Raw genomic sequence first — 64,797 nt, forward strand, 5'->3', positions numbered from 1 at the left:
GCTGGTGCCATGGTTACCTGGGTTGCCAACCTGGTTGGAACAAGGGCCTTTCGACATGGAGTTTGCATGTTCTCCCCGTGTGTGCGTGGGTTTAATTCCCAGGGGCCACTGATCTATTCAGACATAAGTTACATACAAATACACTGTTTAATAATTTTTTATTTTTTTTTCAATAAAATTTGTATTTTTAAATGGCAATGTAAGCCACAGGAGTGAATTAATATTCTAATAAAAAAATATTCTGCCAATATCACCATTTTTCGGAGAGAGGTAAATTTGACCATGGCTTACTTCCCTCATCAAAACATCAACGCCATCCAAAAGTCAGCTTAGTTCATCTCTAGCGTGTTAGCCAATATTAGTTTTATAGTAAGAAAACTCACTAGTTGGAACCAAATACATCAGAGCCACATGTGAATGTTTCCAGTCCCTACGTTATATATCCAAACTTGCTGATTCCCTGACCTTTGACCTTTACCTCAAGGCCTGCTGGTACCAGGTGATGCCATCCACACCAAACCAATCACTGCAAGGAATCCTTTGTGTTTGGGGCAGGCACGTTTACATACAGTATGGTGGCTGATTTACACAAATTGTTTTATTAGCAAGACTAACATATTTTAACTTCTCTGTACAAGCCATGAAATCATAATTATCAAACAGGAAACAGTGGCATGGTCAACAGGGTCAAATCACAATACCCACAGTGCCAAGTAGGTGTCTGTCAAGGCTCTAGGACCCATCTTAGTCTCCTTATGTATAAATGATCTGTGTAATATACTGTATGCTCAACAGTTAATATGCAAATGTACACAGAAAATGTGGTCATTTCAGGAAACCATCACATTATCCTCAGCTATGTCCTCCATACATGAGGACTTAAGTGAGTTCCAGTCATGTCTCCTAGTGAACTGGAATTTAAAAAACTCTCTAAATAGACCAATATGATCAAATTGTAGATTAATTTAAGTACATGGAAGTGATTTTGGATAAAGCATGATGATTAAAGATCCACATCCACCAAAGATCCACCACTGGACGCGGTGAGCGCCGGCCGGTCGCGGATGGCGGGGGCACCGGCCATGGGCACCTGTCGCACCGGCACCCTGGTCGTGACAAGCACTGCCCGCCGGTCCGGTCGCGGGTGGCCGTGGCGAGCACTGCTCGCCGACCCAGTGGAAGGGAACGGAATAAACAGACGTCTGAGTACAAAGTGAGTTTTTTGTTTTGTATTTTCATATTTATTTTTACCACCACGTTTGTCCCTGTTGACATGTAATGCCAGCTGAGCTAACTTTAGCATTTACAGTTAATTTGCTACTGTAAGCACAGATACTTTGCATTTGGTCATTGTTTTGTAGAGTGTATCTCACTTCGTGGAGTGGATCCAGAGAGACTGTGGAAAGAAAATCGTCTTGTTTTACCTGTCTGTGTTGGTCAGGACATCAGAAGATATCCTGACCAAGATCCTGAGGAGCAGCACTGTGTCTATGAAGAGACAGTTGATGCTCACAATGAGCTATCATAAGTCAGATTTTTCTTTCTGTTATTAGGGTTCGAGCAACTCTGTTGCAAGTACCCTATTGTAATCGTAAGGATTATACTTCTTCTTCTTCTTCTTCTGAGAGGAGTGAGAGTGAAAGAGCTGAGCGTGACTAAGAGATTTCGCTGTCTTTTCTTTCCTTTTTCTGTCGTTTATTCTTTATCATACTGGTTGTATAGTTGTATTAGTTGTTTGGGTTTGTAGTTGTTGGCTTTATTTTAGTTTTTAGTTTGTCTTTTGTGTGTTTTTCCGACCAGACTCTGTCTGGTTGGTCGGCCACTCGGTCGCCGTCATGGCTTCCAGTGGCTTTGCCAGGCTGTCACGGAAGCATGGCATTAAGATCGGAGCCGTCTCTCTGTGCAGCGTGGAGGAGGTGGCGTTGGCCGTAGGTGAGATCATCGGCCACAGCTGTGTGAAGTCCACGGCCCGCATGAACAGGGCAGTGGTGCTGTTCTTAGATAAAGTGGAACAGGTGAACATGTTGGTAGAAACAGGAATAAGTGTAAACGGGCTGTTTGAGTAGGTGCTGCCGCTGACTGACGCAGCCGGCAACCAGAGTTACTCTCTCTAATGTGCCTCCGTTCATCAGTGATGACTTCCTGATAAAAGAGTTGTCGAGACACGGAAAGGTGGTGTCACCGATTAAGAAGGTGCTGTCGGGCTGTAAATCGCACCGCAGACAACTCTTCATGATCCTTAACAACAAAACTGAGGAATTCAATTATCGTTTCATGGTCCGTGTGGATGACTTTGATTATGCTTTGTTTGCTACCACCTCTTTTATGAAATGTTTTGGCTGCGGTGAGGAGGGACATGCCGCCGTCACCGCCGCCGACCATGGGCGACCCATTGCTGCAGTGTGGCGACCCGTTGCCGCGGTGCGGCGTTCTGATGCCTCGGCGCGGCCCGTTGCCGCGGTGCGCCTGCAGACAGGTACCGCGGCCCGGGATGGAGCCATTGAGACCTCTGGCTCGGAGGGGGCGGCAGGTGCGCAGCTGGATGGTGACAACATTGAGGTGAGTGGTGAGAGGGAGAGTGGTACAGGTGGGAGCAGTGAGGTGGTGGTGGAGATGACAGGTGAGCGTACAGGTAAGGAGGGGAGTGAGCTTGTTCAGGTAGTAGGTGAGGTTACTGAAGTGGGTGAGGTTGCAGGTGAGGCGGATAAAACAGGTAAAGTGTCAGGTGAAACAGCTGATTTGTGTGAGACTGGAGTTGTGTCAGGTGTGTCAGATAAAGCAGGTAAAGTGTCAGGCGAGATAGGTGAAACAGGTGATTTGTGTGAGACTGGAGTTGTGTCAGATGAGTTGTGTGAAACAGATGAGATGTGTGAAGCAGGTGAAGGGTCAGGTGAGGTGTGTGAAGGTACAGCTGAGGTGGTAGATATGGAAGCCTGTGAGTCTGGGTGGACGTCAGCTTCTGTGAGGCGCCGCAACAAAAGGAGGAGCGTGCTCGGCATTGTGCTAGGCCATAAAGCCGATCGGCTGGCTGGGCGGCAGAGTGTAGCTCACAGCAGTGAGAGAGAAGGCTGTGTGTCTGACAGCAGATACACAATGCCAACTGCTAGCCAAGAAAGGAAATTATTATACTGCTAAAATGTTTAAGAATTTCCTACAGCAGACCGAAGGCATGAAGGGATTAGATTTAAATAAGCATTTGCCCGACAAGTTAAAATTTTACAACTCAGCAAGACATGTCATCAAAAACAGAGCTGTGTCAGGTCTTAATGACCAAGAAATTTTTAGATAAAAAAAAAAGATGATGAACGTAAGAACACAGCTCAGTTTTTAAATAACAACAATGATGAAGTATTTGGTTTCATTTTTATTTATATATTTTACTGGCTTTGCTTTTAACATATCCCTCAAAATGGATTCTATTAAAGTAGGGACGTTAAATGTAAATGGAGCCAGAGAATCAGGAAAAAGGGCACTGGTGTTTGAAACAGCAATGTTGAAAAGAATTGATGTTTTATTTTTACAAGAAACACACAGTTATGTGAACATCGAGGCAGACTGGAACAAGGAGTGGGAGGGCCAGCTGGTTTTAAGTCATAACACCACACTCAGTGGTGGAGTGGCCTTCCTGTTCTCCAGAACGTTTACTCCATTATCCCTGGAGGTCGAGCATATTATAAAGGGGAGGTGTCTTTTAGCCAAAGCACACTTTGAGGATTTTAATGAGGTTTTTATCAATATCTATGCTCCAACTAATGGTGCAGAGAGGAAGAGCTTCTTTGAAACAATTAAAGATAAACTGAATTGCTGTAGTTCGGAGGATTTTTTATTCCTGGGTGGGGATTTTAACTGCACTGAGTATGAGTTTTTAGATCGTAATCACACAGAGCCTCATCCAGCCTCCCAACGCGCCCTGAAGCAGCTGGTCTATTCACATGGCCTTGTGGACGTGTGGAGAAGAATGCACACAGAGTCCAGGATAGGATAGGATCTCCTTAGCCAGACTTGATTGCTTTTACTGTTTTAAGCACCATCTTAATGTTTTTAAGGCTTGTAAAATTATGCCAGTTGGTTTTAGTGATCATTCTTTGGTTTTATGTCATGTTCTCATTAAGAATATTTCACCCAAAAGTGCATACTGGCATTTTAATTCAGTTTTAATATTTGATTAAGGTTTTAGCGAGTCTGCTTTTAGACAGAGAAAATTTGATTTCACATGTCTTAGACAGTGGTGGGACCATGGCAAAACTGAAATCAAACTCTTGTGTCAGCAGCATACATTCAATGTGACACGAGATACCTGTTGATCTATCAAAGACTTGGAGATTGATATTGTGGAACTAGAAACACTGAGTGATTCCAGAGGAAATCGAGGATATATTGAAGTCCTCAAATCTAAAAAATTGGCTTTAGCCAAACTGCTAGACACCAAAGTACAAGGTGCACTGGTCCGGTCCCGGGTCCAGAACATCACAGAGATGGATGCTCCCTCTAGCTTCTTCTTCGGCCTGGAGAAAAAGCATGGACGGAAGAAGGTAATCCACTCACTGCTTTCAGACACAGGGCAGGAACTCACTGACCCTGGCCAGATCAGGAAGTGAGCTGTGGAGTTTTACTCATCCCTTTACAGCAGCGAGCTTAAAGGGGATGAGACACTGTTTGAGGGGTTCTGTGGTGAACTGCCTCAGGTCTCCAAAGACACAAACTCAAAACTCGACTGGCCACTGCACATGTTGGAGCTACACACCACTCTGCAGAGTATGCAGGAGCGGAGGTCTCCTGGCATTGATGGCCTAAGTGTCGAGTTTTTTAAAGCTTTCTGGGATATTTTAGCACCTGACCTTTTAGATGTTTTTGATGAAAGTTTGGCCTCAGGTTCTCTGCCGTTGTCCTGTCGCCCTTCTGCCCAAAAAGGGTAGCCTCCAGGACATAAATAATTGGCGCCCTGTGTCTTTGCTGTGTACGGATTACAAGATTCTGTCCAAGGCTTTGGCTACCAGGCTGAGAGAAGCTATGGAGTAAGTCATCCATCAGGACCAGACATACTGTGTGCCTGGCAGGTCTATGGTGGACAATGTCTACCTAATTTGAGATGTTTTGGAGGTCTCCAGCTCATTAGGTGTAGATACTGGTCTCATTTCACTAGATCAGGAAAAGGCATTCGACCGCGTTGAACACAACTTCCTCTAGAAAACAATGGAGAAGTTTGGGTTCAGCACTAGTTTTATTGCTAAGGTCCAGGTGTTATACAGTGACATTGAGAGTATGCTGAAGTTCAATGGTAATCTGTGTGCTCCTTTCAGGGTGCATAGAGGCATTCGGCAGGGCTGCGCACTGTCTGGTATGCTCTATGCACTCTCCCTGGAAGCTCTTCTCTGTAAAATTCGCACAAGCATTGACGGCTTGATTTTACCTGGTTTTAGTGAAAGCATGGTTTCATCTGCTTATGCGGATGATGTCATTGTTTTTATTAAAAACCAAAGAGATGTTGATATTTTAACTAACTAATTAAACTAAATCTTTTAACGTTCTATCTGCAGCTCGGGTGAACTGGACCAAAAGTGAAGCCCTTGCTGTTGCTAGATGGCGTGACGGTCTCCCAGTTCTGGCCTGGAAAAAAGATGGCCTCAAGTACCTTGGTGTGTTCCTTGGGAACAAAACCATAATTGGAAGAAACTGGGAGGGCATCACTGAAAAAATTGAAAGTAAACTGAATAAATGGAAATGGCTGCTCCCTCACATGTCATACAGAGGTAGAGTTCTTGTGCTCAATAATCTGGTAGCCTCCCTGCTTTGGCACTGCCTAGCCTGTATGGATCCCCCGTCAGGCTTACTTGCCCAGATCCAGACTAAATTAGTCAATTTCTTCTGGGATGGCTTACATTGGGTGCCACAGGGGGTGTTATTTTTAACCAAAGAGGAGGGGGGACAGGGCCTCATCCACTTGGCCAGTAAAACTGCCACCTTCAGAATACAGTTTATCCAAAGGTTCCTGACTGGACCGTCAGATCTGGTATGGAGAGAAGTGGCCAGCTGCATTTTCAGACGTGTGAATAGCTTGGGACTGGATAATGCGCTGTTTTTAATTGATTCTAAATTTTTAAAATGTTTTAAACTAAATGGGTTACCTCCGTTTTATCAGGGTGTTTTTAAGTCATGGGCCCTTTTTAAATGCAATTCAGGCCAAAGCTCTAACTCTCTGTTCTGGTTACTGAAGGAGCCACTGGTATACGGCACGAGGCTGGATGTCTGTAGTGGAGCCACGCCCAGGCTGATGACAGCGCTGTGCAGAACCGGGACCCTGGTGTTGGAACAACTCATAGACATCGCAGGTCCAGCGCTGATGGACTCCCGGGCTGTGGGCTCCATACTAGGCATCCAGTCTGCCAGGATTGCTGACAGGATCCTGGATCTATGGAGACAGAGGCTCTCAGGGAAGGAGAAAAGCCTCCTCATGGACTATACACAAGGAAATGCAAAACCCAACCACAGAGATCCGTTTCCAGAGGTCCACATGAATCCCCAATTAGAGGAGTTAAGCGGACCTCTCCTCAAAAAAAACTCAGCCTGCACACAGCTGACAGAAAAACTCTCTACCACACCTGCATAAAAGTTACCAATAGGAAGGGACTGTGTGACAGAGCCCCCACTGTGTGGACCAACCAACTGAGTGGAAATGGAGCGAGTCCACAGTGGAGGGTTTTATATAAACCTCCCCTCAGGAAAAGAACAGCCGACCTCCAGTGGAGAATTTAACACGGTGCCATCGCCTCAAATGCTTTTATCTCTGTGATTAATCCTGCTGTTTCAAATCAGTGCCCTTTCTGTCTCCTTCATGAGACAGTGTTTCATGTTTTTAGCGAGTGTAAGAGACTCACAGTGCTCTTCACTCTTTTAACCAATGTTTTTAATTTGTTTGATGAAACTTTTAGTATCTCTAGTTTTATTTAGGGTGCAGGTACAAGAAAAGTACTCCAAAAAAGTGGCAGCTATTAAATTTTATTTCTGGTGAAGCCAAGACGGCAATTTACGTCACCAGGAAAAATAAAATGGAAAATGGTGTAGGGCAAGAAGCGGCCTCAGTGTGGTGCTGTAGCACCAAATGCAGACTGAGGCTGGAATTCAGTTTTTACAAAATGACGGGAGATGTGGAAACTTTTAAAAAATATGGTGCTACAAAAACATCCTTTGTTCTGTTGTTGAAGAAAAAATTCAATTTGCACATTTTCTTTGTGGCTGATCTGTTTATTTTAATATTTATAACGATGTCTGCACTTTTTTTAACACCAACACCTTAACACACCAATTACATGGTGCAATGTAAATTTATGTGAAATGTAAATGAAAGTGTTTTTGTCAAAAAAAACCTTCTTCTTCTTCTTCTTCATCACCAAAGTAAAAAAAATGCCCCAAAACTCACCAATTTTTGCAACCGCATCAGACCTGGTGTAAAATTATGTTTATTTGTGTTTTGGGGAATGTGCGTTAAAAAAATGAAAGTGGGCGGGGCAAATAACTGCTCCATCCCCTAAAACTTGTGGGCCTGAGGAGCACGTTTAATGTACATGCACAAAACTTGGTACACGCGTTCCTTAGGTCGGGACGGTCAAAAAAGTCGTCACAACCTAAGCTCTAAAACGAACACGAAAGCCGCCATCTTGGATTGAAAGTTAATTTTTTGCCGATTTTGGCCATGTCACACCAATGGTATTTGAACAAACTTGTCCTAGAACTTTCATGGGATCACCTTTAAACTTAGTGAGGTCACTGTGGATAAGTTGAGGATCTAAAGTTGCTGAAAACTTTTCAATAAGTATCATGGCGTACGAGAAAGGGGCCGGCAAATTTGGTGAAAATTAAAATTTTTCGCCACAGGCACAAAACTCTTATAACTTTGTGATAGAAGGTCCCATCCCAACCAAATTTACGAGGGTTGATAATGGACCATGACTGAAGAAGTCTATGCAAAAACTGTACATTTTGAAAACAGCACCTCCTGGTGGTAACAGAAAGTACAACAAATACACAATTTTGGTAATAACTTTTACAGAGTTTTACAGAGAAAGCATTCAAAACACATGGTAGATGATGCGTGCTTAATATGATAAGCAAATCGTTCAAGGGTGTTGCCATGGCAATGCCATGGCAACACTGCAAAGTCAGATATGTGCGACAAAAAACCAAACTGCTACAACTTTGCAAATCCGAGTCCAATCTGAACCAAACTTGCTAGGATTGATGATAGTACGGCTCTATGAATACACCTCTATGAAAATATTTACTTTCAAAAACAGCGCCCCCTGGTGACGGCAGACACTATGACGTCTGGTATTTGAACGAACTCGTCCTAGAGCTTTCATGGGATCACGTTTAAACTTGGTGAGGTCACTGTGAACAAGTTGAGGATCCAAAGCTTTCAAAATCTTTTCAATAAGTATCATGGCATACAAGAAAATAGGCAACAAAGTTGGCGAAAATCACGATTCTTCACAACACACAACAAACTCTTATTACTTTGCGATGGAAGGTCAGATCTTAACCAAACTTGTGGCAATCGATGATGGGCCCTTGCTGAAGATGCCTATCAAAAACTGTAAATTTTGAAAACAGCGCCTCCTGGTGGTAACAGAAAATAAAACAAATTTACAATTTCGCTTGTAGGTTTTACAGAGTTCATCGTATCAAACTTAAAGTTAGTGAAAACAATCAAAACACATGGTAGATGATGCGTGCTGAATATGATAACAAATCGTTCAACGGTGTTGCCATGGCAACACTGCAAAGGATTCACTCAACTGAGTGGTTCCTCATTAATTTTCATGCAGTACCTTTTTTTTCGTCACATGATGAAGGCAGCTGCCTACAAATCTATATGAAAATATTCCATGTCAAAATCAGCACCCCCTGGTGACGGCAGACAGAATTACTTGTACAGTTTTTCATGCTCCGACAGGGATTGTTGTATCCGCTTGAAACTTGATATGTGAGACCTCAGACCCATCCTGAACATGTCTGTAAAAGGTCACTTCCCTACATGAAGTAGAATGTCTGAAACAGGAAGTAAAGTCTAACATTTTCCGATCTGCACAAAACTTGATATGTGAGTCAAGGGTCCTTCCCTGAACACGTTTATGGACACGACTCCAACCCAACAGGAAGTCGGCCATTTTAAACAGGAAGTGCCCTTTAACTTAGCCGTACATTGTCCAATCTGCACAAAATTTGATCTGTGAGACAAGGAAACTAACCTGAACACGTTTATGGACACGCCTTTCACCCAACAGGAAGTCGGCCATTTTAAACAGGAAACGCCTTTGCGCAGGGACGCCGCTGAAAAATAACTAGGACTGAAAATAAATAGTCCTCGAGCTCGAACCCGTTCATTACCGCTTGCGGTACTAGTTATTATTGTTATTGTTGGAGTAGCAGTGGTGGGCTGTCAGGGCCAGCAGGGCCTTCTCTGCTGGCCCTGACAATATCAAAAAAGTAGTTTTTTTTATTATTTTATTAGTTTTAATAATCAAATTATTGTGTATCTGAACGTGTCTGAATTAAATTACTTTTTCAGTATGTTATGATTATATTTCCAGTAAGAATATGGTTATTTTTTGTGAAGCTGAGCTGGATTTTCCTGGATGTCATTTAACGCATCATAGCTCCATGGACCTGCTCTAGTAGTATTGCTGGCCTTTCGTTGAAGCTGCCATTTATTATTTGGTTATAACTTTGACTGACGTGTGTCGTCAGCCAATCAAAATTTGATATCATAGTGACAGAACGCCCCAGGCCCTGCGCCGTGTCTGGCGCTAGCCCCTGCTGTTGTCATCAACGACGTTTGAACCTTTGGCGGGTTTTGAAGTAAGTTATGGCCACTGCATTAACACCACCGATCATGTTTCTGATCTCCATTGTGCACGCTTTTCACAGCTATCGTTTGGAGAAAAGAAGGAAATTATTTCAAGAGGAAGACCTACACTGAAGAGGTACATCATTTCCAGTAGTTCGAGTGTTAATGATAAATTCCGCAGTGGTGTGCATGTGCGCTATGGCGTGTTTTTTTACTGAAGGCCCTGACTGAAACCCCACGGTTTGCTACTGTGTAGTAGTATCAATAAAAATTAAAATTCATATTGGTTGTGGTTTCTTTTCTAGCCATTAGAGTATTATTAGATGAAAAGTGATTTCATAGGGAGGAAACAGCTGATAAACACTTCAGAATTAGAGCTACTTTGTTTACTGAAATATAGCTTTATTATTCACAAAGGAAAATGTTTTAATATAAAATAATTCAATTAAATTTTATTTGTATAGCGCCAAATCATAACATACATTATCTCAAGGCACTGTACATAGACAACATCAAGGAGAGCAGAGAACCCTAACAGTTCACACAATGACCAAGCACTAGGCATCAGTGGAGAGAAAAAAACTTCCTCTTAACAGGATGAAATCTCTGACAGAACCAGGCTCAGAGATGTGCAGTCATCTGCCTCGACTGATTGGGGTGAAAGGAAAAATGGGGGACAGCGGAGGGTGGGGGAGAGAAAGGGGGGATAGAAAGGACAAGAGGGAGATGAGGTAGAGACAGAAGAGAGAGAGAGACCAGGAGCAGATACACAACAAATGTATCAGGTTTATACAGTTAATGATAACAACTTTTTAATTATGGCACAATAATAATGGTGACGATATGGGTAGCCTCGAAAACTGGATCTTGATCCCACAACCTGCATGATGAGAATACAGAGAGAGAGAGAGGAAAGGAAGGAAAGACACAAACTAGGGAGAGAAAGAGACAAGGTTAATGACATATAAAAAGTCATAATCATATCCTGAGTGTGAGAGAGTGAATGTGCGTGCACCACAGGAAAATCCCCCAGCAGTCTAGTTCTATAGCAGCATAACTAACTATAAGCTTTATCAAAAAGGAAAGTTTTAAGTTTAACTTTAAATACAGAGAGAGTGTCCACCTCCCGAACTATCATTGGGAGCTGGTTCCACAGGAGAGGAGCCTGGTAACTAAAGGCTCTGCCTCCCATTCTACTCTTACAGACTCTGGGAACCACAAGTAAACCTGTATTTTGTGACCTAAGTGGTTTATTAGGGTGATAGGGTAAGACTAGGTCTTTCAGGTATGAAGGGGCCTGACCATTAAGTGCTTTGTGCATGAGGAGGAAGATTTTAAATTTAATTCAAACTGTACGGGGAGCCAGTGTAGAGAAGCTAACACTGGAGTTATATGGTCTCTCTTTCTAGTTCCTGTCAACAGTGCCTTCAAATTCTCGAATGCCAATTGGCACATCTCTGTCCAAACAAAATTGACCTTCAGGCTAAGTAGGCTAGTCAGAGGAGCAGCAACAGTAGCAAATTTTTTTCTGTTCTGTAGTAAGTCCAGTCTAGGCAAAATCTGGATTCCTAGGTATTCAAATTGCTCTACAACATTAAACTGAACTAGTACCGCAAGCGGTAATGTATGGGTTCGCGCTCGAGGGCTCTCCTGTACTAGTTATTTTCAGTCCTAGTTATTTTCAGTGGCTTCCCTGCGCAAAGTTAGAGGGTGTTTCCTGTTTAAAATTACCATCTTCCTGTTGGGTGAAAGGCGTGTGAGTAAATGTGTTCAGGGAAGGTCCCTTGACTCACAGATCAAATTTTGTGGAGGTTGGACAATGTACGGCTAAGTTAAACTCACGTATCAAGTTTTGTGCGGATCGGAAAATGTTAGACTTTACTTCCTGTTTCGGACATTCGACTTCTTGTAGGGAAGTGACCCTTTACAGACATGTTCAGGATGGGTCTGAGGTCTCACATATCAAGTTTCAAGTGGATACAACAATCCCTGTTAGAGCAGCATGAAAAAACTGTAAGTGTAATTCTGTCTCCTGTTACCAGGGGGTGCTGATTTTGACATGGAATATTTTCATATAGACGTCTTCAGGGCTGGACTGTCATCAGTCCTAGTAGGTTTGGTTCAGATTGGACCAGGATTGGCGAAGTTGTAACAGTTTGTTATTTTAGTATTTTCTACCACCAGCAGGAGGCGTTGTTTTCAAAATGTACCATTTTCAGTAACATAGTCGTCTTCAGCAACTACCTATCATCAATCATAGGAAGTTTGGTTGGGATCAGACCTTCCATCGTGAAGTTATAGGGGTTTTGCTGTCTGTTGTGAAAAATTAATTTTAGGTTTATATTTCTTATTTCTGCTGCTATGCTGTGATACATGGCAGCCATGCCATTTCAGACCAAAGCAATGAATCAGACTCGATCAGCGTTAGCCCTGCCCTCTGACTTTGATGGGCGAGTTTGACGGATAAAATAAATTAATGATCCACTGCAACACGGACCATGAAATAATTAAATGTGTCATGAAATAATTAAATGTTTCTTTAATAATTAATTCTTTAATAAATAAATGAAATTTAATTATTTAATAACACATTTAATTATTTAATGACACATTTAATGAATGATTTAATGGTGTATTTATTTATTTAATTTTGGCCCTTTTGGTCCTCCATATTCTTGTACACCATGATACTTATTGAAAAGCTTTTGATAACTTTAGATCCTCAACTTGTCCACAGTGACTTCACCAAGTTTGAAAGTGATCCCATGAAAGCTCTAGGACAAGATCTTTCAAATGATGTTTTTGTAGCACCATATGTTTTTAAAAGTTTCCACATCTCCCGTAATTTTGTAAAAACTGAATTCCAGCCTCAGTCTGCATTTGGTGCTACAGCACCACACTGAGGCTGCTTCTTGCCCTACACCATTTTCCATTTTCTTTTTCCTGGTGACGTAAATTGCCAACTTGGCTTCACCAGAAATAAAATTTAATAGCTGCCACTTTTTTGGATTACTTTTCTTGTACCCTGCACCATAAATAAAACTAGCAATACTAAAAGTTTCACCAAACAAATTAAAAATATTGGTTAAAAGAGTGAAGAGCACTGTGAGTCTCTTACACTCGCTAAAAACATGAAACACTGTCTCATGAAGGAGACAGAAAGGGCACTGATTTGAAACAGTAGGATTAATCACAGAGATAACAGCATTTGAGGCAATGGCACCACGTAAAATTCTCCACTGGATGTCGGCTGTTCTTTTCCTGAGGGGAGGTTTATATAAAACCCTCCACTGTGGACTCGCTCCATCTCTGCTCAATTTGTTGGTCCACACAGTGGGTGCTCTGTCACACAGTCACTTCCTATTATCAGTGGCTCCTTCAGTAACCAAAACAGAGAGTTAGAGCTTTGACCTGAATTGCATTTAAAAAGGGCCCATGACTTAAAAACACCCTGATAAAACGGAGGTAACCCATTTAGTTTAAAACATTTAAAAGATTTAGAATCAGTTAAAAACAGTGCATTATCCAGTCCCAAGTTATTCACATGTCTGAAAATGCAGCTGGCCACTTCTCTCCATACAAGATCTGCCGGTCTAGTCAGGAACATTTGGATAAACTGTATTCTGAAGGTGGCAGTTTTACTGGCCAAGTGGATGAGGCCCTGTCCCCCCTCCTCTCTGGTTAAAAATAGCACCCCCTGTGGCACCCAATGTAAGCCATCCCAGAAGAAATTGACTAATTTTGTCTGGATCTTGGCTCGTAAGTCTGACGGGGGATCCATACAGGATAGGCGGCGCCAAAGCAGGGAGACTACCAGATTATTGAGCAACCTCTGTATGAGCAGCCATTTCCATTTATTCAGTTTACTTTCAATTTTTTTCAGTGATGCCCTCCCAGTTTCTTCCAATTATGGTTTTGTTTCCAAGGAACACACCAAGGTACCTGAGGCCATCTTTTTTCCAGGCCAGGTTTTGGGGAAGAACTGGGAGACCGTCACTAGCAACAGCAAGGGCTTCACTTTTGTTCCAGTTCACCCGAGCTGCAGATATAACGTTAAAAGATTTAGTTAAATTAATTAAAACATCAACATCTCTTTGGTTTTTAATAATATCCGCATAAGCAGATAAAACAATGCTTTCATTAAAACCAGGTAAAATCAGGCCGTCAATGCTTTTTACAGAGAAGAGGTTCCAGGGAGAGTGCATAGAGCATACCAGACAGTGCGCAGCCCTGCCGGATGCCTCTATGCACCCTGAAAGGAGCACACAGATTACCATTGAACTTCAGCATACTCTCAATGTCACTGTATAACACCTGGACCTTAGCAATAAAACTAGTGCTGAACCCAAACTTCTCCATTGTTTTCCAGAGGAAGTTGTGTTCAGCGCGGTCAAATGCCTTTTCTTGATCTAGCGAAATGAGACCAGTATCTACACCTAATGTGCTGGAGACCTCCAAAACATCTCGAATTTGGTAGACATTGTCCACCATAGACCTGCCAGGCACACAGTATGTCTGGTCCTGTAGGATGACTTACTCCATAGCTTCTCTCAGCCTGGTAGCCAAAGCCTTGGACAGAATCTTGTAATCCGTACACAGCAAAGACACAGGGCGCCAATTCTTTATGTCCTGGAGGCTACCCTTTTTGGGTAGAAGGGCAACAACAGCCCTGCGGCAGGACAACGGCAGAGAACCTGAGGCCAAACTTTCATCAAAAACATCTAAAAGGTCAGGTGCTAAAATATCCCAGAAAGCTTTAAAAAACTCGACACTTAGGCCATCAATGCCAGGAGACCTCCGCTCCTGCATACTCTGCAGAGCTGTGTGTAGCTCCAACATGTGCAGTGGCCAGTCGAGTTTTGAGGTTGTGTCTTTGGAGACCTGAGGCAGTTCACCACAGTACCCCTCGAACAGTGTCTCATCCCCTTTAAGCTCGCTGCTGTAAAGGGATGAGTAAAACTCCACAGCTCACTTCCTGATCTGGCCAGGGTCAGTGAGTTCCTGCCCTGTGTCTGAAAGCAGTGAGTGGATTACCTTCTTCTGTCCATGCTTTTTCTCCAGGCCAAAGAAGAAGCTAGAGGGAGCATCCATCTCTGTGATGTTCTGGACCCGGGACCGGACCAGTGCACCTTGTACTTTGGTGTCGAGCAGTTTGGCTAAAGCCATTTTTTTAGATTTGAGGACTTCAATATATCCTCGATTTCCTGTGGAATCACTCAGTGTTTCTAGTTCCACAATATCAATCTCCAAGTCTTTGATAGATCGACAGGTATCTTGTATCACATTGAATGTATGCTGCTGACACAGTAAGACCTGACACAGCTCTGTTTTTGATGACATGTCTTGCTGAGTTGTACAATTTTAACTTGTCGTGAAAATGCTTATTTAAATCTAATCCATTCATGCAGAAGCAGACGTCCACCCAGATTCACAGGCTTCCATATCTACCACCTCAGCTGTACCTTCACACAACTCACCTGACACTTCACCTGCTTCACCCATCTCATCTGTTTCACACAACTCATCTGACACCACTCCAGTCTCACACAAATCACCTGTTTCACCTAACTCACCTGACACTTTACCTGCTTTATCTGACACAACTCCAGTCTCACACAAATCTCCTGTTTCACCTATCTCGCCTGACACTTTACCTTCTTTATCTGACACATCTGACACAACTCCAGTCTCACCCAAATCACCTGTTTCACCTGACACTTTACCTGTTTTATCCGCCTCACCTGCCACCTCACCCACTTCAGTAACCTCACCTACTACCTGATCAAGCTCACTAACCTCCTGACCTGTACACTCACCTGTTGTCTCCACCACCACCTCACTGTTCCCACCTGTACCACTCTCCCTCTCACCACTCACCATCCAGCTGCACACCTGCCGCCCCATCTGAGCCAGAGGTCTCAATGGCTCCATCCCGAGCCGCGTTGCTGCAGGTGTTCACCAACTTTGTAAACGATTTCACTTGGTCCGCCAGTGTGTGTGGCCGTCACTCGTACTGGATGACGAGTCTGCCCGAACTCAGCCACTCACTAAGATTGTGAATTATATGTGTGTTTTAAGTACAATCCGGCAAGGTTTGGTTTAATTGTTTACTTATTTTCTCTTTGTTTAATGGTTGAATTTATGTTGTTAATATGATCAATCTGAGTTAAAACTGTTAAAACTGGTTAATTGTTGAGTTGATATCTCTGGCCAGTGACTCTTTTGTTTCTTGTGTTTGATTGATTTATTAATATAATTTAACATTTCTCAGTTTATCAATTGATCAGGCACTTCTCTCCCCACCCTCCAAGAGCTGTTCAACACCCGCCTCACCTGTAAAGCCACCCGCATCGCAGGAGATCCCACACACCCGTCACACAGCCTCTTCAGCCTGCTGCCATCAGGGAGGAGACTGCAGAGTCTCCGGGCCAGGACCAGCCAACTGAGGGACAGCTTCTTCCATCAGACTGTCAGGGCACTCAACTCCCTCCCTTGACTTGAAAGAACTGAGATAACAAAACAAGACATGAGCAAAACTAACACTACAATAGATCTTTGACTTGGCTCAGACTTCAAGTGGCACAGACGCTGACGCCACATGTAAGATGCACTGGCAACTGAAAGTGGGAGAAGGGAGTATATGAAAAGAGTGATGGTAATGAGCACCAGGTTAACACGATCAGGGAATCCGACACACAGAACAGACAGACAAGGTGCTCTCAGGAAGTAGCGAAACCCCCTACCAAAATAAAACAGGAAGTGACATTGAACTAAAACTAACACAAAATAAAACAGGAAGTGAGACTGAACTAAAACTAACACAACTGACAGTGCATGACAGTACCTGGAGGCTGGCAAACCGGTAACGAAGTCCAGGGAGATGTCGGACCAGGGACGGCTAAGAACAGGAAGCGTCTTTTTTTTCTGTGCACACACTCTGTGATGTATTCCCTCACGTCCTGATCCAGGCCTGGCCACCAGAACCTTTGCCGGATCACATCGCTGGTCTGTCTGGCCCCCGGATGAGGTGTGAGCCCAATGAATGACCTGAGACAGCATGGGTTTAGGGACATACAGCCTATTAGGCGGGCAGCCACTAGGTGCCGGGTTCACCCCAAGTTCACTTTTTACCTGAGTTTCTATAGGCCAAGTCACCGCTCCCACCACACAGTTCAGTGGGAGGATTATTTCAGGGTTTGCCATAAATTGAGTCTCTTGGCTTTACGTATATATTTCAGATTCTTATGCTCGGTCCAAACCAAAAAAAAGAAGCTGAGCCCCCTCCAAGCAATGCCTCCACTCTTCCATAGCCACCTTCACTGCCAGGAGCTCCTTGTTCCCCACGTCATAATTCCGTTCGGCTGGGGTGAGTTTCCTGGACAGGAAGGCACAGGGGTGTTGTCTGCTGTCCTGAGCCGCACTCTGTGACAGGACCGCCCCTACCCCCTCCTTAGATGTGTCCAGCTCCACCACGAATTGGTGTTGCGGGTCCGGGATGATGAGGACCGGTGCTGAGGAGAATGACATCTTAAGGCATTGAAATGCCTTCTCCGCCTGTGGATTCCACACAAACTGAGAACTTGGTGAGGTCAGTGCATGTAAGGTACCAGAGAATTAGCTAAAGTTTCTGATAAACTTGCGATAGTTAGCAAATCCTAAAATCTGCTGTACCTTTTTCCGGTTGGTACGAGTAGGCCAGTTCCTTACCGCACTGACTTTCGCCGGGTCCATTTACATCTTCCCCGGAGAGATGATGAATCCGAGGAATGTGACTGTGTTGGTGTGGAACTCACATTTTTCTGCCTTGACGTACAACTGATGGGCTAGTAGTTGCTGGAGGACCTGGCGGGTGTTGTGGGTCTGAATGTCCGGGGAAAAAATCAGAATGTCGTCAAGGGAGACAAAAACAAAACAGTTCAGAAAGTCTCGCAGAATGTCATTGACCATGGATTGAAAGACAGCTGGAGCATTAGACAAACCAAAAGGCATCACCAAATACTCATAGTGTCAAGTGGGGGTATTGAAGCCAGTTTTCCACTCATCCCCTTCCCTGAACCTAACTAGATGATACGCATTTCTGATGTCTAGCTTGGTAAATACACAGGCTTCCTGGAGTTGATCGAAGGCAGATTATATGAGGGGGAGAAGATAACGGTTCTTAATTGTAATCAATTCTTGGCCACGAAGAAGAAACCTGGCTGGGGATGAAGATGGTCGAATCAGCCCCGCCTTTAAAGATTGTTTAATATAGTCCTTCATGGCTTGTTTTTCGGGAGGTGAGGGTGAGTACACCCTCCCCTTAGGGATAATCGCACCGGGCACGAGGTCGATGGGACAGTCGTATGGTCTGTGGGTGGAAGTGATGTGGCCTTTGCCTTACTGGTGATAAACTGTGGGCACTAGGGATACATCTGGGCTGTCAGATCTGATTAAGAGGATACAAAGTTTTTCTCACAGTGGAGATCATGGATGCTGCAAGGGACTTTTTCCCACAAAATTTTGAGCATTGCCCTCCCCATGATTCTACCTCCCCGGTTCGCCAATTCAGTTTGGGGTTGTGTCTCTTTAACCAGGGGTAACCGAGTACAAGCATGTGAAAAGGTGATTTGAATGCATGGAAGGACAGGTGTTCAATATGTTCATTAATAGTCATGGTGACGGGCTCGGTGCAATGGGTGATCTGGAATAGTTCGCTCCCATCTAGGGCACTGGCTGTGTCTGGAGAGGGTAGAAGAATCAGGTTAATGTTCAGTTCTTGGATTAGTTTCATGTCCAAGAGCAACACCTCGCTGGTGTCGCTTGGTCGAACACCCGTCGTAGGGCGGCAATGAACCCGTCAGATGAATGGCAGATGGGGGAGTTGCGATCCCACTCTGCTGTGGCCCACACTGCTTCTCTTCTTTATTGACTTTACAGGTTCTCGGCATTGTAAGATATCACTACCTAATATTTTGTAGTAGAAATTTACAGAGCAGTGAGACACAAGTCTTCCAATGTGGCTGCCATAACCGAAGTCCCCACTGAGTGTTAAAATATGACATGTCTTGACTTTTTACACTTTGCACATTGACCTGATTTCATTATGAAGATTGTGAGTCTTCTAAAATATTGCTGTTCTGGAACTGCAGTCATTTGCCAGGACAAAGGATGTTGCTGTAACCTGACTGACCTGTAATTTGTCAAATCAGCCCCAAATTATTCCAGGTTTGCCAAGAGTCACAGCTTCAATACATCTTCATGTTAACATATCATGGGTTGTCATATCTTGGGCTCTCCAACTTCCTCCCACAGTCCAAAAACATACAGATTATGCTAATTGGTGACAGTATAGATGTGAGTGTGAGAGTGAATGGCTGTTCATTTCTGTATGGTGGCCCTGCAATTGACTGGCAACCTGTCCAGGGTGTTACCCCACCTTTCATCCCTGGAACCCTCAGTTGGAGGATAAAGTGGTAGAAAATGAATGAATGAATGATGGATTTGTGTCTCTTAATGGCATGACCCCCAACAGGTGTTGGTTTTCTGCCAAATTATACATGTTATATTTTAACAAACTCCTCCTTCAAACTTTATCTACTAAACTTTCCATGTTGTTCCATGCTATGCATGAGCACAAAAGTGCCTGACAAATGCTGCCTGTAGTGTTGTTTTAGTTTTTCATAATTGGTCCTTGAGCTCATGTCTATACATTAATGTTAACATGGCATGACTAAATAAAGATAAAATAAATATATATAAAAAAACATTTACTACTAAAAGTGGTCCATTAACAAATTAGTGATTATAGAAAAATAACTGGAATTTTTTTTTAATTGATTTATTTATTGTCTTTATTCCCTGCATGTTGATCTGTAAATATGAGCCAATGCTAAAATACAGAGTGGAGCAGCCAGAGAGAAAGCAGTATTAACTTTGAAACTTTGTGGTGCCTCGACCCATGATGGCCTTCTTTGTGTTTCTCTCTGGTCTGAACAGGATTATATAACATTTGGGTCCAAACAGTGCCACCAACAGGCCAAAACTGGAGGCCAGGATGGCAAATACCTCCACTGCATCTGCATATTTGCCTGGTGAGTTGATGTAAGCAGGGACAAAGGCCACCCACACTGCACAGAAGATCAACATGCTGAAAGTGATGAGTTTGGCCTCATTGAAACTGTCTGGAAGATTCCTTGCTAGAAAAGCTAACAAACAACTGAGGACAGCCAGTAAACCAATATAACCAAGTAAAACTGCAAAACCAACTGTGGACCCAACTGCACACTCATAAACTATCTTGTCACTGTGATACTGGGTGTTTTTATGAGGCACTGGTGAAGCAGAGACTAGCCAGGCAGTGCAGATTGCTGCTTGAACTGAAGTCAGAACCAGAACTGTCCCTCTCTGCTGCACAGCACCAAACCACTTGAGACTGGACTCACCTCCTGGTTTGGAGGCCCTGAACACAGCCAGAACCACCATGGTTTTCACCAGGATACATGAGACACAAAGCACAAAGCTGATACCAAATGCTGCATGTCTTAGTTGGCAAGTCCACGGTCTGGGTCGTCCAATGAAGAGCAACGAGCAGAGGAAACACAATTTGAGCGACACCAAGAGAAGAAAACTGAGTTCTGAATTGTTGGCTCGAACAATAGGTGTGCTCTGATGATGGATGAAGATGCCCAGAACAACAACACAGATAAATGTACCCAACAGTGAGGTAGTTGTCAAGCAGATACCCAGAGGCTCATGGTAGGAGAGGAACTCTGTTTTCTTAGGAACACAGTGGTCACGCTGGGGGCTGGACCAGAAATCTTCTGGACAACTGGTGCACTCCATGGAGTCTAAGAAAAGAGGGAAAGTGATGAGATACATGTTTATACAACATCTGTGAACTGTGATGTTTAAAACTTTACACTCACCAGTTGTATTGCTGATCTTTCCCTCAGAACAAGGGACACAGTCAAAACAACACTCAGGTTCCCCCTTCTTTCTGGCCATGCGGGTACCTGGAGGACAACTCTCACTGCACACAGACCGAGGAGGCTGTGTGGAGAAAAAAAAGCATTCGTTATTATATCTTATGAGGGCCAATTCATACCTTCCATGTTCCATGTCAGCATAGTGTCATACTCAAAATACGTATGTAGGCAAACTCAATTTCACATCTCATTTCAGTAGCAGTGATTTCTTTGCCAGACGTTCGGCTTTATTTGTATGTCCTTGTATTCTTTAACTGATCATCAATCATCATTGAATAACCTCAAGGAAGCAATTTATGGTAATAAATGTCTATTTCTTTGTCTTTTCTTCAATCAAAACAATAAGGTCCCACCAACTGGAATGGAAAATGATGTCATGATAAATGAAGCAAACATCCACGAAAAATGGGTAGATGATGGCATTCATTTTGCAGGACAATAGCAGACCTCTGCTGACTTTTAGAAACAGTATGAATTCAGACCAATCAGGGATGCAACAAAGTCTTAAAAATAAGTTGTCACCTGTTTGGATTTAAAGTTCCAGAAGATTTTGTCTTCATCCAGTGTGAGTTCTTCACCTTTGAAGGTTGACCTCTTAACCTCACCCACTCTCTGAACTTGATTTCTTCCATCAGGGAGCCACACCCAGTTCATGATGTCATATATTGGTATGGTATCACCGTTCTCATCAAATGACACTTGATCACCAAATGTTGTTGTGAAGTTGACTTTTTCCAAGTAATACATAAGCTTTGATATGAGAATCAGACATAAAAGGAAAAACAAAAAGACAGCTTGTATTGTTTGCCTTGGAATCACACTTTTTTTTTTACAACATGTATATCGACTTAAAATTAATTTAATTTTGAGTCCAAGTGAACATGTGTGCCAAAATTGAAATGATTCCCTTAAGATATCATGTTTACAAGAACAGGAACTGTCTGAAAGGTGGAACTCATTTTTGATTGACAGGGGCAGACAATGAAACTTACATTACACGCACCCTCATGAACCTCTGTGGACACACGAACACGGTATATCTCAGGTGAACTGGGCTTTAGTATCATTTCATTAGCATTGTATATTAAATCTTTGACCTAATTTTCACCCAGTTGTAAAGAGGCATGCTTTAATTTACAAATCTATATACACTTTTCAGTTATAAAATGAATACGAAGGATTAAGTGAAATGAAGAATTGAATGTAAACTGATATCTCACCTGCCATGGCTCCAGTCTTTGTAAATGAGCACAGGTGTTGTTGCTGAAAGGTCCTCTCCCTGGCTCACACTGCAGCATGTCATCAAGAGCATACGCCAGAGTGTACACAGCCTTATACACATTATACTCTGACCTGAGGTCTGAAACATCCAGAAAATCAGTCTCCACATTCTCTAAAACTTCCTGTCCAGTGCATAATTCTCCTGCCACTTCCACCCAACCTGCTGGAGGTGGTGCAAATCTACACTGAAATGTGTGTTCCCAAAACTGATTCACCTGAAAGATAATTATTTTGTTAATTAATGTCATGATATTAATGTCACAAATGCCAAGTCAGAGGGAAACTCTCACCATGCTGTTTCCTACTGTGTTGTTGTGATGTAAATCAGGACGTATTTGTAACATAAAGTCTTTGAGTCCTGGTATTTCTCCTCGACGAATGGCGATGCCTAGTGTTCCACCCAGGTACGGCATGAGGTGAGGAGTCTGGAGCACATCAGCTGATGACCATGCTTCACTGGCCATCCACTGCAGGCCTGTCACATTCTGCCTCACCACCTGGACATTACATTATAACAACTATATACATTCATACTTGTACCAGGAAAATAAAATCTACTTTCCACAGTCTGAACAATTTTATCATCTGACCAATATGGTGGCTGGTCTCAGTCTTAATGACATTTCAATCATTGTAATTAGGAGTCTATCTTATGCTGCTGACTGTAAATTACCCGCTAATTTTATCCTGTGACTGTATTTCTCTAATCCCTGTGGCCCGTGCTTTGTTTCCAAGCTGTATACGATCTCTCTCTCTCTCTCTCTCAGACCAAAGTTTTTTTGCATAACTATGATTTTAGGACTGACCTCTTCCATGAGGTTAATCATGTGACTCTCATGTGCAAACACAATCACCACTCGAGCTGTAGATTTCCTCATCACATCCACTATTCTCCTTAGTTCAGCAGGGTCATCACCCCAGGGCAAAATCTCTGTGTAAGCCAGACAACCTCCACCAGCTGGACCCAGATCAGAGTGAAAGGATCGGGCAGCGTGGACTCCATAATCATCATCACTAAAGAGCAGACCTGCCCAAGTCCAACCAAAGTGTTTTAGAATCTGAATCATAGCATTAACCTATGTGGACACAGAGCAGAGAGTTTAGTGCACAGGCTAAAATCATCTTTACTAGAAATCCTGCTAGACAGGTTCATCAAAGAGTCATGTTTAATCACTGTCTTTAAGTGTTGAATATCTGACACCACACAGTTCTGAAAATGTTGTAACATGGGATACAGAGATAAACTCTCACCTGAAAAGCATCACTTGGGATCGTTCTAAAGAAAGATGGGAACTTCTGTCTGTCACTCAGGCAGGAACATGTGGCAAAATAACTCACCTGCAAAAAATCAGATCTTGTATCCTAAAAACAGGCATAGTCTGCTGACTTGTAACTTGTTATGTTGAATACGACTTGTTATTAACTTTATTTTAGTGTGCATTTAAATTAATTGGACATCATTATTATTATTATTGTTATTAACACTAATGGTAATAATAACAATAATAATAATAACAATAATAATAATAACAATAAACAATGATTGACTTGAGAAGCAGATATACTTACCAGAGGCACTCTGTACAAACCTAAAACTGTGGATATGGCAACAGTACTTGAAGAAGAAGAATCTCCCACAATCCCTAGGACTGGAGGAGTTCCTACACAGTTCTCCTCTAATGTAAGTTGCTTTTCTTGACCACTGACTAAGGTCAGTGCTGCACGAAATCCAATTCCTAGTTGAAGGCAGTTATCATACAGACTGTATCCCAGAGTCACATTAGGCAGCAGGTTGGAGTTTCTGTTGATTTCATCAATAGCAAAGGCCATGGTCTGAGCCTGTCTCAATCCTAGAACATCAAAACTAAAACCATAACAAGTGTTTACTATTTGATATACATTATACAGCAACTGTGCAAAGTTATGGATCTTCCACAAATACAGTTTCTGCAGTTGACCATCAGTATCAACAGACGCTATAAAACTTTCACACAGGTCAGATATGATGTAATTATTTCACTGTATTAAGAAGACAATTAGAAAAATATCACTAATATTTTAATTCATAGCAGGCTGTTAATTTCCCCCTCAGACTCACCCATAGCAGGTCGGCTGCTCTGGCTCTAAGGTAAAAGACACGTCCGGGTCGGCAGAGAAGAAATGGATTTGGAAAAGTCCACCTAGAATCACATCTCCAGTTTTGTGCATCCCATTTAGATGAAACTGTCCCTGCAACTGACAAGAGGAGGAATAAAGAGAGTAGGACACGGCAGAGGAAAAGCAGGTGAACAACATTAAGGAGAGGAAGCTGCTGTCTAAAAATACCCTCATGACTTTGCTCTGGTTCATCACTACATTGTGCATTTTATTGACTTGCAATTGTTAATCTTGCTCACTACTTATTAAGGCAGAATAAGAAGCTGTTGGGGCAGGGCCTAAAATAGTATTTGTGACTATGTCTGTGTGTGTGTGTGTGTGTGTGTGTGTGTGTGTGTGTGTGTTACCACTTGTGACCTTCTCTGCCATAAGCACTGACCTTGTCAGCAAAAGTAGACTTCATGGAAAATATGGTCCTAATGAGGCCACCCATGTAACTTTAGGAGTAAGATTTGAATTCAGGTCAGGTTAAGATTAGGCATTAATTGGTTATGGTTAAGGTTAGAGATTTAAGGATGTTTTGTCAGTGCACGCTCCAAACCTGTGTGAACGCATGTGTGTTTAATCTCACACAGTCGATGTCTGTCCCCACACATGAAAAGTCACACTTTAGATCTTGTGTTGTCATCCACACTCACTCAATCACTAATTTTCTACCACTTTATCCTCCACATGAAGGTCACTTGTGTCAATCTCAGCTGATGGGTGAAAGGTAGGGTACACCCATCACAGGGCACATAGAGACAAACAAACGTCCACACTCACAGTCAATTTAGAGTGTGTCCAGTTTGCCTCATCCCTAAAGCTGAATGTTTTTGGACTGTGGGAGGAAACTGGAGTACCCTGGAGGAAAACATGGGGAGAACATGTGAACTCCATGAAGAAAGGCCCTTGTTCCAACCATGCTCTGTGCTCCCTAGTCTGGTTGAATCTTCTCACTTCAGTGCTGTTGACATTATCAACCTTTCGACTTGCATGGACATTTTGGACTCAATCAACCAGATGTTCTAAACAGGTTAGGGTTAGAGCTGTGCGAGCTGTGTGAGCACATGCATCCAGTTTGGCTGCAGCCTTTGCCTGGTTTCACACTGGATGCACGTATGGCCATTGAGGGCTGTTGTGGGTCTCTCTTATCATTTTGTCACACAGATTATCGACACCACTCACACTGGCTGCATGCTCAATTTGGGATGATAAATCTCACCTATTTTTAACATGAGTTCTTGACTGTGATAACCACCACACTTTTAACGGTAGCTGCTGGGACTCCAGATTCTGTTTACACAAACCTAGATTCTACAAAAACGTGAGGTTTCCGATGAGGGATAATAACACTCTAGACCAAGACTACACTAACATTCCAGATGCCTAAAGCCACCCCCCTGCCACATCTTGGACTTTCAGATCATCTCTCTCTGTTCCCGATCCCTGCTTATAAACATTTAATCATTAGACAAAGACCATAAAGACCATAGACAAAGACTGTTTTGACTTGAAATTGGGGAACAAAATTGCTCAGATCAGCCTGTCTCCCTCCTTTGTGTTTTTGTATGCTGCGTCTTTCGTTTTGGCCTCATCCAGAGATCAAGATTTTTATCCAGCCTTGTTGTCGGCTTTGTGTTGTTTTTGGGACTTCTTGTGTTAGCATTTTTTGTTAATAAAGACCCTTTTGCAGATCCACATCTGGCAAAAGGCTAATCACCAAATCTGCATGTTTTTCGACTGTGGGGAAAAAAATGTTGAACCCGGAAGAAACCCATGCACACACGGGGAGAACATGCAAACTCCATGCAAAAAGGCACAATAAATATCACTTTTCTATTATATTATTGCAAAAATCTGAAGACGCGATCAAACAACTGAAGCCTTAAAACAATCACCAAGTAAAGGCCTTGTCTCTCAGATGACCAAATAGCTGACATAGAGTGGGAGGGAATCTATAGTTATAAAAAAAGTTATATAAAGCAGTGATAACACACTTATACATGCAGACACTTGGGTGATGGAGATCTCAGCTCTCTTTATTGGTCTGAGATTAGCTCTGGGTTTGTTTGAACTCTTGTCTTCAATGGCTCAGGTTGGTCTGAAACAAAAGTCTGGACTCACGGTTGAGTCAAGATCTGGTGCCGGGATCAGTACTGTGAAATGTAAGCTGCTGGGGAAAGCTCATAGCTCTTGGGTTCTGGGCAGTCCTTGCGTACCTTGGCCTATTGGCCGTCTTGTGTTTCATGTTAGCTGTCCTGTCTCGAAAACTACCTAACAATTTTAATGAAGCCAAGCTCATTACCTTCAGCATGTTGATATTTGGTGCACTCTGGGCCACATTTATCCCTGCTTATGTCAGTAAATCTACTGTGGCTGTGGAGATATTTGCCATCCAGGCCTCCAGTTTTGGATTGGATTTCTGTGCATTTTTGCTCCAAAAAATGTTTCATCATATTGTTTCGGCCAGAGAACAACACCAAGAAAAGTTTGAAGTGTAAAATAACTTATCACTTATAAAGTTTGGGTCACAACTTATCACAATTTTACATCACAAAATTACAGAGTTTGTCATCTATTATAATTGTTACACTGTTACATTGTAGGGTGTATCCAGTCTTTAGGGAACATTGGCCCTGATGGTATCTAATCATGAGGCCGACTCCCATGTGATCTGGTTGAGTGATGTAAGGGCTTGGGGGCATTGCCAGTTGACATGTAAAATAGTGTGTTGTTCATGAAGTGTGCTGATGACACACTACATGAAGTTACATCATCTGACACACACATACACACACAGAAGATCTTAAGGGAGTGTGCCAGAGTGTTTCATCAAAAAGTTCACACCAGAGAACAAACATTAACAAAGGTCAATCTAAGACATGTAAGTTTAGGAAGGAGTTAAAATTATTAACACAGAATTTGCTTATTTATACATTCACACATTTTTCACATGATCATATTGTTCATGTTTTCTTTGTTTCTTTGTTCATGTATTCTTTATTTATTGTTATTATTATTATTATTATTATTATTGTAATAATAATAATAATAATACTAATAATGATATAATAATTTAGAAATCATGTTGATCATGTGGTCCCGGAAATTGGACGTTTTACTCTTTGATGCCAGTGGACTGGAGTACACTGGAGTGCATTAAAAAAATTAACATAACATAACATAACATAGCATAACATAGCATGACATGACATGACGTTCTCTTACATAAGGCTTATATCCATTTTAAATGACAAAACCAGGTCTTTCCAGAAAATCTTCAAATTTTGCCATAAATGCAGTCCGTCTGTGTTGGGGGGGAAGTCTACTGGAAGGGCAGAACACACAAATATAAATTTAAATGCTCACTCACTAATCTTCCACCGCTTTATCCTCCACATGAGGGTCACGGGGGAGCACTGGTGCCACTCTCTCACTCACAGTATTTTGACTATCCAATTTGCCTCATCCCTAAATCTGCATGTTTTTGGACTGTGAGAGAAAATCAGAGAACCTAGAGTAAACCCACCAGTAAACTGTGGCCAAATATAAAAAATACTGGTATCCCTTGAAGAACACACAATACAAGACTTTACACTCTTAGAAGCAACTACCTGCTGGTGGCCCTCCCATTAAAGCTAAAGTGAGTGTACACCACAACAGCAGACCTTCTCTTTCTAGCGCCCTGCCATACAACAAAAATGCTGATGTCACATGCACAATCACTAACTTAATTGCCAAAGCAGCAGATAAAGGTATTTGACCCTCGTTACCAACACCCTGGTCGTGAACCGTTGAAAACAAGCGCTGAGAGATGTAAACTCCACACAGAAAGGCCCTTGACCAAACCAGAATTCAAACTGGTGACAATCTTGCTGTGAGGCAACAATGTTAGACACTCAAGTCTTTATTTCAGGTGAATTATTTATATTTATATTTATAGTTCTTTCTTCAAGATATACAATAAAGTGATGAGATCAATGTAATCATTCAATTTCTTACACACTACAATTTAAATTTTTACAGGCTACAGGCTGAAACAACAATTAACAATAAAAATGCTATTTCCTGCATAATTTGTGTTTGATCATTTCTTTTCTTTCCCCATCAGGTGCTGTTTTGTATTCTTTTCAGGCTTCAGTAAAATAATGTAACTCTTTGGAGCAAACAGGCAGAATAATAAGCCAAAGCTGGAGGCCAAGATGGCAAATGACTCAACTGCATCTGCATAATTTCCCGGGGAGCTGATATAAGCAGGGATGAATGCTAGCCACACAGCACAGAAGATCAGCATGCTGAATGTGATGAACTTGGCCTCGTTGAAGTTTCCCGGCAACTTTCGAGCCAGAAAAGCCAAAACAAAGCACAGACAGGCCTGTAGACCAATATATCCAAGAACACACCAGAAAGCCAGGCTAGAGCCCACACTACACTCCAGTATGATCTTTGAATGTTCATATTGTGTATTTCTGGATGGAAACGGGGGAGAATCAATGAGCCAGGCAGCACAGATAACCACCTGAACCAGAGTACAGCTGGAGATAATGGTCCTCTGCTGTTTAGGCCCCAGCCACTTCATGATGTTTTGCCCTGGCTTAGTGGCAGTGAATGCAGCCAGTACCACCAGGGTCTTCCCCAGGATACAGGAAATACACAGTGAAACTGTGATGCTAAAGGCAGTGTGGCGCAGCATGCAGGACCAATATGTTGGCTTTCCAATGAAAAGCAGAGAACACAGGAAACATAGAGTCAGTGCAAACAGTATGAAGAAACTGAGCTCAGAGTTATTCACACGGACGATGGCTGTGTGTCTGTAACAGAAGAAGACTCCACAGACAGCCAGAGTGAAGCAGGCGCCCACCACAGACATCACTGTCAGGGCTATTCCCAATGAATCGAAGGTCAAGTACTCCACTTTCTTGGAGATGCAGGCTGTTCTGTCATTGTTTGACCAGAAGTCCTCAGGACAAATTGCACAATCTACTGAGTCTAAAGGGAAAAAAGTATGAACAATTTTCAGTATTGCATTACTTCTCCACTACAATTGTAAGAATGGAATTCCTTTGTCTTTTTATTGTTCAGCTCAAGCTCACTTGTCAAATTGCTAATTTTGCCACTGTCACATGGTACACAGTCAAAGCAGCAGATAGGCTCCCCACGACGGACAGCCTTCCGGGAGCCTGGAAGACAACTGGCACTGCACACAGACACTGGCACCTAGAGTGGAAAGACCATGTACTGATATTGGTTAATCTATTGACAGGTGGAAAATTCCTCAAAACCACTTGTCAATGAAGTATTTGTTACTTCTAGTGTTTCTCAATTGTGTTTAACACAGTGTTTTGAGTTTTATGTTGGTTATATATATTTGGTCAGCATATGTCAGTTTAGTTTACAGGTATGCCGGTACTCAGCAAACAACCTTTTGATGGTCACATGGTTACAAGCTGTACACTGAGGACTGGGTTCCTGCCCATAAGCTATTCCATAACCTGTGATTCTGTTAAATATATTTAGCTGTAGATCTATGAGAGCTCTTCCGGAAGCATTTTATGTCATGAAGAATGAGTCATTCATTGTCTACCGCTATATCCTGCACAAGAGGGTCGTGGGGCACCAGAGCCAATCCCAGCTGACATAAAACAAAAGGCGGGGTCAGACCCAGGACGGGTCACCAGACCAGCATACAGAGACAAGCAACCATTCACTCTTACATTCCATAAAGAAAGATCCATGAGAAAACAACAGTGGATAATACTGTAGGTCACCAAACACATCACAGCTGGGCTTTGAATCTCCGTTGTGTATGAAAACAAATGACCCTGTATAAGATCCAGTCTGTTCTGTCCACGTGACTTACCTCCATCTCAACCTACAGAACTTCAACAGATGGCATCTGATGAAGGTAAAAACACAGTGTGAGCAGCTTGCCTCACTCTGATGTCCTGCCCACATTATCCTGTCTTCCTGGATCAACAGCTCCTCACCAACAGCCTTGGTTCCATCAAACAAACCCACATTGACAAATTCAATGTTTCCTTCTGTGCCTCTCTGCCAGTTGATGATATCATAATAGGGTACAGAGTCGCCCTTGGCATCAAAGTCCACCTCTTCACCAGCAATGTGAAAGTTCACTTCCTGGAGGTAGTGTTGTAGCTTGAAAATTAGAAAGGAAAAATATTCAATTAATTTAGTAAAACATCTAAAATTCCCTACATGCACAACAAAGGATCTTTTGTTACTATTATTATTATTCAAATTTGTATTAGTGAGCACTCCAGATGATCTCAGATCATCTCTCAGGTGAAGACACCTAATTTGGCATCCTGGGTCGGCGTAGTTACATGTGGTCTGCACTTATGAGACCTTGAATGAACAGTCCAATTTTCTAAAACAATGTTGAGTCGACTTATGGTAGTGATATTCAATTTTATTTGAGTATTGCCAAATCACAAGATCTTCATCTAGTATGTGTCCATTTTAAGACAGAAAATTAAAAGAAAACCCAACTATTCACACAATGAACAAGCACTCGGCATCAGTGAAGAGAAAAAAACTCCCCTTTAAATGGAAGCAGTAGCCTCTGCCTCCCATTCTACTCTTACAGACTCTGGGAACCACAAGTAAGCAAGCATTTTGGGACCAAAGTGATCTGTTGTGATGATAAGGTAAAACTAGGTCCGTAAGGTATGATGGGACTTTGCAATTTAAAATGGCATTTTATTGTAACTAGCCCAAGACTCATCTGTTCAACAATCATGCTCTTTAATCGACAACTTGATCAGCCAGGAGAAAATGTCAACAGGTGGTGTCCAACTTTCACGGGGCATTTTGACCCTGAACCACAACACAACGCCCTCCAGTTGGTGGGTCGGCAGTGGTGGCCAGTCAGTGCCCATCTCCTGGCCCCCAGCTCAACTCCTCCCTCCTATTCCAAAGCTAGCAAGACGGATCCTGCCACCTCCCCAACCTACGGAGAGCTGCCTTCCTCCTCGAGGTTGTGCAAACACCAATAAGGCCAGATGTGGCCTTAGTGGTGTTTGCACAACCTCGAGGAGGAGTAGTCTCCTTCCCAGGTTCACCTTCCTCTCCCAGGATTGCGCTTCTTGGAGGAGGCAATGTTTGGTTTTCTTGGGGGCTGATGGTTTCTCCACTTCTCTGAAGAACTGTATGGATGGTGTTGGACTCATACTGGTCTCCCGCTTATTCTGTCTCTCCCGCTCCAAGATGTCGGCCAGTGCACAAAGAACCTTATCATGGCGCCACCTGTATCTTCCCTGGCTGAGAGTTGTCTTGAATCTCGCCAGTATGTTGACCATTGTATCTCTCCCATTGCATAGCCTTCACAATAGGTCCTCCCTCATTCCCCATCTGTGGTGGTTCATGGTGACAGAAGGGAGCAGTGAACGGAGCAGGAAAGAGATGCAAAAGGGGTTTAGTCTCTAAATCTCAGGATTTGTGAGCTTCTGCTTCGGCAGGACCCACTTTGTCCATGTTCCTTGTGATCTGAGTTTGACAGCCCTCGACCTCTGCCTTTCTTTCTCCAAGTGTTGGACCTCAACTTGGATTATGTCTCTCCTGCCTTTGGTCTGCTTTTCCACACTGCTGGAAGTGGGTGGATCCGAGTCCTTGCCTTCCTACCCAAGGGTTCTCGATGATGTCCTTTTGCTTCAGCGCACTTTCAGCTCTTGCCACTAATGTGTCAGCTGCCCACTTGCGTCCTGATCTCATAGTGACGCCTGCACTTATGACCTTCTAATCCATGGTGTCTTGATAGATCATCACGACCCTGCACTTTGCCACCTTGAACTCTTCAACCACTGATGATAGGGATAGTTGTAACAGCCATTTGTCTGCCTGTTTCTCTGTCCTGAAAATATTGCATCTGTCAGTCAGGGATGTGTTATACCATTTCCCTAGGCACTTAATTGGGTTTTCCTCAATTGATGGTATCGTCTCCCCCTGGACTCGCAGCTGGAAGATGGAACTTGCTGGTCACTTTTCTCCTTCTAATCACCATGCTTCTTGATTTCCTTGACTTGAACTTCATCCGAGCCCACGTTGCCATGTCATCAAGTGCCTTCAGGATCCATCTTGCTTGCACATGGGTTGAAGTTGTTACAGTAAGGTCGTCCATAAAACCTCTTATTGGAGGTTGGCGGGTGCTGGACTCCATTAATGGCCCTCTGGATTCCTTTCCTGCAGCGGTTATGAACAGGTTCATTCACATGACAAACAGGATGAGGGAGATGGTGCAGCCTGTTACGATTCCCTTTTCAAGTTCCTGCCACTGAGTTGTGAAATGGGCAGTTTTGAAAGTAGCTGGAAATCATTCCCCTGATGACTTTCCTTGGCTTCCCACATCAGCTGGTTGAGGGTGCCCGTATGTTCCAAGAACCCGCACAAATCTGCAATGCTGCCCCTCTGGACTGAAGTGTCCATGGAATGATGGAATGATGCCTTTTGTTCATTTTCTCCACAGTTTCCATAACCTGCAGAGGAGCATTGGGCATCTCTTGTATACTTTATAAGGTAAAGCACTTGGTCCTGGGGCAGATGCTGAACGGGCTTTCTGTACACTGTCCTGGACTTTTCTCCATATTGGTTCACTGGTGCCGAGCTCTTCCACAGCCGTAACTGTTGTGTCACCCCGAAACACCCACTCAGACTCTCAGGAAACTCTGGGGGTATTGCTCATTGTTTTATTCCATAGCTTTGATTGGTGCCCTCTTGTGAGTGCTGTGGTCGAGGTTGCTAGCCTCGCCCACCCACACCAGTCTTCCTGGAAGTCACTGGTAACCCAGGGGAAAACTATTGTTTGTATTATGTAGAGATTGTAGTAAAGGTGTAGTGCTCATTAATCCAAATTTGAACAAAACAGTTTGAGAGATATAAATCTTATGTTTGCATGAGGAAGTCTTGTAAATTTAACTAAACTTCATGGATAATGGAAGCAACAACAAGTGTTGCAATATGTTTCAATATGTGCATTCCAGTGTCTATTGAATTCCAAAACAAACACACGTTGTTCTACTTAATAAGGTACTGATTAGGTGCTCACCTGAACCAAATCTTATTTTACTATTACATTGCTGTCAATCATCATAATTGGACAAAAAATAATTTGAATCAAACAGTTTGATACTGAAGGTCATTAGAAGGGCTTAAGTCATGTAAAGCTAGCTTGCAGGGCCCACCATTGGACTTTGACTCACTGTGTGTAATAGTAAAGAAATAGTGGATTTGAATTGAATTATACAGTACCTGCCAAGGGTGTATGTTGTTGCTTTGAGCACATGAGTTGTTCTGGAAAGGCCCCCTCCCTGGCTGACAGAGAAGGAGGTTGTGCAGGGAATGAGCAATGGCATATACACCCTTATAGACATTATAGGCGACTCTAGGGCTGGATGTATTCATGTAGGCTGAGTGCTGTTCCAGCAGAGACTCCTGACCAGAGCAGGGTGGCATCTGGGTGACAGAGGATGGAAAAGGACTGCAACCATACAGAGACTCCCACAGCTCATGCACCAGCACATTGTCAGGATATCTGTTAGGGTTTACTGTCTGCAGGAAGTCACCCAGTCTGAAGATATGACCTTTTCTGATGCCAAACCCAATGGTTCCTCCCATGTAAGGGTAATACTCTCTCCCTGAAAAGACTGATGCTGTAACCAAGGCTTCACTCGCCACCCACTGGATTCCAGTGATGTTCTGAGTCATGAGGTCTCTCAAGAAAGGTGTCATCTCCCCCTCAGCTGCAAATACCACCACCACTTTTGCATTAGCGCTATGCATCACCTGTACAGACGGTCAGATAATGTACATGTAGACAGGGTTTTACAAGGACACTGAGTGACAAGAAAAACTGAGTGACATTAAGAATTACGCAGATGTACACTGTGAAAACCAACTAGTATTACTATAGACCTTAGTATAAGGCGATATTTCAGGTGTTCATTTTGAAAAACAAAAAAAGAAACAAGGCTTTGAGCTGATGCCCAGCTGGTGCTTTTTGCCAAAGTCAGGTCATGTTTTGTTTATGTGACATTATTCATTTTACTCGTGTTATGAGCTCTTCATTTTCTGGACATTGTCTTGTGTTTTACAATTCTGATCCTTTTGTCATTGTTGATTGAAAGCACATGTACTGACCTATTATTGATTTAATTGCTGTGCAAGCAGTGTAAATGGGTATAAAAGATGTGTAGACATCAACAGTGCCCACAGTGTTTTCATACCTTCATGATCCTTAGTCCCGCCTGGCGAGTGTAGAGCAGAGGAATAATTTCTTGGTAAGCTACACATACTTTGGTGTCCTGTAATTCTCTCAATAAACCTTTTACAGCAAAGCGGCCATAATCATGGTCTCCTCGGAGCAGCCCCACCCAAGTCCAGTTAAAGTGAACCAGCAGCTGTGCAATGGCTTTCACCTTGGCTCAACAGAAAAAAAAAAAAGAAAACTCACTCAGTTTCATATCACAGAAATTAAAAAACTCTCATAAATGAAAAGCAATATCTTCATAAATGTTTTGGTGTTGTGCCCTGTTATAACATGTTTGTATTCTGTAAATGATAAACAATGGAAGTTTGGCAGAACATATAAATATTGATGTGTTATTGAATAGGGATTAAACACATAAGCATTGTTAATAAAATGTAAGCAGTGCTGTATATGACTCTTAAACAAGCAGAAAGACTTACAATGAAAAAGACATCAACAAACATCAATAATAAGGATTATAACAATAAAGGATTATCAACCGTAATTATTATAATGACCAAACCTGAAAAGAACACTAACATAATATAAGAAAGAGGAAAACTTATATATTTTAATCCATTCCTTAGTGTTTGAAGATGCCTTTTTTATTAATAGTTTTAATTTGACAGTTTAAAGCTTTAAAGGTAGTTGTAATAATTATTTCTGATGACAAAGTAGTAAATGTGTTGAGCATTGACTGAAAACAGTAACTGACCACATGTTTTACATTTTACCTGGTAGTCATCATTAGGAATTACTCTGAAGAAGGTTGGATATTTGTGTCTGTCTGACAAACATGCACATGAAGAAAAGTAGCTGATCTGTGTAAAAACAGTGCAGTGTTACTGAGAAAAGAAAATAATACAATTTTTGTGATGATTTACGTGAATAAAAGTCACTGTTACCATGGGGATCCTGAATGGCTGCAGGATTCTTGACACAACAATAGACTGAGCGGATCCAGAAGCCCCAATCACAGCGAGGAGTGATGAGGCATTTGTGCACAGAGAAGAGTTTTCCTCACTCACCCCATTCAGCATCGATAAAACAGCTCTCTGTACTGTTAGTGGATATCCACATGAATCAAAGATTCTGTAGCCCAGTGTGTGATTCGGCAACAGTACTGGATTCTGGTTTATCTCCTCCACTGCCAGTCTCATAGTCTGAGCCCACCGGAAAGCCCTGGGATCAATTCTGTGGCTGATACAGATGAATATATTCTGTTAATTTAAAAACTCTAATGATTATAAACACATTCAGTCCATTTTATATTAAGAGTGCAAACTTAGACATAATTCACAGGAAAAAGTAAGTCAAATCCTCCCAATATCATCTATGAAACTCACCCATTACAATTTATCGGTGGTGGTCTGTAGGTGCCGTTAAGGTCTGGCATTTTCAGATTAAAATGCAGGGGGAAAATCCCACCAATGACATAGTCCCCCTGGATCACAAAGTCTGGCTGGAAGCTGTTTAGAAGAGTGCACTTTGAGGCTGCTGGTGGAGCTGCAGTGGTGATGCTGGAAAGTGAGCTATCAGTTAAAGTGAGAACACTGATAGCAAAGTAAAGCAAAGAAAATAAAGTAAGTGAAGTCATAATGTTTCTCTGGGCTGAGGAGAGAATGAGAAGGACAGAGCAAAAGATAAGGCACTTTATAATGTAGTATTATACCTTCTCAATCTTGCATCTTATTAATGACAGAGTGGCTTTGGATTGGACAGTCGTCCACAACCAGGAACTAAAGTGGGTTAATGCAAACTGTGGGGAAAAAGATGTCATATCTGACATATCTGACATATTTTCAAGTATTTCATATTTTGTGTTAATATGATTCCATGGAGCTCTGCACAAACTGAAGTGTCACCACAATGGCAAATGGTACAAGGTTTAATTTACAGTACATGCATGAAACTTGGCAGGGTGATCAGACCAAGAACTAGACAAAGATCAAGTGACCTACTGAGTTTAACTCCTTCTAAAGACTTGTACAGAACATCTGTGTGATCTTTAAACAATAAACATGAAACGTTACTAAAAGTTCCAAGCTACCTTGCAAGGTGTGGCTTTGGCACAGCAGTAAATTTGCATGATCACTATAAAACGCAAAACTCGTATTTCCAACATATAACAAGTGATATTGTATTAAGATCTTCAAAAAATCCCTCTTGGTGTCATGACCTACACTCAAGAGGTAGCTGGTCATTTTTAATTTATTCTTAAATTTGTATCTAGTATTAAATTTGTCCCTGTTATATTCAGTCATTACAGATGAAAAGTGGTGTGTTGCTCCCTTTTGTGTAAGATGCAAACCAATTCAATTCCATTTCAATTCAATTCAATTTTATTTGTATAGCGCCAAATCATAACATACATTATCTCAAGGCAAAGTACATAGAGAACATCAAGGAGAGCAGAGAACCCCAACAGTTCACACAATGAGCAAACACTAGGCATCAGTGGAGAGAAAAAACTCACTCTTAACAGGAGAAGAAATCTCTGACGGAACCAGGCTCAGAGATGTGCAGTCATCTGCCTCGACCGGTTGGGGTGAAAGGAAAATGGGGGACAGAGGAGAGGTGGGGGACAGAAAGGGGGGAGAGAGAGAGAGACCAGGAGCAAATACACAACAACTGTATCAGGTTACAAGTTTATACAGTTACTGATATTGACTTTTAATTATAGCACAATAATAATGGTGATGATATGTATGATATGGATAGCCTCGAAAGATGGATCTGGATCCTGCAACCTGCAAGATGAGAATACAGAGAGAGAGAGAGGGAAGGAAGGAAAGACACAAACTAGGGAGAGAAAGAGACAAGGTTAATGACATATAATAAGTCATATTCATACCCTGAGTGTGAGAGAGTGAATGTGCGTGCACTACAGGAAAATCCCCCAGCAGTCTAGGTCTATAGCAGCATAACTTAGAGATGGTCCAGGTTTCCCTGAACCAGCTCTAACTATAAGCTTTATCAAAAAGGGAGAGAGAGACTCTGCCTCCTGAACTGTCATTTGGAAGCTGGTTCCATAGGAGAGGAGCCTGGTAACTGAAGGCTCTGCCTCCCATTCTGCTTTTACAGACTCTGGGAACCACAAGTAAACCTGTATTTTGTGACCTAAGTGGTCTGTTAGGTTGATAAGGTAAGACTAGGTCTTTCAGGTATGAAGGGGCGTGACCATTAAGTGCTTTGTATGTGAGGAGGAGGATTTTAAATTGAATTCTAAACTGTACGGGGAGCCAGTGTAGAGAAGCTAACACTGGAGTTATATGGTCTCTCTTTCTAGTTCCTGTCAGAACTCTGCTGCAGCATTTTGAATTAAGAGAAGGGTTCTAACAGACTTGTTGGAACATTCTGATAATAAGGAGTTACAGTAATCTAATTTAGATGTAACAAAAGTATGAACTAGTTTTTCAGCATCCTGTAAAGACAGAATGTTTCTAATTTTCCTAATGTTCCGCAGGTGGAAGAAGGCTGTTCTGGAAATTAGTTTTATGTGTGAATCAAATGAAATTTCCTGGTCAAAAATAACTCCAAGGTCCTTCACAGTGGAATTGGAAGGCAAGGTGATGTCATCTAAAGTGACAATGTGATCAGAAAGTTTTTCTCTGTGTTCAGGGCCGAGTATAATGACCTCAGTTTTTTTTAGTTTTAAAGTTTAAAGTTACAGGTCATCCAGGACTTAATGTCTCTGAGACATTCCTGGAGTTGAACAACCTGATTTATTTCATCGGGCCACATTGATAAATATAGCTGTGTGTCATCTGCATAACAATGAAAGTGTATATTGTGCTTCCTACAAATGTTCCCTAGAGGAAGCATATATAAGGTAAAAAGTATAGGTCCAAGCACTGAACCTTGTGGTACTCCAAAATTAACTTTTGTTTGTAGTGAGGCTTTATCATTAACATGAACAAACTGGAATCTATCAGATAGGTATGATTTAAACCAGCAGAGGGCAGCACCTGTGATCCCAAGAGTCTGCTTCAAATGCAGCACTAACAGGACAAGTAAAGAAACTAGACCATTATCTGAAGCCAAGAGAAGGTTGTTACTAACTTTAACTAGTGCTGTTTCTGTGCTGTGGTTTAATCTAAAACCTGACTGAAAATCTTCAAACAGGCCATTAATGCGCAAATATTCACATAATTGATTAGCAACTGCCTTTTCTAAGATTTTGGAAACAAAGGGAAGATTTGATATAGGTTGGTAATTAGCTAAAAGATCTGGATCAAGGGTCGCTTTTTTGAGAAGGGGTTTAATAACTGCTATTACATATGGGGCACATATCCAGTTAATAATGATAGATTAATTTGAGTCAATATAGAGCTGTTAATTAAAGGATTTGGTGTGGATAGGATCTAACTGACAGGTTGATGGCTTGGATGATGGATGATGATAACTCTGGGAGATCTATAGGGGAGAAACTGTCTAACTGTGCACCTGGTGCTTCTAAAGCTCTTGTGCTAAAAGATTAGTCAGTCCCAATATGAGGGAGGAGATGATCATTTTTTTAATTGATGTTATTTTATTCACAAAAAAGCTCATAAAGTCATCACTGCTCAGTGTTAAAGGAATAGATGGTTCAGTGGAGCTGTGGCTCTGTGTCAGCCTGGCTACAGTGCTGAAAAGAAACCTATGATTATTCTTATTTTCTTCAATTAAAGAATAATAATAGGCAACTCTAGCTTTGTGTAGGGCTTTTTTGTAAGCTACAAAATCATCTTTCCAGGCTATATGAAGTTCCTCTAGGTTATTGGAACGCCATTTTCTTTCTAATCTAAGTACAGCCTGTTTAAGAGTACAAGTATTGGAGTTAAACCATGGTGCTCATCTCGTCTTTGATTCACCACTTTTTTTTCAGAGGGGCAACACAATCTAATGTAGTACGCAGTGAGGCTGCTGTACTATCAACACGGTTATCTATGAGGGTGTAAAATCACAATAGGTTCCTTCAGATGTACTGACATATGGGACCGAGTTAAATAAAGGTTGCACTGTCTCTTTGAATATATTAATATTATTATCAGACAGGCACCGGCTGTAGCTGTATTTCTTATTTATGTTATTGTAGTTCATTATTGTACAATTAAATGTGAGTAAATGATCAGTAAGGAGAGGGTTTTGAGGAACTATGTTTAAGTTATCAAAACCAATACCATAATTTAAAACAAGATCAAGGGTGTTACTAAGGCAATGAGTTGGTTTATTAACATGTTGAATAAAACCAGTTGATTCCAACAGCGAGTTAAATGCGCCGCTAAGACTATCATGGTCAACATCTACATGGATGTTGAAATCCCCTACAATTATGATTTTATCTGTCTCAAGCACTAACTCAGATAAGAATAAGGTGCAGGTGGACAATAAACTGTGACTATCATAATTGGTTTCTGTGATTTCCAACTAGGATGAGATAGATTAAGTATAAGGCTTTCAAACGATGAATATCCTGGTTTGGGTTTGGGATTGATTAATAATCTAGTATTAAAAATGGCTGCTACACCTCCTCCTCAGCCTGAGCTTCTAGGAATATGGGTATTAGCATGAGTGGGTGGAGTTGACTCATTTAGACTAACGTAATCTTCTTCATGTAAGTTTCAATTACACAGAATAAATCAATACAATTGTCGGAAATTAGATCATTTATTAAAACAGATTTTGAGGAGAGAGACCTTATATTTAATAGTCCACATTTAAAAGTGGTATTATTTGACTCTATTTTATTGTTGGTATTAATCTTTATTAAGTTAGAATGTCTAACTCCTCTTCTGTTTGTTATTGATTTATTTACTTTAGTTTTTACTTTAGTAGGTCGAGGGACAGACACAGTCCCAGACACAGGGTTTTTAATTGGTGACTGCTTGAAAAGAAGCACAGAGAAGTATGAAAGACTGCAGCTCTGTGTCCTGGTCTCAACTCTGGATTGTCATGGGTTTCTCATAAAATTTCCTAAGCTGCTAGATAAGAGAGCTGCTCCATCCAAAGTGGGATGGATGCTGTCCTTCCTCATGAGACCAGGTTTGCCCCCTAAAGTATAATAAACAAAATGCCACAAGCAATTCAAACCATATGAAACCCTAGGAAAGCAAATACACACCACAATAAAGTGACTTGTGTCCTGTATCCTCTCTGCCATTGTTGTTTAACAGCACGACAGTGACTAGGTAGCTGTCACGTCACCTGATGACGGACGCTCGCTCAGTTGAGTGAATCCTGAACTAATCATTTCTGTTTCCTTTCCTGCTGAGCTTATGCAGCTGCCTGCCATCATGTGGCGAAGGAAGGTACTGCATGAAAATGAACGAACGAATCACTCGGTTGAGTTAATCCTGAACTAATCATTTCTGTTTCCTGTTCTGCTGACTGAACTCATGCAGCTGTCTGCCATGTGGCGAAGGAAGGTACTGCATGAAAATGAACGAACGAACCACTCAGTTGAGTGAATCCTGAACTAATCATTTCTGTTTCCTGTCCTGCTGACTGAGCTTATGCAGCTGTCTGCCATGTGGCGAAGGAAGGTACTGCATGAAAATTAACAAATCACTCACTGAGATGACTCATTACTCCTGAGTCATATAAAAGATTAGTTCATTTTGAACGAAACATTCACGCACGACACATCACTACTTGGTGCCCCCTACTGGTAGATATGTGTAACACACATTGGCACCAATACATAACAAGTTATGAAAATTTTATTTTTGTGGAATTGTGTGGGCATATTACTGTAGTGGTATGAGGCACCACTGATTTAGTGGTTTGACTGCACTCCGGCCGCTCTGACTCATTAGCCAATCACTGCGCTTACCGAGGGGAGAAAAGTAGGCTGTGTCCCTCCTCCTGATCTCTTGCTCCCGGGTCGTTGTATGTGCCGCTAGCATCCGAGCACAGATCCGGTGTCTTCACCGCGGTCGAGCCGATCGTTCGTGGGCGGTGTTTATTGCTGCAACCAGAGCATTGTCTGCTGTTTGTGTTCTGCATGGTGGCTGTCTTCTCTGCCACGACTGATCTCTTCACCCCTCTCCCTCTTTGGATGGGATGTCAATGCACCCGGACTTATAACTGTAACTGTAACGCTAAGGCTAGCGCTAAAGCTAACGCTAAGGCTAACGCCAACGCCAAGTGTAAACACAGCTGATTAAGCACGGCTATTTGGCCGCTGTTTCGCCGCTGTTCTGCCGCTGTCCTGTTGCTCTGTGACTGTTGCTCCGACGGCCTGGTTCCGATCCGGTCGGCCGCCTGTGGTCAACCTGATTACCGTTGCTACGTGTGGTTGTATTGTGTGTGTGTGTGTGTGTGTCTGTAACTCGTACTGGATGCTACAAGTCTGCCCGAACTCTCAGTCACTCGCTAAGATTGTGAATTGTGTGTGTGTGTGTGTGTTTTAAGTGTAATCCGGCAAGGTTTGTTTGAATTGTTTAGTTATTTACTCTTTGTTTAATGGTTGAATTTATGTTAATACGATCCATTTGAGTTAAAACTGTCAAACTGGTTAATTGTTGAGTTTATCTCTGGCCAGAGACTCTTTTGTTTCTTGTGTTTGGTTGATTTATTAATATAATTTAACATTTTTCAGTTTATCAATTGATCATTTACATTTGGTTCCTTAAATTTGAGCCCGTTTAATTGTGTTTTCCTCTCCCCTTAGTGCTGAAGGCCGACGGTGGTGGTGGTGGTTCTCCTGGGTGGTGGTGGTCCTGTGTGCTGTGTGATCCCTTTTTAAGATTTTTTTGTTTACATGTCACCTTTTGCTGTGTGTGTGGGGTGTCCTCCTTTTTCTTTTGGATGTCACTTCCCCTACCAAACCCCTCCTCCAGCCGGTAAGCCTCAGACTACATCCCCCTTTTAGTTGGGCTCTCTTTTCTTTTTTTGTTACAGTGCCAATCTCATGATTGTTTTAATAATAAATTGTTAGTATGATCATTGAACTCCGTCTCATTCCCTCCCTGAGTAAACGAACCTGAGTGTCTTTTTGTTCTGAAAGTACTAGTCGACCTTTACTACTGGTCCTTGGGCCATAACCCAAGGTGGCGTTGTCGGTATCTGGTGTATAGCATAGTTATAACCCTCGTGTCGCCACATTACATTACATGTCATTTAGTGCATAGTGCAGTAAATGACAATTCATCATAACACTGGTATATGCTGTAATGTGGCTGCACATGGTTAAATCTGCACCAAACATTTGTGTTTAGACTGCAAATGCATGTTGTCCAAATGCTTTAAAGGTCACCATGTTCTTTGTGTAACAGGGTCAGTTATTACAGTATATATTTTTAAGGTACTGCAATTTATTGAACACCTGATATTTATTTTATTTGGCTTTTTATTTTATAATTACACAAAATGTATGTTTTAAGTTTTTATTTTTATATTTTACCCTGACACAGCAGGTTAAGTTGTCATGTGGAACCTTCATGATTTTCTGTTCCCCACGTTCACTTTTGGGGTGCCCACCCAGTATTTAAGGGTGTGTCTGCCCTCACCTCTCCCCTTCTGCTGTTGCATGTTGTGGGAGAGGTACGTGATGTGCGTTTGTGTGATTTCTGTATTGCTTAGCATTGTCATTATACTAATATGGAGATTATAATGCTAAATTTGACAAGCTGTACATGTTTATTTTTTAGAGGGCACGTTTCCTGTGTTTCAACTGCTGATGGGAGTTTACTTTTACTTGCCTTGTGTCAGGTATGTCGCTATGTGCTTTATTTTAATTTAATAATGGCCCTTTTGCTGTTGCATGTTGTGGGAGAGAGGAGAGACTGCAGTCGCCCGAGGTGCGTTCAAGGTCTGTCGGACCAAGTGTTAAAAGTTTCACTCACGTTTCGTCATTGGTCCATGCAAATGACTGTACGTAACTAGTTATTCTAAGTGTGGAACGCTGGACATTGAAGAGGAATTTAAACTAAGTTAAGCTGATAATGTGAATACCTTGTGTTTATATTGTGTGTGAAAAAAAACACACTATAAAACTATATACTTTTTTTGTGTGTACTTTGGGTAAAGGTGCCTGAATAGACCAACCCTATGCATGGGAAACGTGTAGAAGTCAATATTGTAAAAAATTCTGTCATGTAACTGTTGTATTGCAGCACATTGTGCAGTTTATAGTGCAAGGTTACTTTGCGTTCATTATGTCGGAGAGTGACAGTTTTATGGTTCATGCTATGGCTGGTCGTGGACGTGATGTCACCTTTGGGGTGGGGAGGGGCCAACAGATTTCTTCACTGTGTTATGGTAGGGGTAGGCCAGTGTTCCCCAGTGTTATGAACAACACAGTTGATCAGTCAGTTATTGACCCTCCATTAACCCCCTCTGCCAGCTCCATACCGATTTCTCAATCAGACCCTACACCTCCACAATTAGTTTCTGTTGATGCTCTCAGTGTTGTGATAACAGATTTGGTTAAAAGATTGGGGATAGCATTGTGGCCTACCTTAACAGTGTACATCAGCCAAGTACCACTCCGTCTCAGTCCCCGATCAGTCAGTTGTCTGACACCAAAGCTCCACCCTACTTCAGGGGTGATCATACTGATCTCTTCTCCATTCATGAATGGGAGGACATGATGAAATGTTACCTGAGTAGGGTTAAATGCGACACTCACACTGAGATGTATGATTTGATAATGTCAAGGCTAACAGGCAGAGCCAGAGATGTGGTCAAGGTGTCACTTCTGAGCAGAGTGCCATTGGCTTACCTACAGCTGTGTTTGACATATTGAAAGTTAACTTCAGTGAGTTGTCATTCTCCAATATGCCCATGAAGGATTTCTACGGCACCCTACCCCTTGCTGGTGAAAGTGTAATGGACTATTGGATTCTTCTTAACAAGTCCATGGATGCGGCTGAGGAATGCCTTCGGAGGCGGGGCAGATCTGTTGAAGACCCCAGTGTTGAAGTGGTCATGATGTTTATTAATCACTGCTCCGACCCCACTCTTGCCTCGTCTTTCCAGCTGAAAGCGCCTGAGCGATGGACTGCAGCTTAAGTTCAGGAGCATCTTGATATTCACATGAGAAAGGTGAGAAAGACAGTGATTGGATCTCGGCATGTGGTCAATCTGTCATCTCTCAGTCAGAGTCCTGTGACTGACACCTACCATCCTTTCAGCCCTGGTGCAGCTTGGGTCGCTTCAGTGGCTGATCAGCCCAACCTCTCTGTCATACCTCTACCTACCTCTAACCACTCCATGCCCAGTGATGTGATAGCTGTGTCATCTATTGCCTCTGTTGAATCAGCCACTGCTACCCCCAACTACTGATTCTGGTGTTCAGCAGGTCGTGGCTATGTTTGACAAGGTTCTGTCTTTGTGTAACGCTTCTCTTTCAAACAGTCAAAGGCTAGATGACCTCCGGCAACAGAACCGCCAAGCATCCAAGCACCAGTTTTCTCGCCCCAGTAGACAGCAGCGCTCTGAACCCTCCAGATGCAGAGTCTGTGATTCTGAGGACCATTCCACTAATGCACATTGCAGGCTGTACAGACTGTGCCTAACCTGCTTTGGCCCTGGTCATGTGAGGAATGCGTGCCCACAAGCAAACCGCTCCACTCCTTCCCCCTCTCCCTTCGGCACTGATTTAAACTAAGCCGCCCATGTGAAGAGAGGGATAGCATGGGCCTCACAAGTAACACCCTCGCTGAGAACCAAGATCCCCAGTCAATCTATGAGAACTGCTGCAGCGGTCTTCGAAGTGATTCGAAGTGATTGTTGTGAGGTCACATAGAGTGGAGGGAGCTAGTGACTTGTTTTATGCTCCGGTGACCATTGGTGGTCGGTCTACTCTGAAAGGGATGCTTGATTCAGGGAGCATGTCATGCACAGTCAGTGTGGAGGCGGAATCTAAGCTTAGAGCTGCTGGCGTCCTCTTGAACCCCCAGCCTGTCCCTGATAAGGTAGTTCTCGTTGGCTATGGTGGCTTGACAACACAACCGAAATGCATCTACGATCTGGACCTTGACATTTATGGTTTGAAATTCACAGTGCCAGCTTTCCTTGTTCCAGGACAGAGGGATGAGTTCATTATCGGGAGCAAAGTTATAAGACCAATGATACAAAGGATGAAGTCTGATGATAAATACTGGGAACTAATCCGTTCCAACACCTCTGACCCAGAGTGTGAGCGGTTTGTCCAGTTGTGAAGCTGCATTACCTGCTGGTCTGGTTCTGAGTTGCCTGACAAGATTGGCACTGTCAAGTTAAGACAAGCAGTTACACTTGCACCACAATAGGAGTATTTGGTGTGGGGGAAGTTACCAGGTGACAGCTCCTCTGTCACCTGGGAGCACTATCATTGCAGAGCCCACTTCTTCCTGGTCTGCACCTCGAAACATCATTGTTGGTCGAGTGGTAGCACCTATGTGGGGTGACCGCTGGGTTCCCATGAAGATCCTCAATCCAACCAAGAGCCCTGTTACACTGCGAAAGGTCTGTCACCTTACACTAGAAAGGTGACAGATGTTTTTCCATGTGTCGCAATGGAAGACCTTCCAATTTCACAGGGTGTAAGTAGGCCACAAGCAGGTCAAGTAACTGGTCCCTCGTCTGACCCAGGTGCTACCACCGATCCCTCTCAGTGGCTTGAAAATGGTGGTCTGGCAGACATCGACCTTGACGGCTGAGAAGTGTCACACGAATGGAAACAGCGACTGGCTGACCTTTTGCTTTCCTATCAAGATATTTTCTTCAAGGACAAGCTTGATTGTGGAGAGGCGAAGGGGTTTGTCCATCGCATTCACCTCACTGATGACCGCCCTTTTAGACTGCCTTACCGCTGGATACCTCCAGCACACTATCTTAAACTGAGAGAGGTGCTGTCTGAGATGGAATTGAAAGGTATTATCACCAAGTCTGTCAGTGAATACGCCTCACCACTTGTTCTTGTTTGGAAAAAGTCAGGAGACTTGCGGATCTGCACTGATTTCCGCTGGCTTAATGCCAAAACTGTCAAGGATGCCCACCCCTTGCCACATCAGGCTGACTGTCTTGCTGCGCTTGGAGGAAATGCCTTCTTCAGTACCATGGATCTCACTTCAGGGTTTTATAATATCCCCCTCCATGAGTCTGACAGACGGTACAAAGCCTTTACAACTCCTCTAGGCCTGTATGAATATAACAGACTTCCTCAGGGTCTGTGTAACAGTCCTGCATCTTTTATGCGGATGATGATCAGTGTCTTTGGTGATTTGAACTTTTCCAGCCTCTTGTGTTATTTGGATGACCTGCTGGTTTTCGCACCAACTGAAGATGAGGCCTTGAGACGGCTGGATCTGGTCTTCTCACGTCTTAGAGCCAACAATTTGAAGCTGGCACAGAAAAAATTTCACTTTCTTCGGAAATCTGTGAGGTTCCTCGGTCATGTTGTGGATGGCGGTGGTGTCTCTGTTGATCAAGAAAAAGTGAGGGTCATCTCTGCTTTCAAAAAGGAGGATCTCATGGATGGTGACGGGTGCACTCCATCCCAGCGTAAAATCAGATCTTTCCTTGGGATGGTCATGTATTACCAGCATTTTATTCCCAGCTGTTCCTCCCTTGCGAAGCCGTTGTATGCCCTGACAGCAGGCCAGAAGAGGAAAACTAAGGGCTCACCCGGTCGGCGGAGAGCTGGCACCTTCCGGATGCTAACCCCTCAAGACTGGACTTCTGCTTGTGACAGAGCATTCGACGACTTGAAAATGGCACTGCTCAATAGCATGGTATTGGCATATCCAGACTTTGACAGGCCATTCATCCTTTCAACCGATGCATCTCTTGATGGCCTTGGTGCCGTGTTATCCCAGGTACCTGTTGGTGAGGAGAGAGCACGACCCATTGCTTTTGCAAGCAAATCTCTCAATCGGAGTCAAGTCAATTACCCTGCTCATAGATTGGAGTTCCTAGCCCTTAAGTGGGCAGTTTGTGACAAGTTCAGTCACTGGCTCAAGGGTCACAGGTTCACTGTCTGGTCAATTAACAACCCTCTCACGCATATTTTGAACAAACCTAAGCTTGATGCATGCGAGCAGCGTTGGGTGTCGAAGTTGGCTCCATATTCCTTTGAGATCAAGCACATTCCTGGCTGATTGAATGTAGTCGCGGATGCCCTCAGCAGGGACCCTTTTGTGAAACCTTTTAGGGAGCAGCTGCTATGTGAGCCTTACAATGTGCTGTTGGGTCAAGCACAAAATGTTAGTGATGAACATGTGCAAGACTCTTTTCGTTTTACTTGCCTGCCCCAATCGCTGAACAATTCCCCTTCCTTGGCTGCGGTTGATGGTTCTCTATCTGCGGATGAGGTTTCCTCTATCCTTTCCTCCCTAGATGAGTGGGACTCTGCCCCGATGCAACGTGCCACCCCTGTTGCTGATCATCTCCTTGTTTTGGAGCCCGCTGGCCAGGATGTTCAGCCTTCCATGTCTCTCGCTGACCTTCAGTCACACCAGCAACAGGATACAGTCACCTCTAGGGTTGCACACTATGTCGAGAGGAAGCAGAGGCCCTCAAGGCGTGAACACTGTAATGAGAGCCAACATACCTTGAGAGTCCTAAAACAATGGGACAAGTTGACCCTCTTGAATGGAATCCTTTACAGGGTCATGAAAGATCCATTGACCAAACATAAAAAGTTTCAGTTTATCGTGCCTGAGTCACTGAAGGTGGACGTGTTACATGGTGTCCATGACCATGCTGGTCATCAAGGTCAACCACATACACTCGCTTTGGCCCGCCAACGTTTCTTTTGGTGTGATATGGAGAAGGACGTGCGTAATCATGTCAAGTGCTGCCAAAGATATGTTCTTAGCAAGACTCTTCAACCAGCCGCAAGAGCTCCACTGGAGAGTATTAATACATTTGTGTGTTGACTTTTGGTCAGCTGAAGATCATAACAATAAGTCAGTGGATATTCTTTTGAGTGCAAGTGCAAGTGCAGCTAGTGGCTCTCCTCCATCTGACTGGCATGGAACAGAGCTGTCGGTAGTGGGATCTGATGTTGCAGTGGCTGGACTGTCCCTTGCCGGTTCCCTCTCTAGTGTTGGTGGCCCTGAGGATGACCGTACTGCCTCATGGGTCCATGAGGTGGAACGATCTCCCCATCGACATCCGGACAGCTGAAAGCCTCCACATCTTCCGACGCCGACTAAAAACACATTTCTTCCGACTCTACCTCGACTAAGATGACAAAAAAAACTAAACAAAAAAAACTTGTACATGTTATGTTATGTTATGACTAGCACTTCATAGTTTAAAGTTAGTTTTTTTATTAATCCCCTTAGGGAAAGTATTCCTCTGCATTTTGACCCATCCTAGTTAGTTCCTAGTTTGTTCTACTTGAAGCTCTTACTTACTTCTAGCTCTTATTTGTACCCAAATGTTTAAATGCACTTTTGTAAGTCGCTTTGGATAAAAGCGTCTGCTAAATGACATGTAATGTAATGTAATGGGCAGGCTTCTGTGTGTGACAGCCCTGGCCCAGGCAGCCCCTCACCTTCCCCTGTTGCCTTGGCCACTCTTGCGGATAGCTTTGCTCTCAGCTCACCTGCTGCCCTCCCTGCTCCCCTGCCACATCTGACACCCGTCTCTTTCGATCTGTCTCAGGCGTTGGGTACGGAAGGCCAACTTGCCTCACGTTTTGGTAGGGTTATTAGACAAGTGTGCCGTTTGATCGAGTCTATGACTCAACTTGAGTCCATCCTAGTGGGTGAACCGCATTCTGGGTCTGTTGTTCATGCGTGAGATGTGTATTTGACATCAGTTTTTTTTTTGTGTGTGTGGTGTATTCCTGGATTGCTTTTCCTGATGATGTAATAATATGCTGTTGTATGTGGTATTTCTTTTTGACCCACATTGTTAGCCAGGGTGTGTGGTGTAAATGGTACCACGCTTTCTCTATGGAGTGTTATGAGCTCTTGCTAGGCACCGAGCAGGCCTCTAATTCTCTTATCCTTTCAGTAGGAAGCTGGTGTTGCTGTCTGAAATGGACGTGTGTTTCTGTTACGGCTGGTTTTGTGTGTGTGGTTTGTTAAACAACCTGGACTTTTGTGTAATTCTAGGGGGGTGAGTGTAACAGGTCAGTTATTACAGTATATTTTTTTTAAGGTACTGCAATTTATTGAACACCTGATATTTATTTTATTTGGCTTTTTATTTTATAATTACACAAAATGTATGTTTTAAGTTTTTATTTTTATATTTTACCCTGACACAGCAGGTTAAGTTGTCATATGGAACCTTCATGATTTTCTGTTCCCCACGTTCACTTTTGGGGTGCCCACCCAGTATTTAAATGTATGTCTGCCCTCACCTCTCCCCTTCTGCTGTTGCATGTTGTGGGAGAGGTACGTGATGTGCGTTTGTGTGATTTCTGTATTGTTTAGCATTGTCATGATGCTAATATGGAGATTATCATGCTAAATTTGACAAGCTGTACATGTTTATTTTATAGAGGGCACGTTTCCTGTGTTTCACATGCTGATGGGAGTTTACTTTTACTTGCCTTGTGTCAGTAATAAACAGAGACTGCCTCCAAAAGATATCCAGCGTACGGCGAATTCTTCACAACGCAGACCGCAAAACTACACCGGTTACATTTGCTCATGTTCATGTCCAAACCGTCCACCAGTCTCACAAATATCATTATTTTTGGGAGAAGGGTCACTGTGACCATGGCTTACTTCTCTAGTTGAAACATTAACGCCATCAAATAGTCTTGGACAACAGCTTAGTTTTTCTCCAACTTGCTAGGCAATAATACAGTTTAGAGATAGAACACTCATGTGTTGGAACCAAACACACCAGAGCCACATCTGAATGTCTCCAGTCTTTAAGTTATATCCAGACTTGCTGATTCCTTGACCTTTGACCTTTCCCTATATAATTTGACTTCCACAATATGAAAAGTGCCCGTCAAAGTGAGTCTCCGTTTGAAATACAGCAAAAATATTGTGACACAAGATGTCTCATTAAACTGTAATATAAATGATGTAATCTTGCAATATCCTGTTAACATGTTTCTGATCAATGATTTGCACATCCGGACCTTATATGTTTTGTCTTGTTAGTGTAGACTCAATATATTTTCCATCCTAAATAGATTTAATTTAGTGTAATTTTTATAATCCTGAATATCAAGATTTTTGAAAGAAGCAACCTGACCCAAAGAAAAATTTTAGCTGACACTAGAGCTTTGTCTAATGTTTTGTCTAATGTTAAACATCGCCTTAATGCATTTTGCAAGTTAATGGCTAAATTATTCACATCTCACACCACCACCGTTTAATCAGTTTTATCAATATCAAAACAACATTGACTAACAAAGGTGTTTTTTGTTTTCTTTAAATGGGTAGTCATCCATAAATCACTGGAAGAAATCTACAAGTCCATTTGCTACTGATTCAATAACTTTGGGTTAATTTGTGTTTCATCATTTCTTTTCTTTCCCCATCAGGTGCTGTTTTGTATTCTTTTCAGACTTCAGTAAAATAATGTAACTCTTTGGAACAAACAGGCAGAACAATAAGCCAAAGCTGGAGGCCAAGATGGCAAATGACTCAACTGCATCTGCATAATTTCCAGGGGAGCTGATATAAGCAGGGATGAATGCTAGCCACACAGCACAGAAGATCAGCATGCTGAATGTGATGAACTTGGCCTCGTTGAAGTTTCCCGGCAACTTTCGAGCCAGAAAAGCCAATACAAAGCACAGACAGGCCTGTAATCCAATATATCCAAGAATGCACCAGAAAGCCAGACTAGAGCCCACACTACACTCCAGTATGATCTTTGAATGTTCATATTGTGTATTTCTGGATGGAAACGGGGGAGCATCAATGAGCCAGGCAGCACAGATAACCACCTGAACCAAAGTACAACTGGAGATGATGGTCCTCTGCTGTTTAGGCCCCAGCCACTTCATGATGTTGTGCCCTGGCCTGGTGGCAGTGAATGCAGCCAGTACCACCAGGGTCTTCCCCAGGATGCAGGAAATACACAGTGAAAATGTGATGCTAAAGGCAGTGTGGCGCAGCATGCAGGACCAATATGTTGGCTTTCCAATGAAAAGTAGAGAACAGAGGAAACATAGAGTCAGTGCAAACAGTATGAAGAAACTGAGCTCAGAGTTATTCACACGGACGATGGCTGTGTGTCTGTGACAGAAAAAGACTCCACAGACAGCCAGAGTGAAGCAGGTTCCCACAACAGACATCACTGTTAGGGCTATTCCTAATGAATCGAAGGTCAAGTACTCCACTTTCTTGGAGATGCAGGCTGTTCTGCCGTTGTTTGACCAGAAGTCTACAGGACAAATTGCACAATCTACTGAGTCTAAAGGGAAGAAAGTATGAACAATTTTCAGTATTGCATTACTTCTGTGCTACAATTGTAAGAATGGATTTGCTTTGACTGTTTATTGTTCTGCTCAAACTCACTTGTCTGATTGCTAATTTTGCCGCTGTCACATGGTACACAGTCAAAGCAGCAGATAGGCTCCCCATGACGGACAGCCTTCCGGGAGCCTGGAAGACAACTGGCACTGCACACAGACACTGGCACCTAGAGTGGAAAGACCATGTGGTGATATTGGTCAATTTTATTGGTTAATCTATTGACATGTGGAAAATTGCTCAAATTGCACAACTTGTCAATAATTAATTTGTTTATTTCTAGTGTTTCTCAAGTGTGTTTAACACAGTGTTTTGAGTTTTATGTTCATTATATCTATTTGGCCTGTCTAGTTTACAGGTATGCCGGTACTCAGCAAACAGCCTTTTGATGGTCACATGGTTACAAGCTGTACACTGAGGACTGGGTTCCTGCCCATAAGCTATTCCATAACCTGTGGTTCTGTTAAATAGTTTTAGCTGTAGATCTATGAGAGCTCTTTCAGAAGCATTTGTTGTCATGAAGAATGATTCATTCATTGTCTACTGCTATAACATGCACAAGAGGGGTCGCAGGGCGCCAGAGCCAATCCCAGCTGACATTAGACACAAGGCGGGGTCAGACCCAGGACGGGTCACCAGACCAGCATACAGAGACAAACAATCATTCACTCTTATATTCCATAAAGAAAGATCCATGAGGAAAACAACAGGGGATAGTAGGTCACCAATCACATTACCACTGGGCTTTGAATCTCCATTGTGTATGAAAACAAACGACCCTGTATAAGATCCAGTCTTTTCTGTCCACCTGACTTACCTCCATCTCAACCTACAGAACTTCAACAGTTGGCATCTGATGAAGGTAAAAACACAGTGTGAGCAGCTTGCCTCACTCTGATGTCCTGCCCACATTATCCTGTCCTCCTGGATCAACAGCTCCTCTCCAACAGCCTTGGTTCCATCAAACAAACCCACATTGACAAATTCAATGTTTCCTTCTGTGCCTCTCTGCCAATTGATGATATCATAATAGGGTACAGAGTCGCCCTTGGCATCAAAGTCCACCTCCTCCCCACCAATCTGAAAGTTCACTTCCTGGAGGTAGTGTTGTAGCTTGAAAATGAGGAAATGTGTAAAATGAAACACTAAATTGAAGGTTTTCATTCTTCAGAGTTTTAAGGTTTAAGGCCCTTAAAAATACTCTCTTAATTGGCACAGCAGTAGAAATGTAACGTAACATTAAAGTGAACACATCACATGGAAATGAAAACATGTTGACCCACATTGCTAAGTAAATCAATGTCAATATTGATCAGAAATAATTATAATTATCTTTTTGGCCATAAGTGAGAAGTCCAGTGCTGTGTTTACAATGGAACAATGAACAATTTAAAAATATTCATAAACACATTTCAATAAGATTTAAATATATTTAGATTTTTTTAGAACACAGAAAATATGTAACATGTACAGTATGTTACATGACTTTGGTAAATGGGAGATAGTTATCATGGTCTGAATCCCACCTACAATACTTACAAGGCCCACCATTGTGCTTTGACCCACTGTGTGTAATAGTAAATAAATAGTGGATTATACAGTACCTGCCAAGGTTGTATGTTGTTGCTCTGAGCACATGAGTTGTTCTGGAAAGGCCCCCTCCCTGGCTGACAGCGTAGGAGGTTGTGCAGGGAATGAGCAATGGCATATACAGCCTTATAGACATTATAGGCGACTCTAGGGCTGGATGTATTCATGTAGGCTGAGTGCTGTTCCAGCAGAGACTCCTGACCAGAGCAGGGCGGCATCTGGGTGACGGAGGATGGAAAAGGACTGCAACCATACAGAGACTCCCACAGCTCATGCACCAGCACATTGTCAGGATATATCTTAGGGTTTATTGTCTGCAGGAAGGCACCCAGTGTGGGGATATGACCTTTTCTGATGCCAAACCCAATGGTTCCTCCCATGTAAGGGTAATAATCTCTCCCTGAAAAGACTGATGCTGTGACCAAGGCTTCACCTGCCACCCACTGGATTCCAGTGATGTTCTGAGTCATGTAGTCTTTCAAGAAAGGTGTCATCTCCCCCTCAGCTGCAAATACCACCACCACTTTTGCAGTAGAGCTACACATAACCTGTACAGACAGTCAGATAATGTATATGTAGACAGGGTTTTACAAGGAGACAAACACAACTGAGTGACATTAAGAAAAACACAGATGTACACTGTGAAAACCAACTAGTATTACTATTGACCTTAGTATAAGGCAATATTTTAGGTGTTCATTTTAAGAAAATACTTGTTTGCCATAGTCAGTTTCATATTTATGTTTACATGATTCATCTTTTCTTTTTGTACTTTGGTATTAACATTTGGCGTATTCCTCCAGCTCTACTCGCCTCGCTTCGGCACGGCACGCTTAGGTTGCATCTCCACTACAAAAAAGTACCTACTTACCGTGGGCGGAGTCATCACTGCTGGGCTGAGTAAAACTGCGGTGACTTTGTTTTATATGCGACACACACACACACACACACACACAAACACAAACACACACACACGAGTGACTAGTGACTTTACACCAGACTTCTGTAGTTGTAGGAGATAACCCACATCTTTAGGATTGTAAAGTAGTTTTAACTGATCTATACTTTGGCGCTGAACCTCACCGGAGCAGGTACTTAAAAATAATATCTGGTATCAGGTATTATTTGATAGGTTGCTTCTTAAACCTTGGCGTGGTGAGGCGAGTACAGATGGTGGAAATGCGGCAATTGTCTCTTGACTTCTGCTCTCCCCCAATAGTTCCACCCATGACATTATTCATCTGGTCATGTTTTATGAGCTCTTCATTTTATGGACATTTTCTTATGTTTTACAATTCTGGTCTTTTTGTCATTTTTGATTGAAAGCACAAGTACTGAGCTATTTTGGACTTAGTTACTGTAAGTGATGTTCTTAGGAAAGAGTCTTTTGATACATGGTTACAGAGTTACCCCTCCTGGAGCTAATCATGGTGGACGGGTTTCCCAAGGCAAACAGGTCCTAGGTGAGGGACCAGACAAAGAGTGGTTCAAAGACCCCAATAAAGAAAAACACAAATGGACCACACTGTCCCTCACCCAGACGTGGGTCAACGGGGCGCCCCTCTGGAGCCAGGGCTGGGGGAGTGGCACAATGGCAAGCGTCTGGTGGTCGGGCCTACACCCATGGGGCCCAGCCAGGCACAGCACAAAGAGGCAACATGGGTCCCCCTTCCCATTGGCTCACCACCTGTGGAAGCGACCATGGAGGTCGGGTGCAGAGTGAGTTGGGTGGTGGTTGAAAGTGAGGACCATGGCAGTCCGACCCTCGGCTGCAGAAGCGGCTCGTGGGCTACGGAGCTGGTGCGTGAGGTTGAGAGGTTTCTACTAGATGTAGTCAGGCACACCTCGACACACAGCTTGGGCTCTGGAACCAGCCTCCTTGAGAGGGGTTGGGCTCTTTTCCACTATGGAGTTGTCCCTGGTGAGAGACGCCGAGCGGGTGTGGGCATACTCATTGCCCCCCGGCTCGGGGCCTGTGCATTTGAGTTCACCCCGGTAGAAGAGAGGGTGTGGGGACGGGTACTGACTGTTGTTTGTGCCTATGCACCCAGAGTACCCATCCTTTTTGGAGTCCCTGGAGGGGGGTGCTAGAAAGTACTCCTGCTGGGGATTCCCTCGTTCTGCTAGGGACTTCAATGCTCATGTGGGCAATGACAGTAAGAGCTGCACCCCCAATCTGAACCCGAGTGGTGCTTTGTTGTTGGACCTCTGTGCTTGTCATGTTCAAGCATAAGGTGTCCATATGTGCACTTGGCACTTGGATACCCTTGGATACCCTTGGCTGTGAGTCAATGATCAACTTTGTAGTTGTGTCATCAGACCTGAGGCCATATGTCTTGGACAATCGGGTGAAAAGAGTGATGGAGCTGTCAACTGATAACCACCTGGTGGAGAGTTGGCTCCAATGACATGGGCGGATGCCAGTCAGGCCTGGCAGACCTGAAGGTATTGTGAGGGTCTGTTGGGAATGCCTGGCAGAGTCCCCTGACGGAAAGAGTTTCAAGCCCCCCCTCCGGCAGAACTTCGACCATGTCCTGAGGGAGGCGTTTGGTGAGACCATGGAAAGCAATTTCTGGACGGCTACGAGAAGGTTCTGGTCAATGCTCCGGCGACTCTGGCGGGGGAAGCAATATACCATCAACACTGTGTACAGTGGAGATGGGGTGCTGCTGTCCTTGACTCGGGATGTTGTTTGTCAGTGGCGGGAATATTTCGAAGATCTCGTCAATCCCACTGACACTTCTTCCAATGAGGAAGCAGGGTCTGGGGACTCAGGGGTGGGCTCTCCTGAGGTTACTGAGGTGGTTAAAAAGTTCCTCAGTGGCAAGGCTCCGGGGATGCCCAACCACTCTACATGTGCTTTGTGGACTTGGAGAAGGCGTTAGATCGTTAGACCGGCAGTAAGTCGGATCCGTTTCTAGTGGAGGTTGGACTCTGCCAGGGCTGCTCTTTGACACTGATTCTGTTCATAACCTTTGTGGACAGAATATATAAATGCAGTCAGGTCGTTGAGGGAGTCCGGTTTGGTGGGCTTAGGATTGGGTCTCTGCTTTTTGCTTCATCGGGTCGTGATCTTCAACTCTCACGGAGCAGCCAGGTGTGAAGCGGCTGTGGTGAGAATCAGTACCTCCAAATCTGATACCATGGTCTTCAACCACAAAAGTGTGGAGTGCCCTCTTCAGGTCGGGGGTGAGATCCTGCCCCAAGTGGAGGAGTTTAAGTATCTCGGGGTCTTGTTCACAAGTGACGGAAAAATGCAGCAGGAGATGGACAGATCGCTGCGGCATCTGCAGTAATGCGGACTCTGCATCGGTCTGTCTTGGTGAAGAAGGAGCTGAGCCGAAAGGTGACGCTCTCAGTTTATCAGTCAGTCTACTTTCCTTTCCTCACCTATGGTCATGAAGTGTGGGTAATGACTGAAAGAACGACATCGCAGATACAAGCGGCCAAAATGGGTTTCCTCTGCAGTGTGTCTGGGCTCTCTCTTAGAGATAAGGTGAGAAGGTAATCCGGGACAGGCTCAGAGTAGAGCCGCTACCAGATGAGGTGGCTCGGGCACCTAGTTAGGACGCCTCCCTGGTGAGGTGTGCCACAAATGTCCCACTGGGAGGAGGGCCCGGGGAAGACCAAGGACTTGTTGGAGAGACTCTGTTTCTCAGTTAGCCTGGGAACGCCTTGGGATGCCCCCAGAAGAGCTTGACGAAGTGGCCAGGGAGAGGGAAGTGGTAAAATTGATGGATGGTTACCGAGTTACAATTCATGTCATGACTCTCTTCTCCTTTCTGGATCTAATATAGGCCTGGTGAGATAAATAAACGGAAGTGAGACAAAGATAGAGTTTTCTCCTGGAGTGTCTACATTTAATGACCACAGTAGGTCCACAAATAGGAGTTTTAATGGTTCTATGTGTTAATGTGTGTTAGCAGCACAAAAGTGTCTTTTAGAGAAACTCATTAACGCTATAAAAACTTTAAAACTAGAGTTCCAGAGGGTGTTATTATTTTATCTTGTGAATGTGTAAGAACAAATTAAAGGGGTGATGGTGGTATGATCAGTGGTAGAGTGAATTGTCTTTCAACTGAAAGGTTGAGGAGTTGATTACTGGCTCCATGAGTCTACATGCTGATGTTTCTTTGGGCAAGACACTTAACCTCACTGTGCCAGCTGTGTGTGAATGGGTTTGAAAGAAGTGTGATAAAAAATGTGCTCCACATTCATGCAATATATAGATGTTTGATTTTATGTGAATTGGTGAATGACAAAAACTGTAGTGTAAAGCAGCTTTGAATCGTCATAAACACAGAAAAGCTCTCTATAAATACAAACCATTTAACATTTAAAGGTAGAAGTCAATAGTGCCCACAATGCTTTCATACCTTCATGATCCTTAGTCCCACCTGGCGAGTGTAGAGCAGAGGAATAATTTCTTGGTACGCTACACATACTTTGGTGACCTGTAATTCTCTCAGTAAACCTTTTGCAGCAAAGCGGCCATAATCATGATCTCCTCGCAGCAGCCCCACCCAAGTCCAGTTAAAGTGCACCAGCAGCTGTGCAATGGCTTTCACCTGGGCTCAACAGAAAAAGACAATCACTCACTCAGTTTCCTATCACAGACATTAAAAAAAACTTTCATTAATGAACAGCAATATCTTCATAAATTAGTTGGTGTTGCGCCCTGTTATAACATGTCTGTATTCTGTAAATGATAAAGCATGGAAGTTTGGCGAAACAAAGAAATATTGATGTGTTATTGAATAGGGACACAACATATATGCATTGTTAATAAAATGTAAGCAGTGCTGTATATATAAGACTCTCAAACAAGCAGAAAGACTTACAATGAATCAATAAAAAGAATTATAATAATAAAGGATTATCAACCATGATTATTATAATGACCAACACTGAAAAGAAAACTAACATAAGAAAGAGGAAAACTTATATGCTTTATATGTTATATATATATATATATATATATATATATATATATATATATGTATATATATATATACATATATATGTATATATATATATACATATATTTATATATACATACAGTATTGGCTATATATATTTAATATAATATATTTGAATATTAATTAATATTATTATATATATTCCAATATTAATATTTAAATCCTTTTCTTATGGCGTATTTCCACCGGCAATACTCTAAGTAGCATTTCCTGGTACCAGGTACTATTTTTAGCACCTGCTCCGGTGAGGTTCCAAAAGTGTGCTGAGTAGGTACTATGCGATTATTGGTCAGACTGCCATAACAGGAAAAGACGTCCCACACAGATATCAAGCCGAACAGTGCCAAACTGTGGATCAGTTAAAACTACTTAACAATCCTAAAAATGTGAACTAATCTCCAACATCTACCAGGGAAATCTCTATATTTAACAGAGGAATCTGGTGTACTTAGGGACTGCACAGCTGACCACGAGCTGCATCACAGACCCTGCCACTGTAGTCTGTGGAGTAGGAGACCGTGCTCCGGAGACGTGTGGACAGAAATCAAGCCAAACATTGCCGAACTGTAGATCAGTTACTGGTGTAAAGTCACTAGTGTGTGTGTGTGTGTGTGTGTTTGTTTGTGTGTCGCGTATAAAAACTAAGTCACTGCAGTTTCACGCCGCCTCGCAGTGATGACTAGGTACTTTTTTTGTAGTGGAGATGCAACCTAAACCGTGGCGTGTCGTGCTGAGGCGAGGCAAGTAGAGCCGTTGGAAATACGCCAATAGTGTTTTAAGATTTGCCTCTTTGTTTATTTAATTTGACAGTTTAAAGCTTTGAAGGTAGTTGTAACAATTATTTCTGATGACAGAGTAGGAAATGTGTTGAGCTTTGACTGAAAACAGTAACTGACCACATGTTTTATATTTTACCTGGTAGTCATCATTAGGAATTACTCTGAAGAAGGTTGGATATTTTTGTCTGTCTGACAAACATGCACATGAAGAAGCGTAGCTGATCTGTGTGAAAACAGAGTGCAGTGTTAATCAGAAAAGAAAAGAAAAACATTTTTGTGATGATTGACATAAATAAAAGTCACTGTTACCATGGGGATCTTGAATAGCTGCAGGATTCTCGACACAACAATAGACCGAGCAGATCCAGAAGCCCCAATCACAGCGAGGAGTGATGAGACATTTGTGCACATAGAAGAGTTTTCCTCACTCACTCCATTCAGCATCGATAAAACAGCCCTCTGTCCTGTCAGTGGATATCCACATGAATCAAAGATTTTGTAGCCAAGTGTGTGATTCGGCAACAGCACTGGATTCTGGTTTATCTCCTCCACTGCCAGTCTCATAGTCTGAGCCCACCGGAAAGCCCTTGGATCAATTCTGTGGCTGATACAGATGAATGTATTCTGTTAATTTAACATCTATAATTATTATCAACACATTCAGTCCATTTTATATTAAGACTGCAAAATTAGACATAATTCACAGGAAAAAGTAAGTCAAATCCTCCCACTATCATCTATGAAACTCACCCATTGCAATTTATCGGTGGTGGTCTGTAGGTGCCGTTAAGGTCTGGCATTTTCAGATTAAAATGCAGGGGGAAAATCCCACCAATGACATAGTCACCCTGGACCACAAAGCCTGGTTGGAAGCTGTTTAGAAGAGTGCACTTTGAGGCTGCTGGTGGAGCTGCAGTGGTGATGCTGGAAAGTAAGCCATCCGTTAACGTGAGGACACTGACAGCAAAGTAAAGCAAAGAAAATAAAGTAAGTGAAGTCATAATGTTTCTCTGTGCTGAGGAGAGAATGAGAGGGACAGAGCAAAAGATAAGGCACTTTATAATCTCAACCTTCTCAGTCTGGCATCTTATTAAAGACAGAATGGCTTTGGATTGGACAGCAGTCCACAATCAGGAAGTGGGTTAATGCAAACTGTGGGAAAAAAAGCTAAGGGCCAAGACAAAGAAAGCAAAAACAAAGAGAAATACACAAACAAGTACAGTCTCATATGATTATGTACCTGTTATTATTTGTTTTTTGACGCAAAGATGCAACATACAGTTGTGTCTCTCGTGATTTCTGTTTGGTCCTTGTCAAAAGATGAAAGTAAAGACTCAACTAATGTCCTTTTCCTTTTTTAAGGTGTTTGGGTCTCTGTTTAGTATTTCTGACATATTTTCAAGTACTTCAAATTTGAAAGTATATATATGAAATTTGGCAGGGTGATCAGACCAAGAACTGGACAAAGATCAAGTGACCTATTGAGTGTAACTCCTTCTGAATCAGAATCAGAATCAGAATCAGAAGAGCTTTATTGCCAAGTACGATTTGCACATACAAGGAATTTGTTCTGGTGTCATTGGCGCATAACAAGCATACAAAATTTTTAAGACTTGTACAGATCATCTGTGTAATCTTTAAACATTAAACATGAAAAGTTTCTAAAAGTTCCAAGCTACCTTACAGGGTGTGTCTGTGGAACAGCAGTGAATTTGCATGATCACTATGAAACGCACAACTTAGACTTCCTACATATCACAAGTGAAATTGTATCAAACATCTCTTGGTGACATATAATCCAATTCATGTATGAAGCACATAAAAAACAGCAGACCATAGTGCTGTACAATAGTCATTAAGTAATTGATGTAAGCAGAGGTAGAGCTACCTGTTCAGCATTTCTGCCTGAAGCACCTCTGACGGTGCTGTTTGGCTGGCTGCAGGGTTGTCAGCCAAGAGCCATCCTTCATAGATGTTTCGCTCCTTCAATCTAGGAACATCTCAGGGTGTTGGAGCAGTGAGAGGGACTGTAGAACCTGATAACGTAATAAATCCCTGATAATGTAATAAAAATGTGCACTTGAGTCCATTGAAAATGTAATAAAACCTGATAATGTAATAACTTCCTGACAATGTAATAAAGTGCATTTCCCAATAATGTAATACACTTTTTACCAAAAATGTAATAAAGTATTACATTAACGGGAGGTTATTACACATCAGGTTAGCCTTCATTTTGCAGGTCCTGATAATGTAATAATTCCACAAAATTGTAATAATTTAACAGCAGACCACCCGTTACTTGGGTTCAAGTGGTGATACTGTGTAAGCAACACAAGCTCGAGAGCTCTAGTGCCACCAGCAGGACAAAGTTGGACATGCATGTATGTACATTAACTTTTGACTTGTTCATCCGTTTTTCACAAACGATGTATCACTGGAACCCTTGGGCCAAGCGTTATGTGGCTATATTGTTATTAGCTATAGCTCAGTATTGTTGTTTTAAAATGCATATGTTACGCACATCAAAACTTGTGTTCGATCAGATGATCGTATAATAAGCTGTAACAGGAGCATGTGAGCATCTGCTATTAACATGAATAATAAACCAACCGAATGTGCAGGGCCGCTGTTAAGCTTTTGGGGGCCCTAAGCATAATTGGTCATGGGTGCAGTGACTCTGCTGATGTGCTTATAATGTGTGAATGACACAGTTTTGTGTATGAAGTATTGATGCTTATGATTTAGCAACTCTCTGAGCACATCATCATCATTCAGATCAAAAAAATTAAATATTACAACTAAAAGTAGCCTCCTGACTAAAATGGACTATGCAACAATGAGTTAGGGTTGTATTTACTGCAACTGCACTGCAAACTGTTATTTCACAAAGAAAAGAAACAACAACAACTAAAACAGATGATGGAAATATGACTACACTAGTGTAAGGACAAGAAATTACAACAGAATAAGTATGGTCTGGAGGAGAATAATGAAGCTTGGCAGTGGCACAGTGATGCTCTGGGGCTTCTTCACTTGGATTAAGGTTAGGGGACAGATGGATTCAATCAAGTATCAGGAAATCCCAGGAGAAAATGTCATGCTGTCTGTGAGGAAGCTGAAGCTTGGGCGTCATTGGATCTTCCAACCAGACAATAATCCCAATCATAGTCCACCAAGGCTTGATTTCAGAAGAAGTCCTGGAAGATACTAAAGTGGCCATCACTGTCGTCTGACTTGAACTCCATTGAAAGTCTCTGGTAGGATTTGAAAAAGGTGGTTGCAGCACGCAAACCAAAGAATATTAGTGAACTGGAGGCCATTGCCCATGAGGAATAGGTTAAGATTCCTCAGGAACGCTGCCAGAAGCTGGTGTCTTACACTATGTATTATGTTTGCAGCAGGTCATAACAGTAAAGGGAATTGAATGTGGCATTTTGTGTTGAACTTGAAGAAACCATTTGTAATATTAGTTGTGATAAGCTATTTAAATTGTTTTTGTTTGATGTGTCTATTGCAAACAGCTGTTAGTTTGTACATTTGCCAATAAACCTAATTTGTAGCAGAATTAATAATTTTGTCAGTGGAGTGCATATATATATACATATATATATATATATGCACTCCACCCACAAGACCATCTGACACTTCTCAAGATGTGTAGTGGTAGATTGAGTCATCTTTGAACTGGAAAGTTATGGGTTCAATTCCCGGCTATGCTTGTCTACATGGGCAAGCAACTTAACCCCACTGTGCCAGCAGCGTGTGAATGGGTATGAAAGAGTGAGTGAATGGGTGAATAGCAAAACTGTAGTGTAAAGTAGCCAGAATGAATCAAGACTAGAAAAGCTCTATATAAATACAGACCATTTATCAATGTTGTTTAACAGGCAATTCAAATAGGTTTCATTACTTCACCCCACAGAGTTGGAGTGAAGTATTGTTTTTAGTGGCTCTGTCTGTCTGTCAGTTTGTCTGTCTATCTGTCTATGTTTCCACACTTGCCAATATGACCAACAGAGGCTTGTTGTGTGAATCAGGTCAAGTCTGCCATCTCTGACTGCCTTGTTACCTCTAATACATGTGAGTTAGTTGGAGTACTGATCTTCTTGTTGCAGTATTTCTGTCAACTCTATGTGATACAAAGTATTTCCCCATAAATTGGTCTTTGTTTATTCTGTGTAAGAGGCTTTCCTGTCACTGGTGAGAGCTGATACAAATATTCAGCAGCTATGATGAAGACTTTGCCAAAGGTGGAAATATCACTGCATTGTTTATTTTGTTGTAGTCTACCCAAGTTTATGATCTACCATGGAAATGACCAAGAACCAGTATTTCAATGTTATTTGGTCACACATATTGTAATCACTGGTTTTCTGTAAGCATCCTGTGAAGGTTCCATGTTATGTAAACCTTCTTGACATCCTTCAAATTTATTGCCCTATGTTTTTATTATTATTTATTATGATAGGATGCATCACTGCGGTGGACGAAGCGGCCTACAGGACGAGGTGGACAGTCTGGTTTCTTGGTGCGAGGACAACAACCTCACCCTAAACACAGACAAGACGAATGAGATGATAGTGGACATGAGGAAGGAGAGGAGACCTCACCAACCACTGTTTATCCGGGATCTTGAAGTGGAGCGGGTGAGCTTTAAGTACCTCGGGGTCCACATCACTGAGGACTTCACATGGACCACCAACACAACACAGCTGCTCAAGAAAGCACAGCAACGGTTGTATTTTCTGAGGAGGCTGAGGAAGTTTGGCATGTCGACAAAGATCCTCAGCAACTTCTACAGCTGTGTCGTGGAGAGCAGTCTGACCAACTGCATCAGCGCGTGGTACGGCAGCACTACAGCCATGGACCGCAAACGCCTGCAGAGAGTGGTAAAGACAGCTGAGAGGATCACCAGGTCCCCACTGCCCTCACTGCACAGCATCTACCACCGCAGAGTCCACAGGAGAGCTGCCACCATCATCAAAGACAGCACCCACCCACAACATGGACTGTTTACACTCCTGCCCTCAGGACGGAGGTACAGGAGTGCCAAATGCTAAGTCTAAAGAACTCTTTTTACCCCACTGCCATCAGAATCCTCAACAGCTGAACGGGACTACAATAATCCTGTCACCTGGTTACACTGTCACTTTAATCTGTTACCGTCACTTTAAAACCTGAAACATGTCACTTTAAATCTGTTAAATTGCACAACCAGTGTTCACTTTATGTACAGTTCTTATTTCTTGTTTATATGCATATGTTTACACTTATTTTATGCATATATGTTATGTTAGTTTTTTTGTAATATTCTTATTCCTTGTATATATGCATATGTTTACACTTATTTTATGCATATATGTTATTTTAGTTTCTTTGTAATATTTATATTTTTCTTATGTATATTTATACTTTTTTTTTTTTACAAAAGCATCTCTTTTCTACTTTATGCTGGTGTTTTTGAGTGGACAGCAAAGTAAGAATTTCATTGTACAGGGAAACGTGTTTCTTTACTGTGCATATGACAATAAACACTTTGAATCTTGAATGTTGGTAGCCCCATACCTTGAACTTGCCGGGCAGGCCACTCC

At 42.6% G+C, this 64,797-nt stretch overlaps 5 protein-coding genes across 6 annotated transcripts; all 5 read right to left on the minus strand.

The window, feature by feature from the left end:
* Nucleotides 1-19,636: 19,636 nt before the first annotated feature.
* LOC122773113 (extracellular calcium-sensing receptor-like) lies at nucleotides 19,637-24,476 on the minus strand. 2 transcript variants are annotated; one of them, XM_044031512.1, is made up of 8 exons: nucleotides 24,188-24,476; nucleotides 23,659-23,953; nucleotides 23,341-23,427; nucleotides 22,896-23,165; nucleotides 22,029-22,304; nucleotides 21,331-21,558; nucleotides 20,749-20,872; nucleotides 19,637-20,670 (listed from the first exon to the last, which is right to left on the minus strand). In XM_044031512.1, the coding sequence occupies exons 1-8, from the start codon at nucleotides 24,451-24,453 to the stop codon at nucleotides 19,751-19,753; spliced, it is 2,466 nt and encodes an 821-aa protein (XP_043887447.1). In that variant the 5' UTR covers nucleotides 24,454-24,476; the 3' UTR covers nucleotides 19,637-19,750. The 2 variants fall into 2 exon arrangements, 1 of the variants encoding a protein (XP_043887447.1); XR_006360858.1 differs by lacking the exons at nucleotides 19,637-20,670; nucleotides 20,749-20,872; nucleotides 21,331-21,558; ... (2 more) ...; nucleotides 23,659-23,953; nucleotides 24,188-24,476 and adding an exon at nucleotides 22,475-22,586 and having other exon boundaries at nucleotides 22,896-22,965.
* A 3,643-nt stretch (nucleotides 24,477-28,119) lies between these two features.
* LOC122773014 (extracellular calcium-sensing receptor-like) lies at nucleotides 28,120-36,100 on the minus strand. Its single transcript, XM_044031380.1, has 8 exons — nucleotides 35,836-36,100; nucleotides 35,395-35,683; nucleotides 35,224-35,310; nucleotides 34,467-34,658; nucleotides 33,493-34,026; nucleotides 30,182-30,384; nucleotides 29,813-29,814; nucleotides 28,120-29,208 (listed from the first exon to the last, which is right to left on the minus strand). The coding sequence occupies exons 1-8, from the start codon at nucleotides 36,084-36,086 to the stop codon at nucleotides 28,316-28,318; spliced, it is 2,451 nt and encodes an 816-aa protein (XP_043887315.1). The 5' UTR covers nucleotides 36,087-36,100; the 3' UTR covers nucleotides 28,120-28,315.
* A 14,645-nt stretch (nucleotides 36,101-50,745) lies between these two features.
* Nucleotides 50,746-52,678, minus strand: LOC122773611 (extracellular calcium-sensing receptor-like). Its single transcript, XM_044032402.1, has 3 exons — nucleotides 52,673-52,678; nucleotides 51,901-52,024; nucleotides 50,746-51,796 (listed from the first exon to the last, which is right to left on the minus strand). Exons 1-3 carry the CDS (start codon nucleotides 52,676-52,678, stop codon nucleotides 50,895-50,897), a joined length of 1,032 nt encoding a protein of 343 aa, XP_043888337.1. The 3' UTR covers nucleotides 50,746-50,894.
* Nucleotide 52,679: 1 nt separating this feature from the next.
* On the minus strand, nucleotides 52,680-58,003 carry LOC122773612 (extracellular calcium-sensing receptor-like). Its single transcript, XM_044032404.1, has 4 exons — nucleotides 57,822-58,003; nucleotides 53,460-53,993; nucleotides 52,800-52,968; nucleotides 52,680-52,684 (listed from the first exon to the last, which is right to left on the minus strand). The coding sequence occupies exons 1-4, from the start codon at nucleotides 57,825-57,827 to the stop codon at nucleotides 52,680-52,682; spliced, it is 714 nt and encodes a 237-aa protein (XP_043888339.1). The 5' UTR covers nucleotides 57,828-58,003.
* An 869-nt stretch (nucleotides 58,004-58,872) lies between these two features.
* On the minus strand, nucleotides 58,873-60,206 carry LOC122773613 (extracellular calcium-sensing receptor-like). Its single transcript, XM_044032405.1, has 4 exons — nucleotides 59,954-60,206; nucleotides 59,513-59,807; nucleotides 59,402-59,426; nucleotides 58,873-58,925 (listed from the first exon to the last, which is right to left on the minus strand). The coding sequence occupies exons 1-4, from the start codon at nucleotides 60,202-60,204 to the stop codon at nucleotides 58,873-58,875; spliced, it is 624 nt and encodes a 207-aa protein (XP_043888340.1). The 5' UTR covers nucleotides 60,205-60,206.
* Nucleotides 60,207-64,797: the final 4,591 nt, after the last annotated feature.

The sequence above is a fragment of the Solea senegalensis genome, linkage group LG8 (genome assembly GCF_019176455.1).
Source record: "Solea senegalensis isolate Sse05_10M linkage group LG8, IFAPA_SoseM_1, whole genome shotgun sequence".
Lineage (NCBI taxonomy): Eukaryota > Metazoa > Chordata > Actinopteri > Pleuronectiformes > Soleidae > Solea > Solea senegalensis.

Coding starts and splice junctions, on each gene's coding strand:
- LOC122773612 (XM_044032404.1), bottom strand. Junction 52,969..53,459: donor ACAACATACAACCTTGGCAG/GTACTGTATAAT, acceptor CTCATTTTCAAG/CTACAACACTACCTCCAGGA.
- LOC122773613 (XM_044032405.1), bottom strand. CDS start 60,204: ATGACTTCACTTACTTTATTTTCTTTGCTTTACTTTGCTGTCAGTGTC. Junction 59,427..59,512: donor AGCTATTCAAGATCCCCATG/GTAACAGTGACT, acceptor GTTTTCACACAG/ATCAGCTACGCTTCTTCATG. Junction 58,926..59,401: donor CTACGCTTCTTCATGTGCAT/GTTTGTCAGACA, acceptor CCTACTCCACAG/ACTACAGTGGCAGGGTCTGT.
- LOC122773611 (XM_044032402.1), bottom strand. Junction 51,797..51,900: donor CAAAATTAGCAATCAGACAA/GTGAGTTTGAGC, acceptor TCTTCCCTTTAG/ACTCAGTAGATTGTGCAATT.
- LOC122773113 (XM_044031512.1), bottom strand. CDS start 24,453: ATGCACAATGTAGTGATGAACCAGAGCAAAGTCATGAGGGTATTTTTA. Junction 23,166..23,340: donor TCCCAAGTGATGCTTTTCAG/GTGAGAGTTTAT, acceptor GTGTCCACATAG/GTTAATGCTATGATTCAGAT. Junction 21,559..22,028: donor AAAGACTGGAGCCATGGCAG/GTGAGATATCAG, acceptor CTCATATCAAAG/CTTATGTATTACTTGGAAAA.
- LOC122773014 (XM_044031380.1), bottom strand. CDS start 36,086: ATGACTTCACTTACTTTATTTTCTTTGCTTTACTTTGCTATCAGTGTT. Junction 35,684..35,835: donor CCACCGATAAATTGTAATGG/GTGAGTTTCATA, acceptor TATCAGCCACAG/AATTGATCCCAGGGCTTTCC. Junction 34,659..35,223: donor TTCCTAATGATGACTACCAG/GTAAAATGTAAA, acceptor TGTTGAGCCAAG/GTGAAAGCCATTGCACAGCT.